Source organism: Panthera onca, chromosome C1 (assembly GCF_046562875.1).
Source record: "Panthera onca isolate mPanOnc1 chromosome C1, mPanOnc1 haplotype 2, whole genome shotgun sequence".
Taxonomy (NCBI): domain Eukaryota; kingdom Metazoa; phylum Chordata; class Mammalia; order Carnivora; family Felidae; genus Panthera; species Panthera onca.
This window is the reverse complement of record NC_138346.1, coordinates 42,267,669-42,339,757: the sequence shown is the minus strand read 5'-3', so window position 1 is coordinate 42,339,757 and position 72,089 is coordinate 42,267,669. Positions and strand designations below refer to the sequence as shown.

At 34.2% G+C, this 72,089-nt stretch overlaps 1 long non-coding RNA gene across 1 annotated transcript; it reads right to left on the bottom strand.

The window, feature by feature from the left end:
* Positions 1–42,862: 42,862 nt before the first annotated feature.
* On the bottom strand, positions 42,863–45,508 carry LOC132672484 (uncharacterized). The gene is made up of 3 exons (XR_009607534.1): positions 45,360–45,508; positions 43,453–43,527; positions 42,863–42,947 (listed from the first exon to the last, which is right to left on the bottom strand). It is a non-coding gene; the product is annotated as an uncharacterized LOC132672484 (long non-coding RNA).
* Between the last annotated feature and the right edge of the window lie 26,581 nt (positions 45,509–72,089).

Here is a 72,089-nt window from a genome sequence, read left to right as displayed (position 1 = left end):
ACTAGCAGGTGTTGACAGTTGTTTCTTTTCAACTTCTTAAATCTCTTTTAAGGTGCTTTTAAACCAATCTGGTGAGTTATTCTGTATTTCTGTTCTAAAATTACCAATGACATTTTAATTATCTGAAAATATTGTCAATCATCTTTTGTGTTATTATTGTAAAAAAAAAAACACACAAGTATGTTAAAGTACAATTTTGTAACTCTTAATTGGGTCCTCTATGGTTTTGGTGCTATTAACTTTCTATTTGTCTTGGTTGTCTCCTTGTATTATTTTTTACATGATACATTGTTTTTAAAATTTTTTATTCTATTATATATGAAAAAGTTCTGGGATACCTTGAGGTGATAGATAATTTATTTTTCTGTTCTTATCTAGATATACTTGACATTAATGTTGTCTTAGTTTTAAGTATAGAAAATACTAAACATATATAAATATATAGGTTGGGTAAATGAGTTTAGTCGACATTCACTTCACATAATTATAAATTCTTTCTGTTGTGATGAGAACTTTTAAGATACCCTCTAAGTAACTTTCTAGTATATAGTACAGTATTAACTATAGTAACCATGATGTACGTTATATCTCCAGGACTTGTAGATCTTATAACTGCAAACTTAGGCTTTTGAATACCTTCACTCATTTGACCCCTTGCCCCTACTTCTGGCATCATCAGTCTGTTCTCTATATCTGTGAAATCATGATTTTTTTTTATTCCATGTATAAGTGAAGTGATATTATGCAACATTTGTTTTTCTGACTTCCTTAGCATAATGCTTTCAATGTCCATCCATGTTTTCATAAAGGCAAGATTTCCTTTTTTATGGCTAAATAATTTCTATTGTGTATATGTGTGAGATATATAATCACATCACATTTTCTTTCATCTGGTGATGGAGTGTTATTGTTTCCATATCTTGACTATTGTAAGTAATGCTGCAGTAAACATGGTGAGGGTACAGATTATCTTTTCAAGGTAATGATTTTGTTTCCTTGCTATATACAAACAAGTGCAATTGCAAATTATAGTTCGATTTTTTAATGTTTATTTTTGAGAGAGAGAGAGAGAGAGAGAGGGTGGGCACAGGGAAGGGACAGAGGAGCAGAGAGAGGGGTAGAGAGGAGCTGAAGGAGGCTCTACACTGAAAGCAGAGAGCCTGATGTGGGACTTGCACTGACGAACTGCGAGTTCATGACCTGAGCCAAAGTAGGACACTTAACCGCTTAACTGACTGAGCCACCCAAGAACCTTGGTAGTTCAATTTTTAGTACTGGTTTTCATGGTGGCTTCATCAATTTACATTTCTGCTGATTATACATAAAATTCCTTTTTCCATGTTCTCATCAACATTTATGTCCTATCCTTTTGATAATCGGCATTCCAACAGGTGTGAGGTAATCTTGTGATTTTGATTTTCCTAGTGACAAGTCATTTTGAGCATCTTTTTATGTACCTGTTGGCCATTTGTATACTTCTGTTGGGAAAATGTCTGTTTAGTTCCTCTGCCAATTTTTAAAATAGGAATTTTTTGTTGTTGTTCAGTATTGTGAATTCTGTATATACTTTGCAAATCTTGTATTTGATAAGGAGTTCCAAATATTTTGTCCCATTCTTTAGGTTGGCTTTTCATTTTATTGATGACTTCCATTGTGGTATGGAAGCTTTTTAGTTTGATGTAGTCCCACTTGCTTTTTTTTTTCTTTTGTTGCTTTTGCTTTTGATGTCCAATCCAAAACATCAGTGCCAAGACCAATGTCAACAAGCTTACCTTTGTGTTCATTCTAGGAGTTTTACAGATTTAGGTCTTAAATTTAAGTCATTAACCCATTTTAAACATTTTTTTTTATAGTATAACATAGCCGTCCAGTTTATTTTGCATGTGGCTGTCTAGTTTTCCCAATACCAATTATTGAAGAGATGATTCTTTATTATCTGTTCTTGGCTCCTTTGTCATAAATTGACAATGTAAGAATGGGTTTATTTCTGGGCTTTCTATTCTATTCCATTGTTTGTTGTGTCTATTTTTATATCAGTACCATACTTTTTGGTTAGCATAGCTTTGTTATGTCACTTGAAAAATAGTAAGTTGGTGTCTCCAGGTTTGTTCTTCTTAAGATTGCTTTAGCTATTCAGGATTTTGTTTTAATGGGTTATGTTTATCTTGTATACATATTTTTTCTCTTGCTACTTTTAATATTCTTTTACTTTTGACAATTTTAATGTGTCTTGGTGTGGATAACTTTTGATTCATCCTATTGGGAATCTATATGCTTTCTGGATCTAGATGTCTGTTTTTCTCCAACTTAGGGAAGTTTTCAACCATTATTTAGGAAATCTTTCCCTTTTTCTCTTCTGTTTTTCTGAGTCCTCTGATATGAATATTTGGCCACTTGATGGTGCCTCATAGGTACCTTGAGCTATCTACTCCTTTTAATTCTCTTTGCTTTTTACTCCTCTGATTTAATGAATTTCATTGTCTTGTCTTCAAGTTTGCTGATCTCTTATTCTGCTTCATCTAGTCAGTTATTGAATCTCTTTTGAATTTTTCAGGTTAGTTATATTCTGCTCTATGATTTTTGTTAGATCTAAAATATTAGAATGTAGTGCTCTATTGAATTCTTACTGTGTGTATTACTCTCCTAATCTCAATGAGCAACTTTATGATAATAATTTCAAACTTTGTCAGGTAAATAACTTACCTCTACTAAGGTCTGTTTGGGGGTTTTATCTTACTCTGTTTGCTTGAAGCATATTTCTGTTTCTTTTTTCTTTGACTCTGTGTTGGTTTCTGTGATTAGATAAAACTGTCACCCCTCCCAAGGTATAGGACTAAAGGAGTATCCTGTGTAAGATGAAACTTTACCATTCTGCTGGCCTGAGCTCTTGGTCATCTCTCAAACCTTTGTGGCTGTCTAAACAGGCTTCTTTTTCATTGTTAGTGAGACCCTCTAGTTGACGATGTGCCAAGACCTATCAGTGTCCCAAAGGGGAAGATTTCAGTTATTAACTAGATGCTGGATGATTGGAATCTGGACCCTTAGGCAGCAGCTGTTAAAGTATGCTAATAAATCTTTTCAGTAAGAGACTGTAAAATAGGCATTTGTGTTGGCACTCTCTACTCCAAGGCCTGGAGGGTTAGCTAGTTAAGAATGTTTCTTTAGTTGCTATATTCATTGAACTAGTGAACACAGGTTCAGTCTATCAAGGGTTGTATCCTAAAGTAAGCAGCCACAAATCCAAGGAATCCAATGTGTGCAAATCTCCTTTCATGGAGACACTGTAGACCTGGTGCTGGGAGGAAAGGTTTTTGAGAGAATTGCAGTTGTCACTGCAGTGTTTAAATTAGAAAACTTACCCTCAAGCTATGGCTTTTAAAATCTGCAAAGAGCACTTTTCAGGGAAATAGTGGGCATTTCAGTCTTCTGCCTCTTCACTAAACCCTTGGTGGATAGCTGATGAAGAACTTACTGTTTGCTACATTCCTGTGAAATCCATGAATGTAAGTCCCATGAGCCAAAGAGCCAGACCACAGACGGTTGCATACCCTGGTAAGCAGGCACAAAAAACTGTACCACCAAACTGTTCACAAGCTAGAGACCTGGAGTGGTAAAGAGGGAGAGAGAAAAGATGGTGCCTGCCAATCTCCTCAATTACTAGAGAGTATTAAAATAGGTCACTCGATTTGGATTAACTAAGAAGCCTGACCTTCAGGCTGTAGCTTTTAACATCTGTAAATAGAGCCTCTTTCAGAGGAAGACTGGTGTTTCAGTCTGTTGCCCTCTGCTGAATTCCAGAGATAGTCACAGTAGTCCTCAGGAGTCCATTGAGAACTGTTTTTTTTGTTTTTCTTGTTTTTGTTTTGTTTTGTTTTTTAGTATAGTATTGTAGGGCAGCCCTGTTGGCTTTAACAGGTAGGTGTTTTGGGAGCCATCTCTTAGGTGGAAGTCTTAAAAGTTGGAGCACTAAATGTAAGGATTTTTCACTCCTCAGGGAGAAGATGGGAATTGTGATCCCTTTCTTCACTGTATGTTATTGTACGTCAGTGAGTTTTTTGGTGAAATTGTGTCAGCCTCTCCTACCAATTTATATGTTATACACACATCCATACATCTATATTTTCTCATTTGCCCAATGTACGGGAGTCGCTTGACTAAATTTTGTATTTCCTTTAGAGGAATTTGTTCTGTTTGTAGCTATAGTATCAGTGTCCAGATGAGGAAGTTAGTTTAGGAGCTTCTTATGATGTCAGCTTGAATCAGAATGTGGCTGACAGTTTCTCAATAGGAAATCTATTCTCACTCCTGGAAAGTGTCTAGGCTAGGAGCATCAACAATCCAAAATGACCTTACTTCAGATAGATTGAGATAATTCTATACCATGCTTTAACCCTTAATGGGCTGATATTCCAATTTATTGTTACCACTACAATGTAAACTACCTGGGTCCCAACTCAAAGTCTGGTGGACTATTAAGACCCTAAACCATTTCTTAGCTTTGACCTCAAACATTTATCCCTTAAGTCTGGTGAGTTTATTAAGACTTCTACTTAGTTTCCTAGACTCTAATTTATAATATTGGAAGAGGGGAATTTATTTGGGTAAAAGCAACCCTTAAAGACCTTTTCATTTCTCTGAAATTCTTAGTGTTAACAATTCTTCACTGCTTAATATCTCTCCAATACCCTGGAACATATTTAAGTGTATGTCTGTGTATATTTGAACATTTCTAGTTCTCTGTGGGATGGTTGTTCAAACACCACTCAAACTGCCACTTAATTATCAAGACTATATTTGAGTTAGGTATTATTCTTTATTCCAGATATAAGTACATTCAAAAAGATTTTGCATCCTGTCTTAGGTTATGTAATAATGGGACCCAGATTTAAACCCAAGTTTATTATGTTATAAGCCCCATATATTAAGCATTCTAGAAGGTGTCTCATTTCTAGACCACCACTCATGGTGGTTCATGAACACATTTAAGTGTTTTTACTCCACGTGTTTTATAAACACTAAAATGAACCCAGCCCAAATTTCATGCAAAGTACAAGTGTTTGGTCTCTAGATTAGATGAAACCTCACTACTGGGAGAGAAGAAATATTTGTAGCATTAATTAATATTCTTGTGATCTTGAACTTTTGTTATAAAGTAATATTATATAGTTTTTGTGTGGGTGGATAGGTTATACTTTTCTTACTAGACTATGTGCTTATCTCTTGTATTAGGGCAGTTCCAGATAAATCTCTATTAAATAGTATTATGTCTTCTTATTTACATTATTAGAAAGGTGTGTGTGTGTGTATGAGGCACACACCTATATTTTATACCAGTAAATATATGTATAAATCTTATTTCCAGAGTTTTGTATCTTGTAATGACTTATATTCTGGCACATTATGCTTATTTTATAAAGGACAAGGAACATTTAGTGTCCATTTGATCTTTAGTTCATTTGTCTACCTATATCTTTATAATGTAGTAGAAAACAGCACAAATATTTCGCCTATTGTAAAAATATTCCACAAAACTTTTTCAGAATTTAGCGTGATTCCAAGTTTATTTGAATTAGGGACAAAACCATTTTTTTTTTTTCTCTAGGTATGTAATCAATCTTTCTCTATTATACAGGAGATACAGAATTACATTAGCATAGTCAGAAAAATTAGTGGTCTGGAGAACAACAGACAGAATTATTACAAATATAGATTTTCAAGCGACGGATCCATACACATTACCCTGGAGGGGATTATTATGAAATCTTTGCAGTGAAAATGTGTTATATACACTTTTTATTTTTTCTAAATAGACTATAGTACCTAGTAAAGTGACATCTTTTTGTTTGAAGTTTAAGTGATTACTTTCCACAAGTATATTGACAGGTAGATTATTTCTCTTTATTTTAATTCTATTAACCCACTGTCTTGTATTAGCTTCAGGTGTACAATAGTGATTTGATATTTTATACGTTACACAGTGCTGCTCATGATAAGCGCTCTCTTAAACCTCATTATCTATTTCACCCATCCCCCACCCCCGCACCTCTCCTTTGGTAACAATCAGTCTTTTCTCTCTATTTAAAAGTCTGTTTATTTATATATTTTTTTTCTTGGTTCACTTGTTTTAGTTGTTAAATTCCACATATGTATCAAATCCTATGGTATTTGTCTTCCTCTGACTGAATTATTTCACTTAGCATTGTACCTTCTAGATCTATCCATGTTGTTGAAAATAGCAAATTTCACTTTTTTGACTTAGTAAGTTTCCATTGTATGTATGTATATATACACATATGTACATATATACACATAATATACACGTATATATAATTTTTATCCATCTAACAATGGACACTTGGATGCTTTCATAATTTGGCTATTGTAAATAATGCTACAATACAAATAAAGGTGCATATATCTTTTTGAATTAGTGTTTTATACTCTGTGGGTAAATATTGAGTAGTGGAATTAGTGGATCATATGGTAATTATATTTTTATTTTTTTGAGGAAACTCCATACTTTTGTCCACAATAGCTGCTCCAGTTTGTATTCCTACCAACAATACATGAAGGTTCCTTTTTTCTCCACATCTTCACCAATACCTGCTGTTTCTTATAGCTGATATTTCTTATGGTTTTGATTTTAGCCATTCTGACAGGTATGAGGTGATATCTCCTTGTGTTTTTGATTTTCAATTCCCTGATGATGAGTGATGTGGACCATTTTTCATGTGTCTCTTGGCCATCAGGATGTCTTCTTTGGCAAAATGTCTGTTCATGTCTTTTGCCCACTTTTAATTTTTTTTTTTTTTTTTTTTTTTTTTTTTTTTTTTTTTTTTTTTTGGTGTTGAAGTTCTTCATGTATTTTGGATACTAATCCTTTAGCAGATATGTCATTTGCAAACATATTCTCCTATTCAGTAGGTTGCCTTTTAGTTTTGGTAGTTTCCTTTATAATGCAGAAGGTTTTTATTTTGATGTAGTCCCAATACTTTACTTTGGCTTTTGTTTCCCTTGACTCTGGAGACCTATCAAGGAAAATGTTGCTGTAGCTATGTCACCACACTCCTTAAGCTGTCATCTTTTATGGTTTCAGGTCTTTTGGATTTTAATCCATTTGAGTTCATTTTTGTATATGGTTTAAGAAAGTTTTCCATTTTCATCATTTTGCATATAGCTGTTCAGTTATCTCAGCACCACTTGTTGAACAGACCGTCTTTTTGCCATTGAAAATTCTTGCCTCCTTTGCTGATCAGTTGACCATATAAGTGTACGTTTATGTCTGAGCTCTATTTTCTGTTCTTTTCATTTATTCTGTTCTATTGACTTATTTTTCTATTGCATCTGTATTTTGTGCCAGCACCATACAATTTTGATTACTATAGCTTTGTAGTAGATCTTGAAATCTCAGATTGTGATACCTCCATTTTGGTTTTTCTGTTTACCAAAGATTGCTTTGGCCAAAAATTGCTTTGGCTATTCAGAGTCACCTGTGGCTTACACAAATTTTAGGATTGTTTGTCCTAGTTCTGTGGTGGGAAAAATGCTGTTAGTGTTTTGATAGGAATTGATTAAATCTGTAGGTTGTGTTGGGTAGTATGAAACTTTTAACAATATTTGTTCTTCTACTCCATGAGCATGGAATATGTTCTCATTTGTGTCCTCTTCAATTTCTTTTATCAGTGTTTTATAGTTTTCAGTGGACAAGTCTTTTACCTCCTTGTTAGGTTGATTCCTAGATATTTTGTTATTTTTGGTGCAATTGTAAATGGGAGTGTTTTCTTAATTTTTCTTCTACTTCATCATTATTAGTGTATGGAAATGCAATGGATTTCTGTATATGGATTTTACTTCCTGTGACCATACTGAATGTATTTATTAATTATGGTAGTTTTCTGGTGGGGTCTTTAAGGTTTTCTCTATATAGAATTAGGTCATCTGCAAATGGTGAGAGTTTCACTCCCTCCTTACTAGTTGGGATGCCTTCCATTTATTTTTGTTGTCTAATTTCTGTGGCTAGGACTTCCAGTATTATGTTGAATAAAAGTTGTGAGAGTGGACAGACATCCTTGTCTTGTTCTTGATCTTAGGGGAAAAACTGTTTTTCACTTTTGTGTATGATATTATGTGTTTTTTTTTCTTATAAGTCCTTTATTTTGAAGTATGTTCCTTCTAAACATACTTTGTTGAGGATTTTTATGATGAATGGATGTGTACTATGTCAAATGTTTATTTCTGTGCTTATTGAAATGATTATATGGTTCTTACCCTTTCTCTTGTTGATGTGATGTATCATGTTGATTGATTGTGTGTGTGTGTGTGTGTGTGTGTGTGTGTGTGTGTATTGAACCACTATTGCATCCCCAGAATAAATCTCACTTGATCATGGTGAACGATGTTTTAAATGTATTAATGAATTCAGTTTGCTAAATTTTGTTGAGGATTTTTGCATCGATGTTCGTCAGATATTCGGGTGTTTTTTTTTGTTTTATTTTGTAATGTCTTTATCTGGTTTTGGTTTCAGGGTAATGAATGAATTTGGAATGAATTCATAGAATTAGAATGACATTCATAGAATGAATATGGAAGTTTTTCTTCCTCTTCTATTTTTGGAATGGTTTGAGGAAAAATAAGTATTAACTCCTCTTGAAACATTAGGTAGAATTCAATTGTGAAGCCATCTGGTCCTGAACTTTTGTTTCTTGGGATATTTTTGATAAGTACTTCAATTTCATTGCTATTCTGATTTTCTATTTCTTCCTGCTTTAGTTCTGGTGGGTTATGTTTCTAGGAATTTATGTATGTATTCTTGGTTGTCCAATTTGTTAGCATAGAAATTTTTATAATACTCTTTGTATTTCTGTGGTGTTGGTTCTTATTTCTCCTTTCATTTATGATAGTTAGTTCCCCTCTCTCTCTCTCTCTCTCTCTTTAATGAGTCTGGCTAAAGGTTTATTTATTATCAATTTTTTTTTTTTTTTTTAAAACCAGCTCTTTATTTTATTGTTCTATTGTTTTGTTGTTGTTGTCGTTTTAGTTTTTATTTTATTTCTGCTCTAATCTTATTTCCTTCCTTCTATTGGTTTTGTTATTTTACTGGCTCTTTTAGGTATAAGGTTAGGTTGTGTATTAGAGATTTACATTGCTTCTTGAGGTTGGCCTATATTGCTATAAACTCCCTGTTAAACCTGCTTTTGCTGCATCCCTGGGACTTTGGATCCTTGTGTTTTCATTTTCATTTATCTCGATGTATTTTTTTTTTTTAATTTCATCTTTGATTTCTTAGTTGACCCAATCATTGTTCAATAGAATGCGATTTAACCTCCATGTATTTGTGTTCTTTTCAGATTTTCCCTTGTGGTTGAATTTTTCCTAGTGTTGTGATCAGAAAAGATGCATGGTAGGACTTCAATCCTTTTGAATTTGCTGAGAACTTTTTGTACACTAACAAGATCGGCTGTGGAGAATGTGCACTTGAAAAAAATGTGCATTCCATGGTTTTAGGATGCAATGCTCTGAATATATGTTACATCCATCTGGTCCACTGTGTCATTCAAAACCATTGTTTTCTTGTTATTTTTCTGTTGGGTTAATCTGTCTGATATAAAAGGAATGTTAAAAGTCCCCTACTATTTTATTACTTTTGATTTCTTACTTTATGCATGTGAATAGCTGTTCTATTTGGTTTCCTCCCACATTGGATTAATAAACATTTCCAATTGTTACATCTACTTGTTGGATTGTTCCCTGTGTGGATAATTTAGCAAGACACGAAGAAGGACTCTAGAGTCTCTGTTTTAAAGTCTATTATTGTGACACAAGTATCGTTACCCCAGTATTCTTTTTACTTCCTTTCGTATAAGTGTTTTTCCATAATTTCACTTTCAAACTTTATGTGTCATTAGGTCTGAGGGGAGTTTCCTGTAGGCAACATATAGATGGATCTTGCTTTTTTTTTGTTTTTGTCACCCTATGTCTTTTGACTGGAGAGTTTAGTTCATTTACATTCAAGGTAATTGGTAGGTATATACTTATTTACATTTTGTTCCTTATTTTATGGTTGGTTTTGTAGTTCTTCTCTGTTAATTTGTTTTCTTCTCAGTTTGCTGGCTTTCTTTAGTGATATATTTGGATCTTTGTGTATCTCTATTACCAGTTTTTGATTTGTAGTTACCATTTTAGGTTATATATAACAACCTTATGCATATAGCTGTCTGATTGACAGTCACTTAAGTTTGAACTGATTCTAAAAGCACTAAATTCTTACTCCTTCCCATGCCACATTCAGGTATATAGTGTCATACTTTATATTCTTTTATTTTGTGAATCCCTGGACTCATTTTTATAGATACACTTAATTTATTGCTTTTGTGCTTCGTACTTTTCTTATTCCTCCTTATGGTCTTTCATGTCCACTCACAGTTCCCTTTAACATTTCTTGTAAGGCTGGTTTAGTGATGATAAATTCTTGTTTGTCTGGGAAACTCTTTGTCTTTCTCTATTCCCCATGGTAGGCTTGCTGGGTAGAGTATTCTTAGCTGCTGGTGATTTTTGTTTTTGTTTTGTTTTTGTTTGTTTTTTCCTTCAGCACTTTATCTCCGCACTTTATCTCGTGCCACTCCCTTTTGGCCTGCAAACTCCGATAAAAAAATCAGCTGATAATTGCCTTATGGAGTTTCCCTTGTATGTAAATGTTTTCTCTTGCTGCTTTTAAAATTCTCTTTGTCATATCTTTTGCCATTTTTACGACTATGTGTTTTGGTGTGGACCTCCTTGGTTTAAATTTATTGGGGTTTTTCTGTGCTCCTGGATTTGAATATCTGTTCCTCCCTTCCCCATTTCCCAGATAAAAGAAGTTTTCATCTATTATTTGTTCAAAGAAGTTTTCTTCTCCCTTTTTTCTCACCTCCTTGTCAAATCCCTATAATGTGGATGTTGTTATGCTTGATGATGAATTCTCTTAATCTATTCATATTTTTTACTAGTCCTATTTCTCTCATCTCTCAGCTTAATTGCTTTCTATTACTCTGACTTCTGGGTCTGTGATTCATTCTTCTTCTTCTTCTAGTCTTCTGTTTATTACCTCTAGTGTATTTGTTATTTCAGTTGTTGAGGTATTATATCTGCTTGGTTCTCTTTTTATGTTTTCTATCTCTTTGTAGAGAGTCTCCCTGAGTTCTCTGCTCTTGATCCCAGTGGGTATTTTTATGACGATTACATTAAATTTTCTATGAAGCATATTATTTAACTCTGTTTCATTTTGCTCCCTTGCCGAGATTTTCATCCTGTTCTTTTATTTGGGACACATGCTTCTGTCTCTTCATTTTATCTAACTCTCTATGCCTGTTTCTAGGTGTTAGCAAAGTCAGCAACATTTCCTACTCTTGAAAGCAGTGGCCTTATGAAGAAGAGGTCCTGTGGGGTCTTGCTGTGCAGTGGCCACAGTTCACCAGAACCTGGTACCTCAGGGGTATCTCCTATGTGGGATTTGTGCACCCTAGTGTTAAGGCTAAGCCACATTTGCCTTCAACCCTGTTGTCTGCAGTGGTTCTCTTTCCCTGTCGTGGGCACGGTTTTGTCCCTATATTGTTAGTGGACAAGTCTGGGGCTGCCTTTGTCATAATTTGGGTGAGATCTGGTATTGGCCAGAACTGTGGTTGCACAAACTGCAGGGTGCTTTCTCTGTCATACACTGAGAAGCATTTGGTAGTGGGAAGGCCTGTAGCCAGACTAGATATCTGCTCCCACCCAACTGTTGGAGCTGCAGTCATACCGTTATGCATGAGTTAGAAGTCACTTTGGGAGTGGTGCCGATGCATGTTGGAGTTGCTTGCACACTGCCATACTTGTGGGGCTGCTTTGATGAACTCCTGAGGGTACCTTTGAGGGACTGGGTATGCAGAACAGCGTGAGGGTGGTGCACACTTCTCTCAACCTGGGTGGAGAGTTTTTGTGCTGCAGTGGCTCTGTAGGTGTCCGTGTGTCTAGGTTGGGAGTCAGGGGAGGGAAATGGGGCCCACCAGCCATTTTCTTCTTCCAGAAGTCTCCTAAATATCTTATCCCTCAGAACACAAGCTCTGAGATTAGTAAACAAATCTTCCTCCCTAACATATGTTTTTTTTTTTTTTTTTTTTTTTTTTTTCTTTCTTCAAACTGTTGCTACTATGCTGTATCTCAATGGGCCTGTTTGTTATATCTGAGGACAGAGACTCAGTTGCCTAGCTTTCTGTGGCTCTCCCAGAGCAGAGTTTGCTGATTTTTAAAGTTTGCGGTGTTAAGCTTTACTGATGGTAAGAACTCACACAGTTAGGCCCTCTGATTTTTAAAGCCAAATCTAGGGGGATTTTTCTCCCAGTTCTTGTTACGCATGCCTGTGTGACTGATGTGGGGTCTGCTCCTCTCCCCTCTCTGTGCCTGACAGTCTTGTAGGTCATTTTGTCTCCTGATGGCATCTCTACTCTTCCTACCCTTTTTGATGTGGTCTCTTCTCTACAATTATCTGTAAATAGTTTGTTCTATGACCAGTCTTCAGGTCATTTTTAGGGTTATTTATATTGACATGGGTGTTAGCTGGTTGTATGTATGGGAGGAGGTGAGCTTAGGATCCTTCTACTCCATCATCTTCCCCAGAAGTTCTCATGTGCATTATTTACTTTTGTTTTTACTTTTTAATGTAGTTTTGAGAGAGAAAGACAGACTGTGGTCCAGGGAGGGGAAGAGAGAGAGGGAGACACAGAATCTAAAGCAGGCTCCAGGCTCTGAGCTGTCAGCACAGAGCTCGACACGGGGCTAGAACTTATGAGCTGTGAGATCATGATCTGAACTGGAGTCAGATATTTAATAGACTGAGCCACCCAGGCAGCCAACTTGTGCATTATTTCTAATAGGACCACCTCTCTAGACAGAACAAATGATGTGGTTGTGTGTTTCACACACAAAATAAGTAGAACACAGTACACTTGAATTAGATATAATGCCTTTGCAAATGAATGTGTTTATTAGCTCACTGAGATAAAGGACCATCATTTATATATTAACACTGTCTAGAAAAATATAATTTGTTAATATTTCATTTATTAGTATGTGTGAATAAACTTGAAGTATGTTCCTTTCTCCAGAGTCTATGCTAAGTATTTTAAACACGTGTTCACTTTGAATTTTATTCCCATACTTCATTGGGTTATTTTGTAATACTTTATATAGTCTATAGACGAAAAAAAAGTTAATAGGCAATTATACTGCCTAGAAGAATCAGAATTTGAGTCTAAGTCTTGTATTCAAAATCTGTTTATATTCTGGTATTTGTGACTTTTTAAAAAAAAATCGGTTTTGATTCCCATGAGTGACTTCCTATTAAGCACATCTTGTTTTCAAAAAATATTAATAATTTCAGGATATAGCTAATGATATTGGAGAGGGGGCCATCCTAGAACTATAAGACGACCAGATATTTATGGTCAAGACAAACTATACATGAGTTAAGTTTTTATTTAGAAAGCTATAGGTACATGTATAGTTTTGAGATCTAACATTCCCTAGTTGCTGCAATACTGATGTGCTTCATCTGAATAAGTTGGCCAAAATAAGCAAACTTGACAATACTAGTTATTTATAGCTAATGTTGCAGTTGATTCAGCACTTGGCTTTTAAGACTGTTCATTTAGTTTTTTTACTATTTAATCTAAAAACTTATTTTTGTGGAATATCTCTGGACTGAACGTTGCTTTAGCAATAATATTGCTAATATTAACTTAAAAATGTTTGCAAATACATATCTGTACTTTACAACATGAAGCCATCACCCAAAGACCATTAAGATAAAACTCTCCTGTAGCTAAATTTCGTTCCCATCAGGAGTGTTCTTTCCTATCCCTCTTTCAACATTCTCCTGACACTACAAACCTGTGAACTACATCATGTGCCAGTTCTGATCAAAGGACAATAGAAGCCAGTAAAATAATAATGTGCCTAACTTAGAGTAATTAGATATTGGCAAGCTTGAGTGACTGCACCAAGCATTAAAAGTTGAATTATAATCAGAGCCCACACACTTCTCATTAACACATGCAAAGCACACCTGTGGTTTATTAATTTTCTTAGCCACAAAAGTTAAGCACAAAACCGTGCTTTCTTCCACAAATGCATAGTCTATATGTTTTCCTGTGCTTCTTATTCGGTGTATTAGAGGATGGAAATGGATTTAAAATAAAGTTTATAAAATTTTAAATACATCTACAATAAAATCATAATTACAGCAAAAAATGCTTTAGGGTTTGTAGTTTTTAATTTTGTTTTAAATTTAAGCCCAGAAAAACTGATAAATTTCATTATCTACAACTGGATATGGTCATTTGAGTGCTATTTGATAAATAGGATTCACAAACATCAATATTTAGACCTTTTAAAAAGTAATGATACTCGGGGGCACCTGGGTGGCTTTGTTGGTTGAGTGTCAGACTTCAGCTCAGGGTGCATGGGTTCGAGCCCTACATCGGGCTCTATGTGGACAACTCAGAACCTGCTTCGGATTCTGTGTCTCCTCTCTCTGACCCTCCCCTGCTCATGCTCTAACCCTCTCTCTCAAAAATAAAACGAAAAAAATAAAAAATTATGATATTCTTTATATATAAGTAACTATGGAAAATTAATTTGTTAGTATTTAAGATTTTTAAAACACTTAACATATTGCCAATAAACTAATTAAATTTTTTAAAGAAGGGTTATAAACAGTCTGTTTTGATAAAATTATACAAAAATGTGCTGATATTTAGAAATCTTATCTTTCTCTAGAGTATTCCTAAAATGATAACCTAATAAAGTGAGTATTAGGACTTATGGGGCAAACACTATACTTCTGCAGGTCACAGAGCACCTAGAATTACATTTTGTGCAAGCTGATGTAAAATAGATAAAATAATATGTTGAAAGATAATATCACAAATATGAAAGATACAAGTTGAAGCAGGGAGAAATAATATGTAAAACTTTTTTTTTTTTCAAATATTTCCCCCATTCTTTGGCTACTAGCCAAGAAGGAAAAGCAAAGATCAAACTTAACATCATATCATAAACAGATATAAAACTGGATAAAATATACAAAATGATCTTATTTTTTATTTAAAAACATTTTTAGTATTCATTTATTTTTGAGAGAGAGGGAGCAGGGGAGGGGCAGAGAAAGAGAGAGACACAGAATCTGAAGCAGGCTTTTAGCCTTTAGCGGAGCCTGACACAGGGCTCAAACTCACAAACCATGAGACCATGGCTTGAGCTGAAGTTGGATACTTAAATCAACTATGCCACCCAGGTGCCCCTACAAAATGATTTTAGACGTTGGAAATCAGTGCAGAACGATTATCTCTTGGATAAGGGGAATAAAGAGGGTGGGTTTTATAATCACTTTAACTCTTGAAGTTTGGGGATCCCTTTGTACAGAAATAAATCACTCACAAACTTGGAATTCCAGTTTAAGAGATGGAGGTTAGACTTTGGTGAGGATTGAAATGATTGAAAATTGAAGGAGACGGTATGAAGAAAACAGGGAATCCTGCAAAAATAACTGCAGAATATGCATCAGAAATCCTGTGACACGGGGAGGGTCTGGCCACCTCCTGCCCAGCCACCCCATTGTAAGGAAACTCCCATCAGAAATTCAACTGGTTTCCAAACTGCCAAAAAAAAAAAAAAAAAAAAAATTCTATGCATATCCACTGAATACTGGGCTGCACATGAATGAATAAAATTCAAGAAGGCCAAGAGCAAAAGACAATGGAAGATGTCTGCTGCAAAGTTCTGAGCAATTGCAAGTAGCAGTCATTTGAGCTCTGATCAACCAGAGTAGAAGCCTCAGTGATTATTTTCCTGGGACATTAGGTAGATATTGTGGGGGAAGGACATACCTTACTGAATAAGAATAAAGTCTACTCAGTCTTCAAAGTGATAAAACATCTGAATTTAACTGTAGGTCCAGACGAATCTAAGCCAACCTGAAGGAAAACAACAAATTTTGACGTTCAGCAAAGTAACCTAATATCCAATATCTAACAATTTTTAGGCATGCAAAGAAACATAAAAATTGTTCCGTAGCCAGCAGAAAAAGCAGTCAAGAGACCTACAATCAGAAATGATAGATGATGTAACTAGAAGATGAAAAATGAGCAGGCTCAGATCTTAACTCAGACATGTGTGGAGTGATGGGATCAACATCACAATTGCATTTTTGTTTTAAGAAACAGAAAAGACATGGCCAAAATTCACATCGTGTGTTCTTGAACCAGAACTGAAGTTTCAGGGCAGACAACTGAACTTTAAAAAGGAGTGTGTGTAAAGAGAAACACGATTCAAGCATTTGCTAACATCACCAAATACCATATGAACAAGTAAGGAAACGTTTTTCATGTTTTGCTTAAGACCACATATGGGTTAGCAAGAGAATTTAAAGCCTGTGGAGGCTGCAGACATTTGGAGTATTCTTACCCTCTTGAAGGATTTCCCTGAACAACCCCACCAAGCATCTAGGGGGAGAATCCTGAGGAACCCCCTACCCACATCGGTGCTGGCCATGACCAACCTTCTCTCTTCCCTATGGAACAAAGTTTTGTTTTCAGGAGCAAGTATATTGAGAGTACTACTGGGAACCATTTGCAGTGGAACAGGAAGGACAAAGGTCTACCAATGCAAAAGGGGCAGATATGTGTGCTAGGTCAAGCATTACTTTTCACAGAGGAGCGTAAAAACCTGTGAAAACTACATTACTGAGATCCACGTTAATAGTACCACCTAACACTGAGGCTTAAACACCACACCTGTGGTGTGGCACACCACACTATACTTCTGCGGCAACCTACCTCGAGTTTAACAGCGGTATACAACTGAGAGACATGCAAGGGACAGAATTATCTAGGAACTAGGACAAAGGAAAGACCAAAATCCAAATGGGAAGAAATTAACAAGTTTTCAGTGGAAAAATTTGAAATCTCTAGTTACACTGAAGGTAACCATAACAACAATAAGCTTCAGTCCAAGTCCAATTGCTAACAAGATGAGCAAAACTCCCACACTAAGACTTTGAAGAAGGAAAGATGTGTTTATCTCCAAGCATAAAACATTTACTTCAGCGTTGACTGCCCTAACATAGCAACTTTCATGAAAAAAAAAAGACATTAAAAAAAGACATAAAAAGGAGAAAAACAGTTTGAAAAGACAAGAACAAACTCAGATATGACACAGTTGTTAATTGACACATTTTCAGATAATTATGATGATAGCTCTAATATAAAAAGTAGAAAGCATGCAAGATCACATAGGTAATTTTAACAGAGATGAGCACTGAAAGTAAAGATAACACAGAAATGTTAGAAATCCAAAACACAGCAACTAATGAAAGAATCATCAGATTTATCAATTGACTTGATGCACTTAAATTAACTACAAACATCACATTCAAGTTTACTGGTTCCTTTAAGTGTTAACATGACTAGAATAAGAGATGCCCAGGTAATTGGTAAAACACTATTTGTGGATGTGTCCATGAGGATGTTTCCAGAAGAGACTGGCTTTTGAATTGGCATTGAATGGAAAGATTAAGCAGAAAAGATCTTCCCTCATCAGCTGCAGGCATCATCCAATCCACCGAAGGTCCAAATAGAACAAAAAGTCAGGGATGGGGCAAATTATTTCCCTCTTACCCCTCTCCCCCATTCTTCTTGGAAAGAGACTCATTATCCACAGACAGGAGAAGATCAATGCTGCCAGTTTTAAGACTAAATTGTACAATCAACTTATAGGGCAGATTGTTAGACTCCTCAGCCTCTATATTGCCTCAAACAATTCCTACACTAAATCTTATAAACTTCTCTACCCATATACGTATGTAGGTGCATGGTTTTATTTCTCCGGAGAACCCTGACTAGTGGAAAGAGATCCATAAAAACTCCCTAACAAAATAGAGGCAAAAAAGAGAAAAACAAATGAAAAAAAAAAAAAACCCACAATGAAATAGAGCATCTGAATTTTATGGAAACATAACAAAGGCTATAACCTCTATGATTGGAACCGCAGAAGGAAAAGAAAGCAACAATAAGGTGACATATTTGAAGAGACAGTGACTTAGAATCCTCCAAAATTAGTGACACACACACACCACATGTCCAAAAGACTTGGGGAACATCAAGGAAAATACAGAAACCCAACAAAGCAAAACTTACATATAGACATATTTTTCAGACTGCTGAAAGCAAAGATGAAGAGAAAAACCTTGAAGATAGCCCGGGGGGAAGAGGTGTGCATTACACACAGAATAAGTTTAAGAATTACATTACACATCTCAACAGAAACCATAGAATGAAGAAGATATTATAGTGATATTTCAAGTGCTAAAAGAAAAATCAACCTGTAATTCTATACCCAGTGAAAATACTCTTCAAAACTGAGGAAGAATAAAGAACTTCAGCTGTGCTGGAGAGGCTCAGTTGGTAAAGTGTCCGGCTTTGGCTTAGGTCATGATCTGACAGTTTGTGGGCTGGAGCCCCGCATCGGTTTTGTGCTGACAGCTCAGAGCCTGGAGCCCGCTTCAGATTCTGTGTTTCCCTCTCTCTCAGCTCCACCCCATTCATGCTCTGTCTATCAAAAATGAATAAATGTTAAAAAAAAATAGTAACATCAGACAACCAATGCTGAGGGAATTTACTGCCAGCAGATTTAGGCTATCAAATTATACAGTTTTCTAAGCAGAATGAATATACATCATGTCAGAACTCTACTCAGATGTTAAGAGTATCAGGAATGGAATAATAAAGGTAAAATTTAAGCTTATATGCCTTAGCTTGCTGGGTCTTCTGTAATAAAATACCACAAACTGGGCAACTTAAACTATAGGCACTTACTTTCTCACAGTTCTGGAAGATAGAACTCTGAGATCAAGGTGACAGCCTGGTTCTAGTAAGATTATTCTTTCTGGTTTGTAATTGCTGCTTTCTTGTGTACTCACATGGTGAGAGAGGCTTGAGAGCGAAAGCTCTCCGGTGTCTCTTCTCATATGGAATAATAATCCTATTGGATCAGGGCCCCACAATTATGACTCTATTTAACTTTAATTTATTTGTTAGAGGCCCCATTATTGAAGGTATGGTAAAGTTAGGGCTTCAACATATGAATTTAGGGCTACAAAAATAGTGATTTTCTATCATTGTGTTTTGTTATTTGCAAATGCTCTTAAAGGTGACTGATTGTTTAAAGCAATAATAGTACCAATGTATTGTGTGCTCTAGGGTATGTAAAAATGAAATATATGACAATGGTGCAAGGGATGAATTAAAAATATACTGTTGCTGGTCTGTAGAGTTCACCTTAGTGGTATAAGCTATTTCGAAGGTAATCCTTAAGTGTAAAGTTTATGTTGTAAATCCTATGCTAAGTTTCTTTAAAACATAAGTAATAAGTTCATAGAGAAAACAAAATGGAAACATAAAAAGATAAATTAAAACTAGTGAAGGCAGAAAAAGAATATAGAAAATAGAAACACAGAACAAATGGAAATAGCAATGTGCTAGATTTTAATCCAAGTATATCAGTAACCACTTTAAACATGAATTGTATAAACACCAGTTAAGACAGAGGTCATCATATTGAATAAAGAACAAAATTTAACTACACATCTTTCTATGCATGTTCTATATACTCTATACAAGAAACTAACTTTAAATATAAAGATACAGATATGTTAAAAGTAAAAACATGGGTAAAGTTGTATAATGCAGACACTAGACAAAGATCAGTAGAATAGCTATACTAAGAAAAGGTAGACTTCAGAACAAGAAAGATTATTAGTGTGAAGAATGTATTACTTGATAACGGGGCCAATTCTTCAAGAAGATATAACAAGCTTATATGTATATGTGACTTACAAAATGCAAGAGTAACTGATAGAACAAGTAAACACAAAGTTAGTAAGAATATAGATGACCTGAACAGCACTTATTCTAATGTACATTTATAGGACATTCTACACAACAGTAATAGAATATACATTATTTATTTTTTTTAATGTTTATTTATTTTTGAGACAGGGAGAGACAGAGCATGAACAGGGGAGGGTCATAGAGAGGGAGACACAGAATCGGAAACAGGCTCCAGGCTCTGAGCTGTCAGCACATAGCCCGACGCGGGGCTCGAACTCACGGACCACGAGATCATAACCTGAGCCAAAGTCGGACGCTCAACCGACTGAGCCACCCAGGCGCCCCTACATTATTTAAAGTGTACATAGAATATTTACAATGATGAACCATATTTGGGGCATATATATGTGTGTGTATGTGTATATATACATATATACACATACACACACACATACATATACATACACACGTATATATACATACATACGCATATGCATAATTTTAAATACAAATAAAAAGTGCACACAATGGAATATTATTCAGCCATAAAAAATGAAATTTTCCCATTTGCAACAACGTGACTGGAGCTAGAAAGAATAATGCTAAGGGAAATAAACCAGTCAGAGGGAGACAAATACCATGGTTTCACACATATGTGGAATTTAAGAAACAAAAGCCAATAAGCAAAGGAAAAAAAAAAAGGCAAACCAATTAACAGATTCTCAACTAGAGAGTGCAAACTGATGGTCTCCAGCATGGAGGTGGGTAGAGGGTTGGGTAAAATAGGTGATGGGGATTAAAAAAGAGTATACTTATCATGATTTAAAAAAAAAGGAACAGGTTATTGACTTGTGCATCAATATGGAGAATTCTTAAACAGATTTAAGTGTAGGAATTTAAATCAAAATCCTTTTATACTATATAATTCCATTTTTATGATCTGGAAAAGACAAGACTATAGATGAAACAAATCAGGAATTTCCAGAGATCTTTTTAACTGTATTATGCATATATGAAATAATTACAGTAAAGGGGGCATGCAGGTGAAAATTGAGTTGACAAATTTGGGAGAGGATGTTATGACTGAAAATGAATGGGTAAAGACCCAAGAAATTACATAAACGCTGTACTCTGATAAATTTGTTTCTTGTGGGGTCATGGGCTGCTTTTGAAACTGCTTTAGTTGTATACTGTGTTTGAACAAATATGTAAATGAGTGGTGCCCGGTGAAAGGTTTTTCACTGTCAAAGAAGCAAGTTGCAGGTGGATAAGAGAAGGCTAGAATGAATGCTGTGGAACATTCCTAATTTGGTGAAAGACACAAACCTACAAAATCAAGTTTAAATGGCAAGAAAAAAATAAATCCAATAAAATCCATGCTAATTACATCATAATTAAACTTCTGAAAACCAAAGACTAAAATATCATAAAAGTATCCATAGAGAAACAATATAAGGGGAAACAATAGAAGAAAAATCTATAAGGGGATGCTTCTGTAATTATGGTCAGGTTTCTAGGAAAAATATTAATCTTAATTTTTTATAATACCAATCAATATAAAAAATGACTTTTATAAACAAGCAATGAGCAAATAATAATAAATATACCATTTAAATAGTTAACGTTTTTAGTTGATTTAATAATTTTTATTTTAGAGTATTTGTTAAACATTATATAATTACTTTTAATCATATTTATGTTTAATGTTTGCATCTCAGACGAGTAGGTTCAAATCTTCCCTATGATATCTTTTGAGTGAATTCGTTTTGATACTTTTCCTCTATCCTGAAATAGTTTTCTAACATTCAAATTATAGTTTATGGAATTGTATTGGTCTCTGTTCAATTTCTCTAAGATGAGGTTCAGGAAAATTTAGGTTTTGCATGTATCCTTTGTTGTGATTCTGGGGTTCTGCTAATTACATAAAACAATCTGAATTACAACCTACCACATCTAGTCGGCAACATATTTTATTATTTTGGGGTTTGTTTTGTTCTCTTAAGTTAATCATAAACACCTTGAAACTGATAGTGATAGAAATTTTTGTGTGTATTCAGAGGTTCTATGATGATACTAATAATTGAAAAGAACGGGGCACCTGGGTAACTTAGTCAAATGAGTCCGACTTTTGATTTTTGGGTACGGTCATGATCCCAGGGTTGAGGGATCAAACCCTGTGTTGGGCTCGTTGCTGAATATGGAGCCTGCTTGAGATTCTCTCTCTCTACCCCTCTCCCCTGCTCGCTCTCTCTCTCTCGCTCTCTCAAAAAAAATGCAAAGAACTATATAGTGCATACTATGTGCCAGATTCTAAGTGCTTTGTATAGGTCATTTGATTCTTTATCGTAAATAATGCTGCCATTAACATAGGGGTGCATCTATCTTTTCAAATTAGTGTTGTTGCTTTCTTTGGGCAAATACCCAACAGTAGAATTACTGGATCATGTGATTCCTATTTTTAATATTTTGAGGATTTTCCATACTGTTCTTGACAGTGGCTGCAACAATTTACTTTCCTACTAACAGTGCATATTGGTTCCTTTTCCTCCTCATCCTAATCAACACTTGCTACTTCTTGTCTTTTTCATTCTAGCCATTCTGACTGGTGTGAGATGATTGCAGTTTTGATTTTCATTTCCATGATAAGTGATGTTGAACATCTTTTTAGTTGTCGGCCATATGTGTTTCTTCTTAGGAAAAGATGTCTATTCAGGTCTTCTGCCCATTTTTAATTGGATTATTGTGGGAGCTTTTGTGTTTAGTTGTATAAATTCTTTATATATTTTGGATATTAACCCCTTATCAAATATATAATTTGTAAATATCTTTTCCTATGCAGTAGGTTGCCTTTTTGTTTTGTTGATGTTTTACTTTCCTATGAAAAGCTTTTTATTTTGGTGTATTCCCAATAGTTTGTTTTTGTTTTTTGTTTCCCTTCCCCAAGGAGACCTATCTAGAATAATGTCTCTATGCCCAATGTCCAAGTGATTACTGCCCATGGTTTCTTCTGAGTGGGGGTGGGGGGGAGGCTATGGTTTCAGTTCTCATACTGTGGTCTTTAATCCATTTTGAATTTATTTTTGTATATGGTGTTAGAAAGTTTTCTGATTGCATTATTTTTCATGTAGATCTCCAGTTTTCCTGGCTTTTGAATAGACTATCTTTTCCCCATTGCATATTTTTACTTCCTTTGTCATAGCTTAATTGACCATATACGTGTGAATGGTGTGGTATTTTTTTGTGTCAATACCATGCTGTTTTTATTATAGTTTTGTAGTAGATTTTGAAATGTGGGATTATGATCCCTCCGACTCTTTCTCAAAATTGCTTTGTCTACTCTGAGTCTTTTGCGGTTCTGTAAAATTTTTAGGATTATTTGTTCTGGCTCTGTGAAAAATACTATTAGTATTTTGATAGGGATTGTATTCACTTTTGTTCTACTTTGTTTAATGTGTATATTAGGGCAATTACCTATGCATATTTAATTCGTGTAAATAACTAAAAGGAACACAAAATAACATAGGCAAAACAGATTAAAATGTAAGCATCATTGGAAATCCTATAGTTCATTTTTTTTCATTGTCCATACATAGAAACCTAATCTTAAGAAGAATTAGTAAGTTTTCTATAAATGCATTGAAAATTAGTAGCAGAATAAACACACTGTATGTAGGACTCCTTCCATCCAGTTTAGTAATATTTTCCTTGAGAAAACACATTTCTTTACAAAATATCACATGCATACATAAACACATACCCTTCTCTCCACCACCAAAATAAAATAGGTTGGACTAAAAGCAGATTTAGGTTATGTTGGTGAGAGGTAAGTATGTATCACAGATAAGCATGTATATCTGCATACAAGATATATGGAGCATATCATGTACATTTCAAGGTACAGAATTTAAAGTATGTTTAATTAAGTAGACTTCTACAATTAAGAAAATCCTGTAAGATATACACTATTATTGACTTTGGTGACAGACATTTCATTAAAACATAGTCTCAGAAGACTCAGCTATGTCAAATGTTGGCATTCTAAGACCAAATGAAAGTTTATAGTTCTTATCTGTATATTCAGTCAATATTGATTATCGGTTATTTTGTAGACAAATATGAAAAATTATACTGTAGAAATAATATTCAATTGTACAATTGTATAATTCTATCTCTAATAACAGTTTTTTGAGAAAAATGTGAAATTATAAAGTACAAAGGGATGTGATACAAAAGAGGAATACTTAGTGTCAGTACTCTGGCTTTGTCTCTAGATACTAGAATTTGAAGAAGAATCAGGAAAAGAAAAAGGTTATAGGGGAGCGGGACAACAGTTTGTTAGTGTAAAATTACTCAGCAGATGTTTAAATGCTTCCATGACTGGGAGAGTTTGTGTTGGTCCGGTATTTAAAGATTATAAAGGAATTGTTTTAATGAAAATATGTGAGAACTGAGTTTAGATTTAAGCTCTGCCATTTATTAATTAAATAATTTTGAGGGAAGATGCAATCGTCTATCAGTTTTTTTATCTGCAAAGAAAGTATATTAATACTCACTTTCTAAGATTGCTGTGTGAACATAAGGAGAGTCTCATTTTGCTCTACTTTATGAAGGTTAAATGTGATATCATATAAAAAATTTGCTTCTAATCAGTTGACTTCAAGAAATTTACAGGTATTCTTTTGCTAATACTTGGCATTATATAATTTGAATATTTACTACCTTGTTCGAGATGAAAAAATGTTTCTATTTTTATAAAACATTTAGAGATTTGGAATGAACAAAACATATAAATATGATTTAGTGTCATAATTATTATCAGTATTATATCAATTTTCTGCTAACATTTCTGAAATCATAAATGTCAAATATATGATTCATCCTGATGATTTAACTTTCAGTAAGTGAAGTTATAAAGGCTACGTATCAATATTAATAAAAGAGCTGAGGCATTAATTTTTAGCAATTTCTAAACTCACTATAATAGACTTACTCTGTAGAAGAATTGGGGGAGATAAGGGATAAAAGATCTTTAATAGACCCTACAGTGGACAAACAGTTGGGGTCTAATTAAAACAAGAAACTTTCTTGTTCATTTTGTTCAATGACTCTCTTTTACCATCTTGTTATCACATTTAGAAAGGTTTTATATTCTCCATTAAAATCTATTTGTGTATCTAAAAATTAAAGCAGATACATTTACCCCCCAAATTAAATTTCTGCTCTTACAATGTGGGGAGATCATTTTTTTATTCAATGAATATTTAGTACTTACTAATAAAACATTGTTAGAATATAATTCCCCAGTTAAATATAAGTTCTATGAGGGCTATTACTTCTAAAACAATTGTTCTCTCAGATGATTAAAAAATATTGAAGGGATGAATACATTTATAATTATTGCATGAACAAAGAATGGTAAGCATGAAATGGCTAAAATATCAATCTCAGCATGCTGAAGCTATAGAACTGATTTTAATCATGTTACAGTCACTAAGTTCTATAAGATGAATAAAGTGAAAATTAGAATTTAATGTTTCTGTGCTATAATCTAGCAAAATATTTTACTTTTGAATTATGCATAGCAGTTAATCTTGGCAATCCTTTATTTAAAATTATATATTTACATATAGGGTTATGTAAAGAGATGTATAAGAGTGTTCATATTATACTATGTAGAGGAAGAAAAACACAACCCAACGTAATATTTTAATAAACCGTTCACACCGTGTATTGCCATTTGCGAAGGCCAGAGAGGTGATTATGCAATACATATAGGAGCCAGTGGATACCATAAAGACAGTTCATGACTTAGGAATATGAATAAGAGTCATTCTATGTTTTTTTAAAAAAATCTGAAGCCCAGCATTTTGATGGATGCCTGGAGAAACGATTGGGACAAAAACTCTGGGTTGCATATTTCAGCTCTATGTAAACACACAAAAAGGCAGAACTGGAATTATTCTCATACTGTTTCAAAGATAGAAGTGGATGCTTCACTACAGGCTTAAGACAATAAAATCACACACTCAGGACAGAGAAGGTAAGAAACAAAGAAATAAACTAGGGACTGTTTTGGGGCACCCGGGTGGCTCAGTGGGTTGAGCTTCCAATTCTGAATTTCAGCTCAGGTCACGATCCCTGGGTGATTGGAGCAAGCCCTGTGTCAGGCTCCAAGCTGAGCAGGGAGCCTGCTTAAGATTCTCACTCTCCCTCTGTCTCTTTCCTCACTATCTCTCTCTCTAAAATTGAAAGAGAGAAAGAAAGAGAAAGAAAGAAAGAAAGAAAGAGAGAGAGAGAAAGAGAGAGAGAGAAAGAGAGAGAGAGAAAGAGAGAGAGAGAAAGAGAGAGAGAGAAAGAGAGAGAGAGAAAGAGAGAGAGAGAAAGAGAGAGAGAGAGAGAAAGAAAGAAAGAGAGAGAAAGAAAGAAAGAGAGAGAAAGAAAAGAAAGAAAGAGAGAGAAAGAAAAGAAAGAGAGAGAGAGAAAGAAAGAAAGAAAGAGAGAGAGAAAGAAAGAAAGAAAGAGAGAGAGAGAAAGAAAGAAAGAAAGAGAGAGAGAGAAAGAAAGAAAGAAAGAGAGAGAAAGAAAGAAAGAAAGAGAGAGAGAGAAAGAAAGAAAGAAAGAAAGAGAGAGAGAGAAAGAAAGAAAGAAAGAGAGAGAGAGAGAAAGAAAGAAAGAAAGAGAGAGAGAGAGAAAGAAAGAAAGAAAGGAAGAGAGAGAAAGAAAGAAAGGAAGAGAGAGAAAGAAAGAAAGGAAGACAGGAAAGGAAGAAAGGAATGTTTTATTCCCCTAGGGAATTCCTAGGGGAGATGAATTAGATAAATTGATTAAAATGAATATTAGAATTTAATGTTTCTGTGTTATAATCTGGTAAACTATCTTACCTTTGAATTATATGTACCAGTTAGTCTTGGGAATCCTTTATTTAAAAGTATGTATTTATATGTAGGATTATGTGAAGAGATGTACAAGAATGTTCAAATTATGCTGTGTAGAAAAAAAAAAATAAACACACCCCAATGCAATAGTTTAATAAACTTCGAGATTGACCATTTTGTAGAAATGTCAATTATTTTCACTTGATAATATTCAAGTGTTCTGCATTTTTTCTTTGAATTTTATTTTATTTTATTTTTTAGTTTATTCATTTTGAGAGAGAGACACAGACAGACAGAGATAGCCCATGTGGGGGAGGGACAGAGGGAGGGGGAGACCGAGAATCCCAAGCAGGCTCCGTGCTGCCAGTGCAGAGTCTGACTCCGGCTCGAACTCAGGAAACAGTTTCAATCTGAACTGAAACCAAGAGTTGGTTGCTTAACTGACTGAGCCACCTAGGTGCCCTGTGTTTTTCTATAAATTACAACAAGAAGAATGAGCTAACCAAATACATTGTACATCTCTGTCTTTCTAAATAAGTCATGTCAGTTTTGACTTTATGCATTATAAATATCTGGTCATTGCATAATTAGGTTATGTCTTTTTAATGTATTGATCATGTAAAACATTATGAAATTTCTATATCCATGTAAATATTCTCTGGGATGAATTTATTTTATGTGATAGTAAAATATCTTTTCAAGCTCTCTTAGGCTTAGTGTTTATGTGCTATATTTCTATCATTTTATTTTTTTTTTTTTAATTTTTTTTTTCAACGTTTTTTATTTATTTTTGGGACAGAGAGAGACAGAGCATGAACGGGGGAGGGGCAGAGAGAGAGGGAGACACAGAATCGGAAACAGGCTCCAGGCTCCGAGCCATCAGCCCAGAGCCTGACGCGGGGCTCGAACTCACGGACCGCGAGATCGTGACCTGGCTGAAGTCGGACGCTTAACCGACTGCGCCACCCAGGCGCCCCTCTATCATTTTATTTTTATCTTCTGTCTTTATAGGTAAAGTGGGTCTTTTAAAGGGCATAAAATAATTGTTCCTTTATTTAATGCATTTTGATCATCTCTCCTTCAACTGTTTTTTTTTCTACTATTCATGTTTAATATAATTACTGGTATGGTTGGATTTCAATCTACTATCTTACTAATTTTTTTATTCCTATTTTTGTTTCCTTACTATTTGTGGATTGAGCTTTTTCCCCATTTTAATTTTTCTCGTCTTAATAACTATGCTAATTTTTTTTTTTTTTTTAGTGATTTTTCTAGGGTATACAATAAGCATCTTTTACTCATCGCAATGTACCTTCAAATGCTATGACACTTCATGTTTCATTTCATGGTACTTTATATCATGGTACTTCAATTTCCTCCCTCCCATCATTTACATTTTTGTTTCAGGGGTAGAAACCACATGATACATTGTTACAGTTTTTCCTTAAGACAATTATCTTCTAAATGAAAAACAATAAGTGCTTTATTTACCATAAATCTTGCATGTCTGCCCTTCATTTTGATGAGTTGATCTAAATTTCTATTTGACCTCATATTATTTTTGACTGTACTGTAGTTTACTATTGATTTTCTTAACTTCACTTGTATGAAAACACCTTTATTTCATCTCTATCTTTTAAAATATACCTTTGCTAGATATAGGATAGACACAGGTTTCTGGGTTAACATTTTTTTTCAATATTTTTTCAGCACTTTAATGTTACTTGATTTATTTTAGGCTTGCCTATTTCTGAGAAGTTTTATTAACATTTTTATCTTTCATAGTATCCATTTTTTTTTTCTTTTGCCTTTGACTGCATTTTTGAGTGTTAGAGTTTGGGTTTATGCTTATTTTTATTTTCCTTGTGGATAGCTGAGGTTCTTGAACTTGTGGTTTGTCAACTTTCCTTAATTTTGGATATACCTTGGTCATTATCTCTTGTATTATTTCCTAACTTTCTTTCTTCCTTGAGATTTTGGTCCTAGTTAGTTCAATTAGCGTGTACGCTCTCTCTCTGTCTCTGTGTCTGTCTCTCTCTGTCTCTGTCTCTCTGTCTCTGTCTCTCTCTCTGTGTCTCTGTCTCTGTCTCTCTCTCTCTCATATATATATATATATATATATATATATATATATATATATATATATAACGATTATCATAGTTACTTTTGCTCTTTAGCTCTTGGATACTATGTTTTGTTTAGCTGGTTTTTAATTTTTTTCACTTTAGCTTTCAATTAGAATAATTTATATTTACCAATCTGCAAGTTCAATGATTTCTTCTTTATAATCTTATTTTGGTTTCTATCATTTTCATTTTATTTTTTAACATTCCATTTATCTGCCAAAGTTGTCCATGTATTTATATATATTGCCTACCTTTTCCATAGAATTATTATAGAATTTTATTGTATATGTAGTTATCTGTTACCTTCAGTATCTGGGAAGCTTCTGATTGTGGGTCTCTTGATAGATTTATTGAATTATTCTTTCTTTTTGTTTCTTTGTGGGTTATCTCTAAATATTTTTGAGTACAGAGCAGTGTGTGTAGAAGTTAGAGACTAGGATAAATAGTATTTACATAAATGGGCATATTTTTTATTTAATTTTGTTAATTCTTACTTATTTTTGAAAGAGAGAGAGAGAGAGGGACAGAGACAGAGACAGACAGAGACAGTATCTGAGGCAGGCTCCAGGCTCTGAGCTATCAGCACAGAGCTCGGCATGGGGGTCTAACACACTAACTGTGAGATCATGACCTGAGCGGAAATCAGATGCTTAACTGACTGAGCCACCCAGGCGCCCCAAGGAATACTTCTTCTTAAGGCTATTATGATATATTGCCAAGTCCATCTAAGCAGTAGTTGAGCTGTGTTTGGGGTTTTGTTGTCTTAAATTCACCACAGATTTTAGCTCTTGGTAGTAGACTGTTGTCATCTTGCTTTTATTGAAGGTCCCACGTTTTCCAGAGAGTTTTTCTCATGGTTACTGGTCCATTATAATGCATCATTATACTGAAGAGTCCTTTCCTTGTGGTTTGATTTTGTTTTTGTCATTCTAGTGATAGATTGTTATTTAGTGTATGTTAGGCTTGAAATGTGGTCAGAGATGGGTTCTCTGTTCTCCTAGCTCAGTTCCTTTCTGAGGTAGACCCTCTGTGCCGAACTTCTCTTCTACATAGCAGGAAACTCAGTCCTTTTATCAGTGGTTGATTATGGGTGGGATCTTTTTTCTTTTTTTTTTTTTTTTTTCTCTCCCCAGTATTAGCAGATGTGTAGTTGGTATCCGTGCAAACTCCTGGCATGAACAGGGTTTCTACTACTCTGAGGGACAGACAACTTTTATTAGACCTTTCCCAGAGAGGCAGTCACTTTTGCCTGGGACCAGGGGCAAGAGAGGATACTTTGGGAGATGGCTAACCCTCCCCAAGAGGTAACAAATCTTTGCTTATGTCTGGGGGACGATATCATTTTCTGCCTTTCCATGCGTAGCTAAAGATTTTTACTTCACATTTGACAAGTGTCTGGCTAGTGGTTTAGTCCTTTTTCTGAAACAAGTCAGTTAAATCTCCTGCCCTGTTCCCAGCTGTCCTATTGAGCACGTAGTTAAGACCTTTGGATAACGGTGCCATTATATACTGTCCTTGTGTTTTAGGGATTCCAGTTATTTTAAGCTGTCATGTTAACAAGTACTTAGCCTTTAAAAAAGTTTCAAGATTGTAGCTGATTTCATCTTAACTAGTTTTTCAGTCACTAAGTCTTCCCCCTATGTTATATCAAAAGATAGACAGTGAGTATATACAATCTCCTTCACAGGAAGTTGTCACCTGCTGGATTTTAGTTCAACTAGTTGTTCAATCTCAACCCCCTGTTGGCTCCAGAATGAATTATGCTTTCATAGATTGTTGGACTTTTTTGCTTTTTTCTTTTCTTTTTCTTCTTCTTTCTTCTTCTTTCTTCTTCTTTCTTCTTTCTTCTTCCTTCTTCTTCCTTCTTCTTCCTTCTTCTTCCTTCTTCTTCCTTCTTCTTCCTTCTTCTTCCTTCTTCTTCCTTCTTCTTCCTTCTTCTTCCTTCTTCTTCCTTCTTCTTCCTTCTTCTTCCTTCTTCTTCCTTCTTCTTCCTTCTTCTTCCTTCTTCTTCCTTCTTCTTCCTTCTTCTTCCTTCTTCTTCCTTCTTCTTCCTTCTTCTTCCTCCTTCTTTCTTCTTCTTTCTCCTTCCTCCTCCTTCTTTCTCCTTCCTCCTCCTTCTTTCTCCTTCCTCCTCCTTCTTTCTCCTTCCTCCTCCTTCTTTCTCCTTCCTCCTCCTTCTTTCTCCTTCCTCCTCCTTCTTTCTCCTTCCTCCTCCTTCTTTCTCCTTCCTCCTCCTTCTTTCTCCTTCCTCCTCCTTCTTTCTCCTTCTTTCTCCTTCTTTCTCCTTCTTTCTCCTTCTTTCTCCTTCTTTCTCCTTCTTTCTCCTTCTTTCTCCTTCTTTCTCCTTCCTCCTCCTTCCTCCTCCTTCCTCCTCCTTCCTCCTCCTTCCTCCTCCTTCCTCCTCCTTCCTCCTCCTTCCTCCTCCTTCCTCCTCCTTCCTCCTCCTTCCTTTTCCAGGAATCCTATTCTCCTATGACTTTCTACAGCGTACTTAGGGAAATCTCTTATCCTCTGTTTCTAAAATGACCTTATCATATACCAATTTCCTACATAGAGATGAATTTGTATTTGGGATTTGCATTCTGATATATTCTATTTCTCTGTTCTTATCAAATTAGCTTGATTATCCCTGGTTTATATTCTGGATTGACTGCTGATGAGGACATCTTCTACACACCTTGACTTACTTAATATTCTTTTGACATTTATTTACCCTTCCATCTGGATTTGAGACTTATCCAATTCAGCAACAACAAAAACTCTGATTTTATTGGATTTATATTACATTTATTGGCTAATTTATGAATAATGATAAACTTTCCCATCAACAAACCTCATCTACTCCCACCTTTTATTGATGCCTCTTAAAAGTATGTATTATCTATACTTTTTTTATTTGAAAACTCACATTTCTATTACTAGCTACTTAGTAGGTTTTGTTTAAGTCTTGACATTTTTGTTTTCTTTGAGTTTCAGAACTTCAGTGGCCACCTACCATTGTTTCTAGACCCTAGTGAACTTTATGTTCTTATTTTTCATCCAAACTATGGATTTTTAACCTTTTAAAAACTGTTTAAATTAAAGTTTTCTATTGTTTACATAAAAGTAATGTTTCATTATTCTGTTACTGTTCATAAAGCAAAATGCAGACATCTCAGAACATCACCTTTCCTGTAGATGTTACATAATATTGGGAAATGTTGGGAGAAAAACTAATCTTTCATCACTGTGGTTCTTTTTTAATGTTCATTTATTCTGAGAGGGAGTGCATGTATAGTTGTCTGTGGGGGAGAGATAGAGAAAGAGGGAGAGATAGAATCCCAAGCAGGCCCCACGTTGTCAGTGCAGAGCCCAAGTAGGGCTCGATCCCACAAACAGTGAGATCATGACCTGAGCTGAGATCAAGAGTCAGATGCTTGACTGAATCAGCCACAGAGGTGGCCCTAGAATATGAATATAATATATATATATATATGTATATATGATTTCTGTAATTAGAAATTAGTTTAATCAGAATATAAGAGGGATGCCTGGTTGGCTCAGTCAGCTAAGCATCAGAATTCAGCTCAGGTCATGATCTCAGGGTTTGTGAGTTCGAGCCTGCCTCAGGCTCTGAGCTGACAGCTCAGCTTGGAGCCTGCTTCAGATTCTGTGTCTCCCTCTCTCTGCCCCTCCCCCATTCATGTGTTTTCTCTCTCTCTCTCAAAAATACATGTAAAAAATATATATAAGAATTTTTTGAAAGGTGGTCCTTTAACAACCAACCTACTAATATATTGCGTTAATAGAACAAGAAGATGGAAGACAATGGAATAAAAGTAATGCATCTAATTATAAGACCCACAAATTGTCAAGGGTCCTTGGGTATTCTATTTCTCTTGCATGCCTTAGGCAAGGACACTTACTTCACTAACACCCATGAACAAATCAGTTCCCCATAATTCTTTAAAATTATCAGTAATGATGCATTTTTCTTTTGCCATATAGTTTTATTCTACAGTGACATTTAAGCCATCAGAAAAATTCCATAGTAATATTTGTACAGATAACATATCACATATAAGGAATGAAAACTGGCAGTAATCTCTGCCAAACTGGAATAATCCTTAAGTTAAATGTGGTATCTTGTTCACATGCATACAAAAAAGGGGTGAGTTAGAACATTCTGTATATAATACCATTTAGTTTAAAACAATCTGTTCCTTGTAGGTATTCAGTTCAAAAAGCTTGTTATTTCTTGGCAATAATTGTGTCAATTGAAATACTAGAGATCTCAGTATTTTATTTTCAAACTAGAACTAGTGGATGTGTTTCTGTGAAGCTGAAGTGATGTCAATATTCATTTTCTAATGGCTCTCATGACTCACAATATTGTCTAGCAATGTAGTCCACAACATAAAATTTTTTACTAAAATTATTCACTTGAAGCATCACTACCCCATCCTCAAATTATTCTAATCAAACATCTATCCTTAGAAAACATAACTTACATGCAACCTTTTGTAGGATCAGCAAGCATTTTGGTCTTTTTCCTTGATTCTCAAGCAGTTATAATTTCCACATTTTCCGTAAATATAAGCATATAACATGTTTCTAGCTTCAGAAACCTTTTTATTTCAAATTCCTACCCTAGATCATGTTACGCAATTTTAAGTAACAATAATTTAAGTATTCTACCTTTCCAAATCTAATGTCTTTCCAGCCAAAAGCTTAAATTCTTATCTGATTGCTGTAATTTCCCCAGGATATATTGCCAATTTTTCAATGATAAACTCTATAAATCCTAACTTCTTATTTTCCCCAGCAAACCTGGCCATCTTTTCATAAATCCTGACATCATATCGCTGTCATCCCAGTTACTAAATATAGATCCACTGGAGACAACACCAGTAATTGCCTTTCCCATTCTAGGTTTGTTTCTACCTTAATAATGCCTCACTTTGAAACCCTAAACTTCTTAGTAATAACTACCAAGCAAGTCAAAAGCAAAGTTAAAATAGCAGCTTACAGGCCAAAGTTTAGCCCATATGTGTTAAATCGAAGACGAAACTTCAAACTACGATGGCTAAAATGTCCAATAAAACTTCCAAATGGACCTGTGTCTGGGAGCTCTGGGGCCTGCAGTCTTCTTCCATTGACACTTTGAGATTAGTAAACCTGTAATGATGGATGCAGTTGCACAAGGAATACATTGTATAACTAAGATTTGATGTTCTCCTCCTCTGAAACCCACCATACCACAAAGATGTTTTCCATACCTTTGAGTCCCTCAACAATGGTCCTAGTTGAGTACCTCATCATCTCTCACTTAAGTCATGTCCATAGTAGTCACCTGGTCTTCATTAATTATCTCTCAAATTCATTCTCCTTAGTCATAAAACTGACTTTTCTAAGTATAAAAAAATGAATATCACCTCTTTCTCTGCTTATTTGAAAATGATTTAGTACTTTCACTTTATAGAATGCTGTCCAAATAATTTTATCTGGATGGCAAGATTGTGACTATATTCACTGACTGGACCATGTATTCAGATAACAAGTTTAACTTTATGGTTTATAATGTGACTAAATTTCACATTACTCATGAATATGGAATTCCTACCATAATATATTTGTTAAAATTAATTGAAATAACACAAAGTTCTTAGCTTGTGCCTGACACAATATTCCATAACACAGTTCTGGGCATTAAAAATCTCTTATGACACCTTCCCTTTCTTACTATGCCTCTTGGGCTTTTAATCTTCCTATAGTATCATAACAAAACATAAAGCAAATTTCCAGGATTCTGTTTATGTCTTTGATTCCTTTTCATTGTATGACCTAAATGTGCAAATCTGTATGTCAATGTCACATATTTTTTTGAAAAAATGTCTGACCAAACATCTGTTTAAGTTTTTCCTCCTGTTATAAAATTTTGCTTTTCTTGCTTACAAGTTCCTTATGGTCCATGAAAGAAAAAAAAATTGGACTTCAATAAAAGTAAAAATTTCTGCCTTGCAAAACACTTCTTAAAAAACAAAAAGGCAATATACTGGGAGAAAAATTTTGCAAAGTACATAATTGATAAAGGACTGCTATACAAAATATACAAAGAGTTTTTAAAACTCAAGAAAAAATAAATTCTTAGCTCAGATGTCTATTAAAAATACCATAAAATGGGTGTGTTTTAAAGTACAGAAATTTAATCCTCATCGATCTAGAGGCTGAAATTCTGACATCTGTGTGTTTGCATGATGGGTTTCTAGTGAGGGCTCTCCTCCAGTGTCCAGAGTGTAGATTTCTCTGTGTGTCCTCAGGTAGAGGAGAGAAGAAAAGAGAACACAGCTCTCTTCATGACTCGTTGAAGTGAGCTAATCTCATTTATCAGGATTCCACCTGTAAAACCTCATCAAATTCTAATAACCTTCCCAACACCCCATTTCCTCATACCAGCATCTTGATTCAAATTAGGAAAGACTGTGCCATTGCAATGGAGAAGCATACAAGGATGATAAACATCATCCTAGAGGTGCTGTTTATTATCAGACTTTTTAATAGGGCTAGTAAATAGCACTCACTGCTGTCATTTTATGTGCAGTAGTACATGTAGGACTAGGTCATAATATGCCCACTACTTGGTAATTTTTTTTTGTTTTACTATTCAATGATAGTACTGTTTTAAAAGTGAAGAATAAATAAAATATAAAAGGCCTCCCCGAAAGAAAAATGTTTCAACATATATATTTTCAGTTTATAACAAAACCAATTTTAAAAATGGAGAGAAGATCTGGAGGACCTCATCAAAGAAGATATTCAGATGAAAACTAAACACAAGAAGAGATGCTCAACATCATATGTTATCAAGGAAGTGCAAATTGAAGTAACCATAAGTTACTACTACCTAATTATTACAATGCTAGTATCCAAACACAAAACCACAAGTGTTTGTGTGATGAACACTTGTATGGTAAGTCTAATAGGTCAGGCATATTCTTTATATGAATGGTAAGCTAATTAGGAATTACACTTACAAAAAAAACACACTGGTGTACTATATAAAATTGACTATTCTGCTACTCAAATGTTATTCTTCCTTGCAATAGTAGTTGGTTTTAAATATTTGTTTTCCCCACAGACTTCAAGCCTCTTGAGAATATGATCACTCATTTATTCACTCATTTAGTCATTCAATTAACAATTATACTTAGCGATGTATGTTGCTAAAATAGTTTCTTAGCAGATGTATAATGAATTAAAGGATGTACTTTGAGCTAATTGGTGATAATTGTCTTCAATAATGTAGATTTCAGAGGCATAAATTCAAGAACTCTCTAAATAAGATCCAACAAATACACTTCATTTCTTTTTTGAATCCTTAAGATCACTTGTTCCTGCATTCTGTTAACTGCTAGAACAGTTACTGGAAATTTATTCTAATGCTTTTCCATCTTTAAATTCGAAAGCAAGCTACTTAGTGAATTCCTGTCTTGCTAATTTTCTTCCATATTATCATGAAATTTTTAAGTGTTAAGCTTGATAATGTCTAGTTTAAAAAGATTTTTAAAAATAGATTTTTAAGATGATTTATTATGTTTTATTCATTGTCAATTCCAAAAGTGGAAAATGGTCAATATTCCAAAAAGTTGAATACAAAATGGTTTCCTCTAGGAACATCTCACTGGAAAAACTAATTTTCCGTGGAATACGTGATCATTTTAACGTTTATTAAAACAAGGTACCTTTATCTTAAGTGCTATGTGAAAATTTTGTAGATACAGAACAGTACTTTCGGGAAACCACTGAACCATTTGGAAATATTTTTTTTGTCTAGGCAGTTGAAACATAACTTTATATTAGAAGTTCCTTTAATTTCAGATACGTGTAGCAATAAAATCCTACAAAAAATTTCCAAATTCCATTAACATGTCAGATTTAGTCAATTGAGATCAGTTGCCCAAACAGGCAATTCTACTAGTGTGCTCCAAGAAGTAGCAAAAACTTATGGTTAATGAATGACTCTCTTGAGTAATATTTTCAACCAGTTACTAAGGTTATCACAAACATGTAGCTCTTGTATTCTATGTGTAAAATTGAAAGAAAAAAATCCCTAGTTAAAATTTATATTAAAATGAGTGCAATTATTTTTTCAGTAATTTTACTTGATGTAAACACTGAAACATATATTTACATTCTTATGTTTTTAGCCTGGAATAAAATTGTATTACAAACATGTATTCTATAATCTTTTGGCACATTGGTAAATAAAATCTAAAATCATTTCAAGAACTAGCATTTTTAAGGTAAATTACCTTGCAAATGATGAATGTTAACCAAGTCTTGTGCAGTTATAAAGATCAATCTATAAAATAGGAAGCTGAGGGATAAGAATATTTATAAAAATCCATTAATAAAATGGAAGAAAAATACCTATGAAATGCAGAATTCGAAATGCTTAGCCATTTGTTCTTGATTATTTATTTAAAAAAATAATAAAAATTAGGGGCACTTGGGTGGCTCAGTTGGTTAAGTGCCTGACTTCTGCTCAGGTCTTATCTCAGGTCTCCTGGGTTCAAGCTCTGCATCGGGTTCTGTGTTGATAGCTCAGAGCCTGGAACCTGCTTCAGATTCTGTATCTCTATCTCCCTCTCTCGTTGCCCCTACCCCGCTTGCACTCTGTCTCTCTCAAAAATAAACAAACATTTAAAAAATTAAAAGAAAATTAAATCCCATAGAAATAAGTTTCAGTTATATATTTGATTTGATAGCTATTGTAAAGGGCAAGAGGTTAAATTATATTAGTATGTAGCTGCTTGTATATTTCTTAGATGTCTAAATGTGAGAAGGAATTAAATCCCATTTCCCACCCTCATAAATACACAAAGCAATTAGTGACTATTTTGTGGGCTTTGGCTTTTGGCTAAACATCTTCAACTCCCAGCTCTACTCTGAAATATTTACATGATTTGGAATTTTGGGCAAGCTCCTTAATACTGTGACTCTCAATTATCTCATCTATATATAGCAATGATAACAACGCTATCATATCGTTTTGCTCATTGGATTAGATGAGTGAAGCTTTAGCCCTGATGGTGCCTAGCATATGGTAAGCACCACATAGGTTTTAGACATTATTATCCTCATAATCACATACCAGTTACTGTAGTGGACACTTGAAGTACATTATCTCAGTTCTTACAGACAAAGTGGCAAATTGTGGATATATAACGTATCTCACATGTTGGGTACTGTGTGTGAGACAATGCCTTAGAGATTGTACTGAGATTGCAAGAGTTTTCAGTATACGGAAATAGTTCATAGGATATCAATATACTGTTGATTTGAGAGTATTGTGAGTTGAGTCAAGACTGTCAACCTCTTAGTTATACAGATCTAAAAGGACTTTTCAGCTTACCACTATTTTTGTCATTTTCCTTTTCTTTGTTGCTATCCATTTGTGTTCTTAACATTGATCTCCTGATACTCATTTTAGGTCTTTAAGACATTCTAAGAAAATAATTAGGCGATTGTGAAGTTATATTTTGAAAAATGTTTCACCTATCAGTTCTTCTGAATATTTTACATAACCGCTCCTCTACTGAAAGGAGCAAATGACAAATTCAGCAAAAATGAGAAGGAGTCAGCAACAATAGACATTTACTCTTCGTGTTCAGTAAGTTCATTATAATTTCTGGCAATATTAGAAGTTGACTGAAACTTGATGTAGCACTGGTCAAGACTGAAACTTCACACACTCTTGAAAGAATGTAGTTTATTGTAACACTTGATCTTACTTTCTCAGAAGATAACTCTTATTTTAATTTAAAGAGGGTAAATCTTAGTCCCTTGAGATCATGAGGCTGATCTGTATATCTACCCAAGAATTTTTTTTCTTTTTTTAAATTTTTTTTTAATGTTTATTTATTTTTGAGACAGAGACAGCATGAATGGGGGAGGGGCAGAGAGAGAGGGAGACAGAATCGGAAGCAGGCTCCAGGCTCTGAGCCATCAGCCCAGAGCCTGACGCGGGGCTCGAACTCACCAACCATGAGATCGTGACCTGAGCTGAAGTCGGACGCTCAACCAACTGAGCCACCCAGGCGCCCCTCTACCCAAGATTTTTAAGAGTTGCTAGATAAATTATTCCATGGGGTTAATAGATATTTTAAACAATTGTCAGAAAGAACACATTTTGTGATCATTGTTTAATAATTGGTGTTGTTCTTGAGCATTTGACATTTAACAAGTACTTCTTTCAGGAAAATTAGTAGGAAGCAGTGAGTACAATGTGTCTTCTTGTTTGCAACAGTTTCCCCTCTTGGAAAATCTTCTGATATTTTCCAATCTCTAAAAACCCCAAAAACTGATTTTAAATACTATTACTTGCATCAAAACATTAAGAATTGAATATTATGTTTTTTTCTAATAGTATATCAAAGGTGCAATGTACAAAAATGTAGTTTTGGGTATTAGCTTCCCTTTCCCTTTGTTCTGTTGATAGCTTTTGTCTTTAATACTTAATTTTTGTAATTAGCTTAAACAAATAACTGCACATATTATTTTAGTTTCTATATAGAGAGATTAAAATATGAGAAAACTTTTAGTTGGCATTTTAAAGAAGATATCATAAAATATATTTTTTTGTATGTGGAATAATGATATAGTTATAAAACTGCTTTTTTCCTTCAGTATATCTTTGGCATGTCTTTTATAAAATTCTAGTAAGTTTATGAAATAACAAAGAAAAGTGCTTTCTTGTCATTTTCTAAGCGTGCAACTTACTGTCCTTTGTTCAACTAAGTATACATATTATCTACCCCCAAATAGACAGGCTCGGCAAGCAGAACATGAGTATGAGGTTAGTTTGTGACATTCACAAAATGGATACCTACATTTGCTTTGAAAGGGCATAGATAAAAGTAGATTTCTTGTTGTTGTTCGTTCAGGTAGATTACTAAACATTAGTTAACTGAATAGTAAAGTGATACAATTGATAAGTTTAAAAATAGAATCCTGAATTAAACACATTTGTAATTTCAGAAAATATTTGTGTAAAATTTTCAACTCTCTCAGGTTCCTGATCTAGGACTACCTAGGAAGCTCATACATAGAGAAGTAAATACTCAAATGAATAAGCAAAGTAGTATTTTTTATAAATCCATCCAGATATATATGCCTGCCTTCTCAGTTTTTGCTCTGGTGGTTCATGTAATTGAAAGGGAAATAGTGGTCCCTTGTAGTATTAGGGTTAGGGCTAAACTGATGAAACAAAATTTCAAGAGATTCTGGGTACGTAAGACATAGTATATTTCTCTTTTAATAGTTTTGTTTTATGCATTCAATCAGAGACCTAGGGTCTTATATTATCTCCTCAAACATTTTGTTGATGTTCAAGATTGATTGGAATGAACCATCTTTTTCCTTTTACATTCATTCCCCAACAGGAGAAAAAAGAAAGCACTAGCTAAAGAAATATTTTAAATTTAAATTGGGGTTGACTAAAAGTTGGATACATGAAGCCTCTACTCATATAACCATCCGCACAGCTACAACTGATTTCCTATGGAATCAGGTGGATTTTTTTTTTTTTTTTTTAGGTTGACAACCAATAGTTTTTGCTACTTTATTACCTAATGATAGTGTGGTATGAATAGCAAAAGAAAGAATAGCTCTGTTATATACATGTTATTAAAGGAGGAAAGGTAGTACAGAAACTTCCCTTAAGATGGGGAGAAAAAATTAATTGCTCTCCTTTCTCTAATAAATCAATTAAAAATAAGATGAATAATACAAGGACTTTATTCATTTATTTATTATACCTTGGAAAAAAGCCAACTGGAGAACAGAATCTTAAAAGAAGTTCTGTGATTTTCAGCAAAGTTTTTGAAATTAAGTGAGGACACATAGAATACGGGTCCAGAGATTATAGTTTTTTTGCAAAGAGTATTGAGAGGAAGAGATTTACTGGAACTTATCTGAAACTGTGGTGGTGAAGGAGGCAAAGATGAATCTATGCACATGGATATTTTGCTGCTTTCAAGAGTCTGCTCTCATTGCAGGGCGGACGAGGAATTGAAGGTGGTAAGCAATGCTGGATTGGGAGCGTTTCCCACGGGTTTCCCGTGTTTGTGAATATTTCATTAGTAGAGGCAATGACTCACTGGTCCAGACCATGATTTGAAAGCTAGAGATAGTGTTAGTGTCTGGTGCAGAAGGGCAGGTTTGTTCATTGGCCAGTGTAATAAAGATGTCCTCTCCCTCCAGGGAAAATATCAGGCAGATTAGCTGCTCATTAGAAAAGATTGAGGTTCCCTGTGCTTGAAGTACCTCTCCTACGTGACAATCTATTGTAGGTGCAGCTGTGGCCTGGCCTTTTTACTAGTGCCTTGTGGGAGTTGTGTTTTGAGGACCCAGCATCGATCCTGATAGTTTCCCTAATGGTCTCACCGTGAGTGATTTCCTTTGTCTTTAACCTCAGACTTCCAGGTCTTCTGCCTGCCTTTACGAAACTGTGACAGATTCACTTGTTAGTTAAAAGTCCAGAACACTCTCTGTACCTTCATAGTCCCTGACATCCTCAAACTGATGACCATAGTCAGAAGAAACGCTGAATTAGAACATTACCATTTGGCAACTAGTATAGCAAAAGTTAATTTAGTCAATGAATACAAATGGATGCTCAAACTAGTGGGTGAGAGTTGGAGGAGAAACAAGGTATCAATATGTTCTTGAAGGACCACCATACAAATATTACCATGTGGAAAAGTTAACATTATAGTAACTGGACAAACATTAGTGAGAAAAAACTTTAATTCTGCATCATTACTGCCAAAAAAGAAGTATGTGTAATTATGAGGAAACATAAGAAAAAAATGAGTGATGTTTTATATAGGAGCACTTCTAAAATGTGAAGATTATGGAAGTCAAGGAAAAAAAAAAGATCCACATTGAAGAAGACTTAAGACCTTAACAATTAACTGCAATATATAGTGTTGAATTGAACTATTTTCCTTTTAAAATAAAACGTAACATTATGTCACTTGAATAAGACGTGACTGTATATTCTCTTTTACTTTGACATTGGAAATACAGGAATGAAGGCTACAAATTAGATGGTATCTGTATCAATTTTAATTTCTGAACTTAATGATTTTAATGTAACTAGAAAGCACAATATTCTTAGTTTTAACAATTACACACTAAAGTTTTTCAGTGTCAATAACGTACTTTCAAATAGTTCAGGGAAAAAGTGTTTTGTTTTTTTTTAAATTTTTTGGTCATATTCTTGCACTTTAAAAAATCTACATAGCAATTTATAGAATAAGAAACTATCAAGATATAGACCATCTAAAAAACATTACTAGCTTTTGACCTAGTTGGTACTTAGAGAATAATATATCAAACCACTTCAAGATAAAACATCTCTAAATAATCCTTGATGCAAAGTAGAATTCACAAGAGAAATTGAGAAATATTTCTAACTGAAAGATAGTACAAGATTTCAGAACCCGTACGATCCCATGAAAGAAATGCTTAGAAGAAAATTTATACCTTTGAATGCTTGAATTAGGAAAGAAGTGGAGTCAGGCTAAAATCAATGACTTAAAAGGCCAACTTATTAAGCTAAAAAAGAAAAAAAGTAACTTTACCTTAAAATTCAAAAAGTAGAATGACAAACACTGAAAGTGTAGCAATCAATGAAATTGGAAGAAAAACTGTAAATTGTCAAAAGCAAAAGATAGTTTAGAAAAAATTAAAAGTATTAATAAAATCCAGCTAAATGGATAAAAACAGGAAGAAAACAAAAATGTCCCATATCACAAATGAAGCAGAGGTTACCACTGGAGATCTTACAGAAATAAATATCAAGCAATATTACAAGTATTTTAATGTCAACCATTTTGGCAATGTAAGAGAAATAAGGTAATTTCAACTTAAATGAACACACAAATCACGGCATGAAAGATAAAAGCAAAAGAATGCGCTCTATTTAATAATATAATTTTATTAAAAATTTCCTCACAAACCTTCAGATGGAAATGATTTTATTGGTGATTTCTGTCAGACATCTAGGGAATAAAGAACAGCAATTTTATATAAGCTCTTCTAGAAAATACCGGAGGAGCACACAGTACCTAACAAATGTTAGAAGGTTAATACAATCCCAATATCAAAACCTGAGAAGTACATTAAAAATGGAAGGAAGGAAAGATAAGAAAGAATATTACAGATCAATTTTCATCATGAACATAAATGCAAGCACCCTTAATAAATAGCAAATGGAATCCAGCAATATATAAAAGGAAAATATGTCATGACCAACTGGGATTCGTTGCAAAAATGCAAGCTTGCTTTAACACTAGAAAAGCAATCAATGTAATTCATCATATTAAAAGAATAAGATGAGAAACCATATGATATGTCAAGAGTTATAAAGAAAACACTCGAAAAAATTCACCCATCCAATAAGAAAACCTAATAAAAACTTTGAATAGAAATAAATCTATTAATTTCACAAAGAGATCCACAGAAACCTACATCTATCTTCATACTTAATAGTAAAATGTTACCTACTTCCTCACTAAGGTCAAGGATAATGCAGAATGTGCCCTTCACCTTTTCCATTCAGCATGGTATTGTGTATTTTCACTATTAAAGTAAGACAAGAAAGAGTATACGAATAGAAAGGGAGGAAATAAACTATTTTTGTAGATGTCATAATTATTTACATAGATAATCTTAAGAAATCTAAAAAATACTATAGCTAATGGATTTAGCAAGTTCTCAGGATACAATAGTAGTAAAACAGAATCGACCTTACATAAGCAACTAACAATTGGAATATGAAATTGAGAATTCCATTTATAGTATCATCAAGACATAAAAGAAAGAAATTAACCAAGAGACATGCAAGACTTCTAAACTGAAAGCAATATGTAAGCCATTTTCTAACCAACCAAAATAAAGTTAGGTGCAAATTCTATACGGTAAAACTAATGAATTTTATATTGGTTATATTCCAATAACGTCCTGAACTACTTTTATCCTATATCATTTGTTACTCATTAGGAGTAAAATTGATTTTTTGCAAGACATAACTAATTTTAAGTTTAATTTATTTAACTTGAGTGAAACATCCAAAACTATGTACAAAATACTAGGATTATCCTAATGTTGTTGTATTTCAGCCAGGATGTTTGATGATGGTTTGATATATTGCCATAACTAAATAAAAATTTAAAAAAAATACAACAAAAAACACTTTGGAGAAATTTCAAAGGTGACATTTGTAGCTGTCAGTTACCAGCAAGTACAACAAGGAGGGCTACGTTTTTTCTTAAGATGTTGTTAACAATTTCCACAGATAAAATCATTAGTCAGGAAATACAAAATTCAACCAAAAAATACATCTTTGACAATTGTTCTAATCCTCTGTTTCCTTTGAAACAAGTGACTTTAATTATAGTATCGGTAGTGGGAGAAAAAAAAAGCAGAAGTAGTAACTGAAAATAAATACTAGTCTGAAGTATGTGTGGAAGAAAGACAATATCATTTTGACATGTTTATCATAGCATGAAGTAGCCTGAAAACAATCCCGCAGATGTCTGCATTTGAGATTCTACAATAGAGGCAGGCATAACTTGAAGATAATTGAATGTAGTAATTAGATGAAACTAAGTATATTAAATGCAAAAACATAATTGCGTAGCTATGTAATAAATTAAAATGTGGATATTTAAACCAAATTATTGCACAGTTGCAACAATGGTATTCTTTGTATTGAGCCTTGTTAGCAGGAACATGTACTAATAAATATCAAATTTAATACAATTTTCTGGAGAACAGAGGCTATGTGATTTCCATCTGTGTAGTTCCCACCTCCCTGCTGTGTCTCAGCACCAACCAGTGTTCTAATTGCATTATTGACATGTTCACAGATTCAAATATAAAATAATTTATTCTAAATGATTCACAGGCTAGGAGAAATTGAGTATTTTAAAAATAAGTGCATCATATTCTACTTTGAAATCACTTTTTAGAGAAAATTGTGAGGATTTATAATAATAATCCCATACCCCGAACCCCTCCTCCTATTAAAATATCTAGACTTGATTAAATGTATCATGTGTTAGCTGGAAAAAAAAAAAAAAAAAGAAAAGATTACCTCCGGAAGCAGAGTAGAGATGGGGTGAGGCCTCAGTGAACTTCAATGAATAGGGAAAACTATTAAAAAAAAAAAACCAAAAAAACAAACAAACAAAAAAAAAACCTAACCAGGTTTCCAGTTTCCATTAGGGATACACTAACCTGGAAAGAACATTGCGCCTGCCCTCTCAGCAGTGGTAGCAAACAGGGAAATCTGCACATCTACAAGCTTTCACGAATCCGTCAGACACTGAGGTCAATGACGAACCAACTAACCCCAAATCAAAGGAAAAACAAAGGCCTTCAAGAACAAATACACATGGGCACTTACTTACCTGGGACCGATGCAGCCAGACTTGGTTAAGAATTCAGCTAACATTGTTAACACATTGGACAGGCTTGTAAGAGAATATGGAATCTCTAGGATCACAGATATTAAGAAAACCTCTAACCCATTTGTACAGTTGAAACAGGCGATGGTGGCAATACCTAAACCAAGGAAATTGGCAAATGTTACAAATCAGAGCTTGATTTATTCTGTCGATTGTTTCAACTTGAAATGATGGATAAAACGTTAATAATAGAGATTAAGTTGAAAACTAGATTGTGTTAGTAGGCATGACTTTGTGAATAGCGCAAAAGAGAGGAAATACATATCCAGGATTTGGAAAACACTATCAAATTCAGTAAGACAATCACTTGTGTCATTGATAGACGCGTCAAGTTCTTTTTTTAAGTCTTTAATTCCTGCTAACATACAGTGTTACGTTAGTTTTGGGTGTACGATATAGTCATTCAACAATTCTATACCTTACTCAGGGCTCATCATGATAAGTGTACTCTTTAGTCTCCATCACTTATTTCACCCATCCACCCCCCCCCCCCCCCCATCCCCTCTTGTAACTGTCAGTTCTCTACAGTTCAGAGTCTGGGTTTTTTGGTTTGTCTCTCTTGCTCTCTCGCTCTCTCTTTTTTTCCCTTTGTTTGTTTTATTAAATTCCACATAGGAGTGAACCCACATGGTATTTGTCTTTTTCTGACTTATTTCACTTAGCGTAATACTCTCTAGCTCCATCTGTGTTATTGCTAATGGCAAGATTTCATTTGTCTTTATGGCTGAATAATATTCGTCTGTCTTTATGGCTGAATAATACATATATATATGTACATATTATACATATACATATATATATACATGTACATATACATATTATATATGTAAATATATACATATATATACACATATATACACATATGTATGTATATATATACATATATATACATACATATATATATATATGTATATATCACATCATCTTTGTCCATTCATCTATTGATGGATACTTGGGCTTTCTCCATAATTTGGCTATTGTAAATAACGCTGCAATAATCACAGGTATGCATGCATCCCTTTGAATTACTACTTTTGCATTTTGGGTATAAAGACCCAGTAGTGCAATTATGGGACCATATGGTGCCTCCGTTTTTAACTTTCTAATGAACCTCCATACTGTTTTCAATAGTGACTGCACCAGTTTGCATTCCCACCAAGAGTGCAAGAGAGTTCCTTTTTCTCCACATCTTTACCAACGCTTACTGTTTCTTGTGTTTTTGATTCTAGCTATTCTGAACAATGTTAGGTGAGATCTCATTGTAGTTTTGATTTGCGTTTCCTTGATGCTGAACAATATTGAGCATCTTTTCATTGGTCTGTTGGCTATGTGTATGTCTTCTTTAATGAAATGTATGTTCAAGTCTTCCCATTTTTAAATTGAATTATTTGTGGGTTTTGGTGTTGAGTTGTGTAAGTTCTTTATATATTTTGGATGCTAACCTTTTATTGGGTATGTCATTTTCAAATATCTTTTATTTAATAGATTGCCTTTTATTTTGTTTCCTTCACTGTGCAGGAGCATTTTATTTTGATCTAATCCTAATGTAACTTTGTTTTGATGTAACTTTGCTTTTATTTCCCTTGCCTCAGGAGACAAATCTATAAAATCATTGCTGTGGCCAATGTCAGAGAAATTACTGCTTGAGCTCTCTTCTAGAATTTTTATGGTTTCAGGTCTCATGCCTAGGTCTTTAATACATTTTGAGTTTATTTTTGTATATGGTGAAAGAAAGTGGTCCTGTTTTTTTTTTTTTTTTTTTTTCTTCTCTTTCATGTAGGTGTCCAGTTTTTCCAACACTACTTGTTGGGGACAATCTTTTTCCCATTAGGTATCCGTTCCTTTGTCAGATTAATTGACCATATAATTATGGGTTTATTTCTGGTTTTTTTTTTCTACTCTGTCCCATTGATCTAGTGTCTATTTTTGTGCCAGTACCATACTTTTTGATTACTACAGCTTTGTAACATAACTTGAAGTCTGGAATCATGAAGCTTGCTTTTGTTTTCCTTTTCAAGATTGCTTTGGCTATTCAGGATCTTTTGTGGTTCCATACAAATTTTAGGATTGTTTTAGTTCTGTGAAAAATACTATTGGTATCTTGAAAGAGACTACATTATATCTGTAGATTACTTGGGGTAGTATAGACATTTTAACATTTTTTTTCTCTTTTAACCCATGAGTGTGGAATGTCTTGAATAAGTGAAGTTCTAATATAGTATTGTTTCACCTGACTTGTTAGTGTAAATGAAAACACCAACCAATATTTATGTGGGAATTATTTTTTCATGGATTGCACCAAAATTTGAAAGAGATTTAAAAAAATAATGTATGGTAAAGATGAAATAAAGCATTTTGTGAGACTCAATTTGCTCTATGATTATAATAAAATATATCCTAGTTTATTAATTGCAAATTTTATATATGTGTATACTCTTATAACAATAAAATCCATAATAAAGTTCTGTACACATATTTTCTTGAATATAGAGATAATTGTTAATCATTTGTGAGTATGGCAATGGATATAAACCATAACTTACCCATCCATTCTATTGTTAATGAGCATTTGAGTTCTTTTTTTTTTTTTTTTTTTTTTTTTTTTTTTCTCTTTTCTAGTGGACTGACATATTACCCATGCTTCTGTTGTCAAGCTTTTCTGTAAAGGTCAAGAGAGTAAATATTCTCAGATTTGCCAGCTATATGGTCTGTCACGACTACTCAATTCTGTCACTGAAGATGAGCCTAGGCAATGGTAGGTGAAGGAACATCTATTTGGCTCAAGAAACTCCATGTACCAAATTTTGCTTTTGCATAATATACCTCGGGAGAAATTGTGTGTTAATTTTCTAGGGTTGCCATACCACAAACTAGGTAACTTAAACAGTATATGTTACTGTCTTTCATATTAAACCAATATGAGGTGTGGGTAGTTTTGGTCCCTCCTGAGGCTTGTGAGGAAACCATATGTTCTAGGCCTGTCTCCTTGGCTTGTAAATGGCTACCCCTTCCCTAGGTCTCTTTACGTTGTCTTCTTTCTATCTGTGTCTGTATCCAAATTTTCCTTCTTATAAGGATACCATTACGGTGTAGATTAGGACACACCATAATGACCTCATTTTGTCTTCTTGATTACCTCTGCAAAGACCATATCTCCAAGTAAGATCACATTCTGAGGTAACTGGGGATAGGATTTTAACATGAATTCTGGACACATTCAACCCATAACAATATTGGAATGTGTAAACTTACAAGAAAACAAAGTCATGTAACAAACTGGTGATCAATATTTATATTATTTACATTCCTACCAGTAATTAATAATTCCTTGCTGACACTATTTTTAGACTTACATTTTTTCCTATCCATTGGATATAAAGTGTTAACTCATCAAAGTTTTAATTTTCATTTTCCTGACTAATAGACAATGAACATATATAAAATGTTTATAGACATTCACCTTTTTTCTCTTTTTCTAGTTGCTGCTATAGAGTTGGGTAGAAAGTTTATAAGTGTTAATAGAAGAAATAGAAACATTGTTACATTATCCTTACCTCTTTAATTCGTTATAAAATTGAACATTTTAACTCTGAATTCATTCATGATTTCATTCTGATCCCTAATAAAACAAAAAAAATATTTTTTAATGTTTATTTTGAGAGTGAGGACATGAGTCGGGGAGGAGCAGAGAGAGAGGGAGACTGAGAATCCAAAGTAGGCCGCTTGCTCTCAGTTGAAAGCCTGAAGTGAGGCTCAAACACAGAGACCAGGAATTCATGACCTGAGCCAAAGTCTGACATTCAACTGAGTGAGCCACTGAGGCACCCCAAAACAACAAAAAACATTTTTAATATATAACTATTAAAAAATAATTTCTTCTACAAAGACATTATATTTGCCAGGTTTTATACTTTGATACCAATGCACGGCATTAGAAAGGTTTTCTTTTTTGAATTCTACGACTTCTTCCCTTCCAATACCTGAGTTTTTTTTTTTTTTAATAATTTATGTATTTTAGCACTTTTTCTTCAATTTATTTATTTTGAGAGAGACAGTGACACTGCAAGTGGGGGAGAGGCAGAGAGAGAATCCCAAGCAGGATCCACATTGCCAGTGCAGAGCCTCATGTAGTGCTTGAACCCATGAAACTGTGGATGAAACAGAGAGTCAGATGCTTAACCGACTGAGCATCCCAGGAGCCCCAAGTGTTTGTGTTTTAATTTCATACTATTTTTGGATTTTCCCATACATAAAATTTACATTTCAGCATTTGAATCCTATATTTACATATTATCATCCAATAAAATCATTTGTTATGTTTATTTGCTTCCTTGAATGTACTATAGTGGTACCCATAGTTCATGAAAATCTCCTTCCTGTGCTCCTTTATATTACCTATGTTGATGTATTTGCTAAAAATTATCTACTGTATTTTTTTTATGAAGTATAGTTGATATACAATGTTAGTTTCAGGTGTACAACATAGTGATTCAACAATTCCATACATTATACTACACTTACCATGATAAGTACAGTTACCATCTATTACCATAAAATGTTATTGCAGTATTATTGACTATGTTCCCTCTGCTAATTTTCATCCTATGCTAATTTTATGAAAATTCCCCAATTTTCATCTTTGTGACTTTGTTTTGTAATTAGAACTTTATACTTCTTAATCCCTTTCACCTGTTTTACTCATCTACCCAACGCTCTCCCTTCTGGCAACCACCAGTTCTCTGTATTTATAGAGTTTGCTTGTTCTGTTTGCTTGTTCATTTGTTTTCTTTTTATTTCTTTTTCTTTTTCTTTTTTTAGATTCCACATATAAATGAAATCATATGATATTTGTCTCTCTCTGGCTTATTTCAGTTCACATATTTCAGTTCCCTTTAGATCCATTGTGTTGTCCCAAATGGCAAGATCTCATTCTTTTTTATAACTCGGTAATACTCCATTGTATATATTTACCACATCTTTATCCATTCATGTACTACGGGTCCCTATTTGCTTCCATGTCTTTGCAATTGTAAACAATGCTGCAAGAAACATAGGGATACATAAGTTTTTGAATTAGTGTTTTTGCTTTACTTGGGTAAATACTCAGTAGAATTACTGGCTCATAGGTTATTACTGGTTTTAATTTTTTAAGAAAACGCCATACTGTTTTCCACAGTGGCTGCACCAGTCACCAGTCATTCCCAACAACAGTGCATAAAGCTCCCCTTTTCTACAGGTCCTTGCCAATACTCATTATTCCTCGTGTTTTTGATTTTAGCCATCCTGCCATGTGTGAGATGATCTCTCATTGAAGTTTTGACTTGGATTTCGCTGATTATTAGTTATGTTGAGCATCTTTTCATGTATCTGTTGGCTATCTGTATGTCTTCTTTGGAAAAATGTCTATTCAGATTTTCCCATTTTTAATCAGATTATCTGTTTGATGTTAAGTTGTGGAAGTTTTTATGTATTTGCTATATTAACCCTTTATCAGATACATAATAATTTACAAATATCTTCTCCCATTCAGTAGGTTGTCTTTTCATTTTGTTGATGGTTTCCTTCACTGTGCAAAACATTTTTATTTTGGTATACTCGCAACAGTTTATTTTTTTGCTTTTGTTTCCTTTACCTTAGGAGACATATATGGAAAATGTTGCTATGACTGATGCTTAAGGGATTACTCCCTATGTTTTCTTGTAGGAGTTTTATGGTTTCAGGTCTCACATTTAGATCTCTATTCTGTTTTGAGTTTATTTTTGTGTATGGTATAAGAAAGGATCTAGTTTCATTTTTTTTATTTTTATTTTTTGCATGTAGCTGTCTAGTTTCACAATACCATTTACTGAATATTCTTCGTCATATATTCTCCAATGAAAACTGCACACCCCATTGTGTATTTTTTTCCTCCTTTGTCCTAGAAGAATTGACCATATAAGTGTGGATTTATTCTGGGCTTGCTATCCTATTCCACTGGTCTATGTATCTGTTTTGTGCTAGTACCATACTGTTTTGATTACTATAGCTTTGTAGTATATCTTGAATTCTGGAATAATGATACCTCCAGCTTTTGTTGTTGTTACTCAAGATTGCTTTGGCTATTCAGGGTCTTTCATGATTCCATATGAACTTTAGAATTATTTGCTTCTAGTTCTGTGAAAAAATAATACTGGTATTTAATAGGGATTGCTATCAAATCTATACATTGCTTTAGGTAGTACGGACATATTAACAATATCAATTCTTCCAATCCATGAGCATTTTTAAAAAATACTTCAAAGTTTATTTATTTTCAGAGCGTGTACACGTGGAAGGGGCAAAGAGAGAGGGAGAGAGATGGGGAGAGAGACAATCCCAAGAAGACTCTCCTCCATCAGTGCAGAGCCTGATGTGGGGCTTGAGCCCATGAGAACCATGAGATCATGACCTGAGCCAAAGTCAGATGCTGAACAGACTGAGTCATCCAGGGACTCCAAGGATTTTATTTTTTAAGGAACAGCACGAGCCCAATAGCTGGAGGTAACCCTGCCAGAAATTTTACTCATTTAAAAAATAAGGGAATTTTTAGTATTTAACTGACAGTATTAATGGAATTAAGTAAGTTAGCGGGGAAAAAAGAAACACATTTATGTGCTTAACACATAGTTAACATCAGAATCATCAATGGTTATTGTATTATTCTAATTGAATTTGTTTTTTTAATAGAAATAACTTTTATCATTTCTGAGTTCTCAAATATTCTCTTTTCTTTTTTTAACCCTGACAAATGATTGATATTTTAAGTGAATGTAAGAGTTTTTAATTACTGTACATTTTTCTTCCTGTGTTGTATATGTTCTTCCAAGAGGGCACTGGTGACAGAAGTATAATGCTTGCGTTCTTTCTTTTTTCTTAAACCCATGTTTTATTTACTCAATGTTGTAGTTTTAAGTTTGATTCATCTTCTTTAATTTCTGGGCTGGCGATAATGTGTCCAGAGCCAAGAAGTGCTAAGGACTCATTCCTGCTCTCAGTTCTCTCTAAGACCTTTCAGGACAGAGATGCTTATCTCATGACCTGTAAGGACTACAATTCAGGTCATATTTGCAATAATCCCACCCAAAGATCATATACCATGGGGAGGAAAGACAAGATTTTCATCAAAGCCTCAGTAGTGTTCATATTTTGAAATTTAATGTTTCATATTGTTGCTACACAATATTTTTCTCCTTATGATTCTGATCTATTTTAGATAATCTCAAATGTTTGAGTCACCAGATGACTAATTTGTACTTAATTATTATTGACTTGCAAACAGAAGAAGACAAATGATTCAAATATTAGATACTTCTTAGAATATAGGTTAACCTAAAGCAGTAGACATCTGTTGATGAGAAACATTTTGTGAATGCTTAAATGATATAATTCTTCATCTTAACAAGACTAAAAATAGTAATTAGCAACATTTAGTTTTGACCTTTTTTGTTTTATTTTGCGAAATGATTTTTTATTATAGTACAATTTATACATATTATCAGTTATAGAATTTATAATATGGAAATTGCTAGGGCTGACAAGTACTGCAATTCAGCAGAATAGTCATTTGTGAATGAAAGGAATATTGATTCCTTGTGGTTTGAAGAGATTAACATAATGGATAGAAAGCAAAAACATTGTGAAAACGAATAGTTCATCCACTCCCATACATTGTCTCATACATAAGACTCAAAATATATTTTGTTATTTGTTTGATTTTGTGAACTGACAGTAGTTGCTGTCTTGACTACTGATGCCAAGAATTTAGGGCTATAGCAGATACCTTTAAATTCTCACTACTGAGTGGAAGAAATGTGTTAAAGCAGCCAAACTACAGTTATTTATTTCTATACTGTTACGTTTACTTCCTTGACTTCGGAGACACCTCCAAGAAAAGAAAAAAAAAACAAACAAACAGGTGACCTCCTTGTCAATTGAAATTATGGGTAAAATAGCAGTTTTATATATATATATATATATATATATATATATATACACACACACACACACACACACATACATACACACACACATATTATGCACACACATATATATGTGTGCATATATATACATATATTATGTATATGTGTATATATACATATGTATATGTGTGTGTGTGTATATATACACACACACACATATATTTTGCAATGATAGTTTTTAGGAGGAAGATGGCTTATTTATTAAATACACTCAATAGGACTATATCCAACTAAGGATTTCTAGTGGCAAATAAAACCTGAATCTATGAGTCATGACTTTTTGGAGAATGTCATAGAAGCTATTACAAAGAGGTTAGCCAAAACAAAATTAGGGGGCAGAGTCTCCACATAAGATGTCCATCACTTCTGACATCAATTTCAAAGTTTGGGGTTCCTGAAACTACCCTCAGGATTAATAATTGGTAAGTAGTACTCAGCTACACTCCTAGTTGCAGTATTTTTTATAGGAAGAAGATACATATTAAATCAACCAAAAGAAGAGACACAAAAGGTAGGTTTCAGGAGGGATCTAAATACTGGCATTTCCAGTTTTCTATTCCCCATTGATCATGCACAGTGGTAACTCCTCTTGGCCACAATGTGTGACAAAATGTATAGTGTTGCCAGCCAGGGTAGCTCGCTTGAGCCTTTGGTATCCAGAGGTTATTGGGCTTCAATCACATTTGCCTTGTGGCTGACCTTTAGTCTTCAGCCCCTCCTGGAAGTCAGGACAATACTTTTTAGTCTCAAGTTTCTCCAGAGATCAGAAATATTAACACATGGTCTAAACCCCCATAATAAATCACATTGTTAGCTCAGTAGCCAAACACCCAGGCACGTATGAGATCATGACTCTCACTTTGAAGCTTTGAGTTAAAGTTTCTCCTCATCTCTTGTCCTATGCTTCAAAATAAAAGCTGCATGGTTTATGGCCTGTGCTGCTAGCTGCCATGAGATTCAGACATTGCTTCTGAGTGTAGGGAGGATTTAACCAGCAGATGTGATTATGTTAAATAAAAGACTTGGCAGATCATTTTTTTTTAATGTTTATTTTTGAGAGACAGAGAGACAGAGTATGAGTAGGGGAGGGGAAGAGAGAGAGAGGGAGACACAGAATCCAGAGCAGGCTCCAGGCTCTGAGCTGTCAGCACAGAGCCCCATGCAGGGTTCAAACCCAAGAACTGCAAGATCGTGGCCTGAGCTGAAGTCGGCGCTCAAGGCGCCCCTTGATCTTCTTGCTTAGATGGCAGTAATGCAGTACATGCCCAGTACTTTTGGGCAATCATCCTATTCTCATCTTGCGACAATGTGTGGTTCCAGAAGTCCTTAAGATGTAGTGTGGGATTTCGCAAGAGTTATGTATGAACAAAGAATCATTGTGTGATATTACACAACTATTTTCAAGGTAGAAAAACTGAAAGTATTTTATTTAACAGTTTATTATCTTTTTTTGTAACTTGAACATATTTAAAACATACCATCATCTGTCTTCTATTTTTACTCTTGCTCCAGGCTCTTCAAATGTGAGGGATTGGACTGTTTCTAATTATGAACACTGGAGAAACCTATGCACATGTAAATGGAAACCTGTAGAGAGGCAAGCCCCAAACCAAGAAGTAGTCCACATTTCCACTAAGATTTTAATGGGTTAAAAAAATCTTTGGTGTTCTCTTAAAATCTTATGTATTAGTGAAAATGACTGCTTGAAGTCATTGATGAGTTTCTTAAAGTTTCACTGGTTGAACTATAAAACATAAAGAGGCAAAAAAATATCAAGTTTCAAGTAGGAAAGGTAGAGTATCCCTTCACACAGGGCCATCTGCATAGGTGTGACCTGTGCTGATACATAAGGCCCCACTCTTGATTAAAGGCTTTGCTGCTATCATGTTAGAATTCTTAGAAGAATTTTGAATAAGGACCCACCATTTTCATTTTCACTGGGCCCTATAGATTATGTAGCCTGTCCTAGTTCCTGTTAGAGTATATTTTAAAGACAGGAATTACATAATTTAGGAACACAATCATATGTCATGTAGACAATCTGTACAGACATAATTGTTATATGATTCATGTATTACAACTTTATAATTGACTTCTGATGGTCAGTGATTCAGGATAGTGTTTATACCTGTGAGGGATGGGCAAGGATATAAACTGGAGGGTATACACGGAGTTTCAAAGCTATAAATAATACTCTATTTTTCTAGCCGAGTGCAAAGATTTAGTTTTTGGTATTACCAATATAAAATGTGACATATATATGTATATATGTACATGATGCATTTCACAGTAAACAGCTAAAAAGTATAAACATAATATAGATTACCGAAATAATAAAATGCAAGGAAAAATGAAAAGACAAATTGGGAAAAGATAATTTCAATATACATGCAAAAGAGTTATTACTTATATGACTGTATGCACAAATCTTATATAAGAAGAAATTTAAATGAAATAGTGTAGCAGGATATAGGCAGATCATTTCAAGAATTGAACTGTAATTGAATAAGATACAGATATTCATTATAAAAATAGTGATATAAATTTAAATAGGATTCTATTTTTGCCTATCTAATGAGAAATTGCATATTAAATAAGCACCTGAAATTTATAAAGATATAAAATGTGAGCACTCTAATATACACACTATCGGTGTAAATTGGCATGGTCTTTTTAAAGGCCAATATAACAATATGTTAAAGCTCTTTAAATATTTTTTTTAGTGTTTATTTATTGAGACAGAGTGCAAGTGAGGGAGAAAGAGGAGAGACAATCTCAAGCAGGCTCCACACTGTCAATGCAGAGCCCAACATGGGGCTCGAACCCATGACCCACGAGATCATGACCTGAGCCAAAATCAAGAGTTGGACGCTCACTGACTGAGCCACCCAGGTGCCCTGTGTTAAAACTCTTACAATGTGATTAACATTTTCGAGAAATATGTATAAATATTTTTTTAAATAAAACTTATAATTTCATTAAAATAAACTAAAATCAATATAAATTGATTGTCTCATAATAGGTTACAGGCTAAGTAAGGTGATTATGTGTTATTTGTAGGGGATAATAACCAGCTAGTAAAATTTCATCATAGAAACAAGTGGTAAATTGATCAACACTCAAAATAGCTAGTGGTTAATTTCTATGGATGAAAGCTAGACAGAGATATTATTTGGTAGTTAGTGAATTCATATAATTTTCAAATTTTCGTCAAACAATATATTACAGGGGTGCCTGGGTGGCTCCGTCGGTTAAGCGTCCGACTTGGGCTCAGGTCATGATCTCACAGTTCGTGAGTTCGAGCCCCACGTCGGGCTTTGTGCTGACAGCCCAGAGCCTGGAGCCTACTTCAGATTCTGTGTCACCCTCTCTCTCTGCCCCTCCCCTGCTCATGCTCTGTCTCTCTGTCTCAAAAATAAATAAATATTAAAAAAAATTTTCCAAAACCATATATTACATTGCTGTGAATTTTCTTGCCTTTTTTTCCCCCAGCAAGTCTTCATTTTTTGTGCGTAACCAAGCAAATATTTCAGAGACTTTTCCAAAGGTTTTTGAGTGTTTGCTCTTTTTTCATTTTGTAGTTTCCAAAGGCTCATGTCTATTGAAGGGTTTCTTAAACTTGTCAAATGGAAGCATCCCATTTTGCTATATTGCAAAGCACTGGTAAGAAACATCCAGAGCAGCTCTCCATCCATCCATATAACCCAGCACACATGCAATGCAAATGATTGGAGAATACAAAGAGTCATTAGCTTACTTAATCATCACATCCTTTAAAATTGTTCTATTTTCACAATTACATTTGGCATCATTCTCTCTGGTAGGTAACATTGTTAACCATGTGTGAAGGGAAGACGATTATTATTATTTTTTTTTTTTTATTTATCAGTTAGGAAGAAAAGTAAAACAAAACTGTCAAGCCAATACAAACATGGCCCTATTCTTTAAACTATATAGGGGGTGAAGGATACTAGTTTTGCAGAATCCAAATCTGTCGTGGAAGCAATGCATGTAAGAAGTTGTAGGTTCACAATTATGGGTGTTCGCATCAAGAAACCAAACTGAGTTCTTTTTTTTTTTTTTAATTTTTTTTTTTTAACGTTTATTTTTGAGACAGAGAGAGAGCATGAACGGGGAGGGTCAGAGAGAGGGAGACACAGAATCTGAAACAGGCTCCAGGCTCTGAGCTGTCAGCACAGAGCCCGACGTGGGGCTCGAACTCATGGACCGCGAGATCATGACCTGAGCCGAAGTCGGCCGCTTAACCGACTGAGCCACCCAGGCGCCCCCAAACTGAGTTCTTATAGGTTCCCTCTCCCTCTCTCTCTCTTTCCAATAGAGTTAATATTTGTGGAATCCTTCATTTACACTCTAATGTAAATAGATATTTGCATATGGAATATAAATCTCATAACACATATATGTATATACAATTAAGTCTCTTACTTAAATATATTTACCCATATACTGTAACTTTATATTGTTTGTTGGTCCATGCCTACAACCTGGAATTTACTTCCATAGCTCTAGCTGCAAATAGGTATTGCCACAGGATTAAAAAAGAAAATATGTTTAAAGAATTGTTCCTTAGCAATTAAAATGGAGGAAAATTATAACATATTTAACTGTATTGAAGGCTGTAAAATTACATGCTAGTGATTCACATATTTTGTATTTTCTACAGGTATTAAACTCTATTCTTAGAAGCAAATATGCAGTTAATCTATCATGAGCCCTGGCTTAGTAGTTCTTTCCTACAGACTGCCAATACTCTCAAGTTGACATTCAATAAAGCAGTAGTTAGTGCAGCAACAGATTTGGTATTGCTTTAGTAAGTGTACATATAGCATTTGAACAAATTGACAGTTTGACTTAAAGTCCTAAAAGTTTGATTCACTGTTAATTGTGTTTCAATCAGTGGGGACTTGTTAAGGAAAAAAGTGCCACATTCAAAAGCAATCTATTCCAACCTTAGTAAACTTTAAAGAGGTTTGTGCACCTGAAGCATTTCAGAGTTTCTGCATATTCCATTTGTGCACTCTTTTTTTGACTTATTTTTTCACATGCCAGCCACATTCATCTGATGATCATATCGTTTTTTATTCTTAACCAATGAACTTGGAATTAAACCTCTATTTGGCAATAATATGAGATTTCCCATGAGTGGCCTGACTAGGTAGAACTGTGTTCAAGAACTCAGAGCAAAGTTTTAAAAATTGGGTAGTTAACAGATGGCAGTTAATTTTATATTTTTTGTTCTATTTAATACACCAAAAGCATTATTTTTTTAAGAAAGTAAAATGATAAATTCCTAAGAAATAGACCAGCTTTTCAGGCTAGAATATCCCTAAAGATACTGTGTTAAGTAAACATCATTCCCATGACCTAACATACTGCTATTAATTTCGGCCAGCCTTCTGGCATTAAGGTGAGTGTAACTTTACATTCTCTTAAATTTCGAGTATTGTTATTTAATCCACTGTGATAGTTTAGGATAGGATAAGTTTTTAGAATCCTCTCTGAAAATGCCTAACACATTTATCTCATTTTAGATTTGTTAATAAATGTTGGCAGTGATATCCACAAAATAGAAAAATATATTTAAGTAAGGATTTGTTCTTATCTATGACATTGATTTTTTTGTTCACCTCTTGGAATATTAATCAGCCTTGGGTTAAAAATAAATTGTATCCTTACCAGAGTAAACTGTATAGAGCTTTTTTTTTTTTTTTAAATTAATTTATTTTGAGAGGTGGGGGGTGGAGAGCAGAGACAGAAGGAGAGAGGAGAGAAAGAATCCCAAGTAGGCTCTGCACTGTGAGCACAGAACCTGACATGAGGCTTGAGCTCATGAACCGTGAGATCATGGCTTAAGCTGGAACCAAGAGTCTGATGCTTAACTGACTGAGCCATCCAGGTGCCCCTAGGGTTTTTCTAAATAAGAGTTTTTAAATGAAGCAATGTAGTCATGAGCATATCTTGTACATTAAAATACACATTCCTCACTATTTTTAGCTGCAGTGGAATAACACTTAAAGGGAATCTGTCAAAGGTAAACAACTCAAATAAAGATAAATCAATTTGGAAGAGGCCAATTATAAAACATATGTTATTTTATTTAAGGCACTTTTTCTTCTCTCGTGTATGAGAATAGTAGACTTCTAACTGTGCTCCATTGTTAGGCTGACCATGTATCATGGTTTATCATGGCAATCCTGGGATGAGCTTGATGTCTTTGAGTTCCCTTTTATCTCAAAAGTTTTCCTGTTTAATTTATAAATTATGTGGTCATCCTAGCTACATGTAATAGGGACCGGCAGAAAAGAAATGATGTACTAGCCAAAACACAGCAAAGCAACTAGAAAGCAGAAGGGTTAGGAACACGTTTGTGAACAGGGCAGACAGTATACTTTCACAATTGCCCCTAGAGTATTATGTATCAGTCCAGAAATACTACGTGAAAAACCAATGTGTCAAAATAAGTTTCGCTAATATGTCATACCAAATTAAGCTTTGGAAAAAAAAATCACGACATATATTATCATAGTAAATTTTCAGAGAATAATTTAGAAAATAAAAAAAATAAATGAATTACATTATTCAAATTTCTTTAACCCAGCATTCCTTGGATGTTTATGACCATCAACAATTACTTCTTCTATAATATGAACTAATGTCTATAAGAAATAATATTTTGGAACTATGGTTATTATATCGTTTATTATCCAAACCTGGATACGTGTGAGAGGGTATGCATCACTATTAAACTGTGAGAACAGTGTAAATAGGCATTTACGTGAATAAACCAGAAACAGTTTGGGGATGATCCTGGAATTAAGATCACCCTATACATTGCCCATGGAAACAAGGTCACTGAATCTTTGCGTTACTATCAATATTGAATATAATGCCCAAACCAATGAATAAACTCACCATTAGTAGTTAAGTAGTACCTGGTCGTCACTTATATGCAGTATGGTATAAATGGAGATGGGATCCTCATTCCTGTTGCAGAGTGGTAGAAATTGAGAGAGAATAAGGCTAAGGCATTTTTTTTTTCAGTGAACAGTTGGCCTGGGCAGTGTAAGCTGGGGAATTCATGTGATAATAGTTTAATAAAACAATAGGAAGATTTTAATGCCATATGAAATGAGTAGTCAACGAAATCTCAAAATAAATTAATTCAGTAATTTGAAAGGTGTTAACATGTTACATATTCTCAAATGTAACTAAATTGCACATTCTGAATATGTATACATAGCAAGTGAATGTTTTAAAGGTATTATATATATAAGTATATATAAGTGTATATATATATATAAGTTTATATATATATATAAGTATATATAAGTTTATATATATAAGTATATATATAAGTTTATATATATAAGTATATATATATAAGTATATATATAAGTATATATAAGTATAAGTATATATAAGTATATATATGTATATATAAGTATATATATACATATATATATATATATATGTATACACACACACACACACACACACACACACACACACACACACTAACTTGCCTAAAATGTTCACGAAAGGATTTGAAGTTAAAAGAATAAGAAAATTATTAGAAGTCAGAAGTTTTTCAGATTATGGTACCTTCATTAACTCATAGTCCTAATTTAACCTAGTTAAATATGGTGATGAGGCTTACATTTAGGCAGTCTGAAATCTAATTTTCTGACTTCATATTTGATTATTTCATCCCAGGCCAGATAATAGAGGAAAAAAAAAAATCACAGCACTGGTAACGAGTCATACAGCATTTGAAGTCACAACACAGCACAAGGATCCATGATGGAAGGGGAGAGGGGGGAACATAAAAGAAAAAGTAAAAATGGAGAAAAGAAAGTAGCATACCTAAATCTAAACCCAAGGTTCTTACAGAATGATGACATTCAAAGTAATTTTTCTTGGCTCCTGTAATTGAACATATGATGAATTCTTGAAGTTTGACCAGTCATTATGAGTTATTTTCCACTGGTCTCTTTAGTTTTACCCTTTTCCCAACTGGCTCTTGTCTCTAGGTGAATGGGCAATATCAACAGTCTCCTTTGTCCCCCACTTCCTATTGGGTATTCCAAGAGAAGCTTCTACATGAGATCAGAAGAAGGAATAAATAAGACTAGCCTTTGTTCTTCTAGCCACACCCGTGTGGTATCAGCTTGGGCTGCATCCTCTGACCAAATATGTCTTTCAAAGTAGCCTTATTTCCTTCTTTATTTCAATAATCCTACTGTCCCTGTTCCTCTGGCTCTGGGGGGGGGGGGGGGTGGCGTATGCCGCTCCATTTAGTAGTCTGAGTGCATTATCCCTTGTGGGTCCCCTACACACACCTTCACTTTGTGAATAGTCCCTTTATTAAACATTTCTGAAATCATCCTAATTTGAGTATGCCATCTGTTTCCTATTTGGACCTTGTGCAATTCTAAGAAAAAAAAATAAATGTCCAGTTGGGCTATATTTCTGTGGTTGGACTCTATGATTGTTTTAGACATTTTGTTTAATTTATATCTTTTTCTTCATTCTTCGGGTTGACTTTTTGACAGATGAGAAAAGTAGGTGTGATCAAGTCTTAGCAGTTATGTGGTATATCAAATCTTTATTCTTGATGATCTGATTCAGAAAGGAGCAGTGACATAAACAGTGTTTTGCCAGTTTTCTCTCTCAACCAATATGCCCTTGCATCTTAGGGCAAGGATTCAGTTTATAGAAAAATATCACATTTACTAAGAGAAAAATTGGGGCAGATTTGCTCAAGAAAATAACCAAATTGTTTTTCTGGATATATAAAAAGGCTGTCTGGTTAAATGTCCAGCTTTCCTGTGATATATAATAATGCACAGACTATATGTATAATTTGGCTTTGTCAAACCAATGTAATGTGCTTCCTCTATTGTCATTCTATAATGAAAAAAAAACTTAAGCGAGCTAAAGACATGTTGGTTATTTAGACTCTTTCGGAAGATATGCAGACTATGGTTCTTTAATTCAGCAGACGTTTAGTATCAGTTCAACACACAAGAGCTATTTGCCTTACCATTACGATAAATAGAATAGGATTTTTGTTCTATTTTCTTTATTCTCAACTGCATATCATTAGAGAAAATCCTATGAGAAATTCCCAATGCCAAAGGCATTTCTCTGGACACTAATTCTGAAAAATGTCCATGGGAAACAAAAAAGAAAGGATATGAGATCACATAATTCTAGGAGATAATGTAAGATATATCCTGAGCATCAGATTAACAATACACATTAAAAGGTCTAAGCAGTACTGTGTTAAAGAAACCTGAACACCTATTTTAAACCAGGCGTATATTTTTTGTAAAACTTGACATCTAAATTATTTCTTTCAAAGCATGTATTTTACACAAAATTGACTTATAAAGGTAATGATGATGCTAATTAGCAAAACTTCATAATTCCCTTTAAAATATTTTACTTCTCACAATGAGATTTATTGCCTAAAGGGCAACAAGTTTATGATCCCTAACTGGTATCATCCCCAAATCCTTGAAAAATATCCAGACTGGACAGTAATTAAATTAGTTAAATCTTCAATTAACTGTTAATTTTTCTGATAATCAAGAAATACTCGAATGGGAGGTTTAACTATCGTTGTGGTTCCAGGGTAAATACGGTACTCTAACAACTTGAAGCAGTACCCCTTTCTTTGCATCCTCTCCAACACCTGTTGTTTCTTGTGTCATTAATTTTAGCCATTCTGACAAGCGTGAGGTGGGATCTCATTGTGGTTTTGACTTGTATTACCCTGATGATGAGTGATATTGAGCATCTTTTCATGTGTCTCTTAGCCTTCTGGATGTCTTCTTTGGAAAAGTGTCTAATCATGTTTTCTGACCATTTCTTAATTGGAATATTTATTTTTTCAGTGTTGAGTTTGATAAGTTCTTTATAGATTTGTATACTAACCCTTTATCAGATATGTCATTTGCAAATATCTTCTCCCATTCTGTTGGTTGCTTTTAGTTTTGTTGATTGTTTCCTTCACTGTGTAGAAGCTTTTTATCTTGGTGAAGTCCCAGTAGTTCATTTTTGCTTTTGTCTCCCTTGCTCCAGAAACATGTCTAGTAAGAAATTGCAGCCAAGGTCAAAGAGGTTTCTGCCTATGTTCTTCTCTAGGAATTGGATGGTTTCCTGTTTCACATTTATGTGTTTTATCCATTTTGATTATATTTTTGTGCATGGTGTAAGAAAGTGTTCCAGTTTCATTCCTCTGGAGGCTGCTGTCCAGTTTTCCCAACAGCATTTGTTGAAGAGACTGTCTTTTTTCCATCGAATATTCTTATCTGCTTTTTTGAAGATTAGTTGACTTTATATTTGTGGGCCCATTTATGGGTTCTCTATTCCGTTTTATTGACCTATATGTCTGTTTTTGACCAGTACCATACAGTCTTAATGACTACAGGTTTCAAATATAGCTTGAAGTCTGGAATTGTGGTGCCTCCAGCTTTGCTTTGCTTTTCAAGATTGCTTTGACTATTTAGAGTCTTTTGTGGCTCTATATAAATTTTAGATTCATTTATTCTAGCTCTGTGGAAAAGTGATGTTGGTATTTTGATAGGGATTGCATTAAATGCGTAGATTTCTTTGGGTAGTGTGGACATTTTAACAATATTTGTTCTTCCAATCCATGAACATGGGATGTTTTTCCACTTCTTTGTCTCATCTTCAATTTCTTTCCTAAGTGTTCCATAGTTCTCATAGAACAGATCTTTTACCTTTTTATTTAGGTTTACTCTTAAGTATCTTATGGTTTTGGGTACAATTGTGAATGAGATGGATTGCTTTGTTGCTCTTTCTGCTGCTTTGTTATTGGTGTATAAAAATGCCACAGATATCTGTACGATGATTTTGTATCCTGTGACTGCTGAATTCATGTATCAGTTGGAGAAATTTTTTAGTGAGGTGTCATCTGTGAATTGTGAATGTTTGAGTTCTTCCTTGCTGATTTGGAGAACTTTTATTTCTTTTCATTTTCTGATTGCTGTGGCTAAGACTTTCAGTACTATGTTAAATAACAATGGTGAAAGTAGACATACCTATTTTGTTCCTGATCATAGAGAAAAAGCTCTCAGGTTTTCCCCATTAAGGATAATATTAGCTGTGTGTCTTTTGTATATGGCCTTTATGATGTTGAGCTGTATTCCCTCCATCCCTATTTTGTTGAGAATTTTTATTAAGAATGGATGCTGTACTTTGTCTAATGCTTGTTCTGAATCCGTTGAGAGGATCATATGATTCTTATCATTTCTTTTATTAATGTGATGTTTCACATTGATTGATTTGCAAATCTGGAACTAACCTGACAGCCCAGGAATAAATTCTACTTGATCATGGCGAATGATTCTTTTAATATACAGTTGCATTTGATTTGCTAGTATTTTGTTGAGAAATTTTACATCCATGCTCATCAGGAATATTGGCCTTTAATTCTTTTTAATGGGATCTTTGTCTTCTTTTGAAATCAAGATAATGCTGGCCTTCTAAAATAAGTTTGAAAGTTTTCTTCCCATTTCTATTTTTTGGAATAGTTTGAGAGTAATATGTATTAACTCTTTAAATGTTTTACAGAATTCCCCTGGGAAGCCATCTGGCCCTGGGCTTTCATATCTTGGGAGATTTTTGATTATTGGATCAATTTCTTTACGGGTATGGGTTTGTTCAAATTTTCTGTTTCTTCCTGTTTCAGTTTTGGTAGTTTATATGTTTCTGCAAATTTGTCCATGTCTTCCAGATTGCTCAATTTTGGATATATATATATATATATTTATATTTATATTTATATGTATAATATATACTTATAGTTGTTTGTATTTCTGTGGTGTTAGTTGTGACTTCTCCTATCTCATTCATGATTTTATTTATTTGGGTCCCTTCTCTTTTCTTTTTGATAAGTCTGCCTGGGGGTTTATCAATTTTATTAATTTATCAAAGAACCAGACTTTGGTTCCATTGATCTGCTTTACTGTTTTTGTTTTTTGTTTTTGTTTTTTTGTTGTTGTTGTTTCTATATCATTGATTTCTGCTCTAATCTTTATTATTTCCCCTCTTCTCCTGGCTTTATGTTTTGTTTGTTCTTTTTCTACCTCTACTTGATCGTTTGAAAATACATCTTGTTTGTTTGTTTTTTGCCTGTGTTCTAACATGACTGGAGCTCATATGGGTCTGGGGTTTGTGGATCCTGGGCTCACTGAGTTCACAAACTCCCTGTGATGACTGGACCCACCAGATATGGTGTTGGGACCCAATAATTATTATCTGAGCCTGCCTCTTATAGTGTCCAAACATTACTCTGGTCTAGGCTTTTGAGGTGGTGTGGGAAAAAAGGTCATTCTTTAGTCTCTCTGATCTAGAGAGATTTTCCACAGCTCCTTGGACATTTGGCAGAGTTCTAGTGTTGTCTCTTTCATATGCTAGTTGCTCTCTAAACCTTGGTTTTTCTTCTGTGCTCAAGGACAGACTGAATCTGTTCCCAGTCACTCATGACTATTCCTTCCCACTATCATTAATTGTTTGGGGGTGGAGTTTCCTTTGTTACCGTGTTCACATCTCTCTCCCAGTTTTCTTGTCATTTTCTGTATTTTTGGTTTGTTCCAGGGAGAAGGTGAATTCAGTCATTTAAAAAAAAAAAGTTTGTTTATTTATTTTGAGAGAGCATGGGGGAGAGGCAGAGAGAGAGAGGGAGGGAGAGAGAATCTCAAGCAGGCTCCACACTGTCAGCGTAGAGCCCAACCTGAGGCTCAAACCCATGAACTGTGAGATAGTGACCTGGGGTGAGATCAAGAGTCAGACACTTAACTGACTGAGCCACCCAGGATCCCTGAATTGTCTTATATCATCATCCTGAGCCAGAATTAAATGAATCTCTTAGAATAAAATTATTCTGTTGAAATTAATATATGTGTGAGACTATAAGTGTGTGTGTGTGTGTATTGAGTACTCAGACACTTAAACCATAAAGCAAATACATTTCCCCATTTCTATAGGTCAATTACACTTGAAAATGAAAATACTCCTTATAACTGCAAGTCCCCATAATGAAACACATATTCATGAGCGTTCTTTTTTCTCCATAGTCTCACCAATACATTATTTTTTATGTGGTTATTATTTATTTGATACTAGCCCTTCTGACAAGTGTAATGTTTTATCTCATTGTGGCTTCAATTTGCATTCCCCTGATTATTAGTGATGTTGAGTATCTTTTCATGTGTTTGTTGGCCATCTGTATGTTGTCTTTGGGAAAATGTCTATTCAGGTCTTCTAATTTTGTAATCAAATTGTATATGTGTGTTGAATTGTTTGCATAAGTTATTTCTTAATCTTATTTATTCATTTTGAGAGGGAGAGAGAGAGAGGAAGAAAAAGTAGGCTGCACTTGTCAGCCTGGAGCCCACTGCAAGGCTTGATCTCACAACCGTGAGAGCACGACCTGAGCCAAAAATCAAGACCCAGACGTCTAACTGACTGAACAACCCAGGTGCCCCACGAGCATAAATTCTTTATGTATTTTGGATATTAACCCCTTATCTGAAATATTTTAAAATATCTTCTCCTGTTCATATGATTACCTTTTTGTTTTATTGATGGTTTCCTTTGCTGTGCAGAAGCTTTTACTTTGGTGTAGTCACTATAGTTTAATTTTATTTCCCTTGGTAGACGGGACCTATCTAGAAACATGTTTCTATAGCCAATATCAAATAAATTAAAACTTCCTATGTTTTCTTCTAAGAGTTTTATAGTTTGAGGTCTCACATTTATGTTTTCAATCTATTTTGAGTTTATTTTTATGTATAATATAAGGAAGTGGTCCAGTTTTTCCATCTCCATTTGTTGAAGACACTGTTCCTTTCTTACTGTATATTGTTGCCTCTGTTGTGGATCAATCAATATAACCATGGGTTTATTTTTGGATTTTCTATTCTGTTCTACTGATTTATGTGTCTGTTTTTGGGCCAGTACCATACTCGTCTGAGAAATAAAGCTTAATATTTAAAGGGGATTAGGAGTATACTGATCTTGGTGATTACTGAGAAATGCATAGAATTGTGAAACCATAATATTGTACACCTGAAACTAATATAAAATTGTGTGTTATTTATACTTGAATAAAAACTTCTATCTTGGGGCACCTGGGTGGCTCAGTTGGTTGAGCATCCAACTCTTGATTTTGGTTCTGGTCATGATCTCATGGTTTCTGAGATTGAGCCCCACGTTGGGCTCTGGGTTGTCAGCACAGAGCCTGCTTGGGATTTCCTCTCTTTCCCTCTCTCTCTGCCCCTCTCCAGCTTGTGCACCCTCTCTCTCTTTCTCTCTCTCTGTCCCTGCCCCATGCAGAGCCTGACACTAGGCCTGATCTCATGAACTGTGAGATCATTACCTGAGCTGAAATCAAGAGTCAGATGTTTAACTGACTGAGCCAGCCAAGCCAGCCACTCCTGACAATGTCTTATAAATAGATTATTTTAAATAGTCATTTTAATAATTTATTTGCATTATTTTTTTCCTTTATGATAGCAGTGTTTCTGAAATTCCACTTAATTAAAATACAGTGTAATATTAGTTTCAGGTGTACAATAAATTTTTTATAATTTAGACTTCAATTTTTAGAGCAATTTCAGGTTCACAGTAAAATTGAAAGGAAGGCACAGAGAATTCCTTCATGCCTCCTGCCCTCTTATGTGAATATCCTCCCCCATTCGTCCATTTATACTTAATTTCATTTTTGACAATGTTTGGCAGTTATAGTCATTGAGCAGTTAAAGATTTTTATTCCATTTTTATTTCTGGATTCCATTGTTGATGCTGAGAAGGCATTTGCCAATTTTACTGTTCGTTAAAGGTGATAATCTTTGTTCTGTAGTTGATTTTAGGAATCACTTTGTCCTTGCATTATAGCATTGCTTAATGCTGTTTGGTATCGTTTATTTGTGTTCACACTGCTAGCACTTTTAAAATCTGTAGTTTAATTTTTTTCCAGTTTTGGCCAAAAAACTCAGTCTTGTCTTTTAAATATTGCTTGCCTCCTATTCATTCTTTATGAGAATTCAATTAGTCACATGTTATTTTCATTATACCCAATATGTCTCTTAAGATCTTTTTAATTTTTTTCTTACTGCTTTATTATCTTCATGCTTCAGTTCCAAATTATCCTATCTATCTTGCACTATATTAATTTCTTCTTCAAATCTATAATTCTAATTTGCATCCTAAAAAAAATTTCTATGTGTTTTGGGTTGTCTTGGTGGCTCAATCTGTTAGATGTCTGATTCTTGATCTCAGCTCAGGTCATGATCACACAGTTTGTGGGTTTCAGCCCTGCATCAGGTTCTGTGCTGGCAGCGTGAAGCCTGCTTGGTATTTTGTCTCTCCCTCCCTGTGCCCCCCACCCCAAATAAATAAGTAACCTTTAAAAAAATTTTAAAAACTATGTGTTTTGGCAATACCTATTCAATTATTGCAATCATTTATCTTCCTTTGTATTCTTGAGCCAATTATATAATAAGGTATAAAATATTTATTGATTACAATATCTAGGCCATCTCAGAATTAGACTTATGCATTTTTTAAGAATTATGTTTCACATTTCCCCAATTTTTGGTAGTCTTTTGTAATGTTTGGATTGTATGTTGAATATTTTGAGTGATACTCTTTCTTCAAAGAGTATTGTTATTTGTTTTTCAGAGTCATTTTTCACGGTTGGACAAAGTTTAAACTCCACCTCCTTTGCAGTGCAAAAAGAATCTCTGATTTGTTTCTCTGGTCTTAACTGGGATTCTTGGAGTTTAATCCCCATATACCTAGATCAGGGATCAGTCAGATATTTACACCCAGTAAATGCAGAATTTGGGAAGAAGTAGGAGATGAGAGTTTTTATCCCAAATTTGCTGTTTATCTGTTTTGTCTAGAATATCCACCTTCTTCTACACCTGCTATATTCACCCTACACTATGCTCTAGTTGTTAAAGCCTGTGGGTATAGTGTCTATCTGATAGTTTTGCCACCCCACATGGTACTAATTGTTGTCAATTTTCACACATGGAATTTTAAACAAGTAAACATACCAATGCTTTTCCTTTTTTCCAAAACTCTAACCCTTCAAATCCACCTTCCTTTGGTCACTAACATCACCCTCAAGTACCAGTTGTATATTTTTTCTAGGGTTTTAGTTGTTATCTATAGGGTGGTTGGTCTGATAGATGCTATTACATGTAAATTCCAATTCTTTCTTCAGCTGAATTAATTGCACTGGATGGTTAACTTTAGCTATTTGTCATAATTATTTAGTTAAGAATAAATCACTGAATAGAAATATACTTTTAAACCTAATCTTCTCATTTTTATTGTTTATATAGAACCAACTTGTTTTAACTATTTTATTTTCACACAATGTTTTAAAAACTATATATTGTTTGGAGCAATTACTACAGATATTATAGTTCCCTCCTTTATTACATATTTTATTAAATTGTAGACTAAGGTCTGGATTTACTGTGTTTTATTTTTTTCCTTTTGTAACAGCTGTTTTGCTTGATTTTTCTATTCCTGATACCCAGTTCTTGCAGTCTTCTAATTATGATTTGCAGTTTTGGTATGCAGAAGTTGAAATTCTAATGCAGTTTTACAAATCTATTTTTACAGTCAAGGGGGATTCAAATTTTAGATTTCAGAATGTCTGCACTTATTCATATTTCTATTCAATGAACACAAAATAAAATCTATGCTGGAGTATGTACTAGTTATTATGAACACAGTGATGGATAGGAACCTAATATTTGTCCTTAAGGATTGAGGCACATGCAATTAAACCATTACAACATAATCAATGTGATACGATGTCCCACGCTATCCAGAATTGGTAGGTAAAAAGTGCTAGTGTCCCAAATCTTATCTTACAGAAAATAGTTGGCTGTATTTAACTGTAGATTCAACCACAAATTCTTTAGGAGAGCTTTAGCATTTCTCATAGATATTTTCTTTCCCTTTTAAAAGAAATCCCTCAGGATCTTTCTCATTTATTACCTTTCGCAAGGATTTTGCACATCACGTAACATGTAAGATGCCTTCAACCCAATTCTGTTTTTAGACTCACAAAATCACCTTGTGCTGTTCTCACGTAATGCTGCGATGATTGAAATGTTGACAGTTCATTTATTATGATTTTAACACTTTGAAAGATGGGATTTATAAAAAAATGTTAGAGGCTCTAGAATACTAACACGTAAATCGCACTTTGCTTCTAAGTTAATATGTGTACACATTTCTGCAAGGTCAACTGCAAGAAACTATATCTACTCACCGAGAAAGGAATGGAAAGTTGTCTCCAAGACAGCAAAAAAACACAGCGACAATACCCGAAGGCCACTACTTCAAAGAGAATAATTGTCAACTAGTTCTAATGAATTTATTCATCATTTCTTTCACCAGAGAGAGTGAGAACTCTTTCTTATATGTCTTTGTGCTTTCAGTTCCAAAGTAAGTTTTACTTTCAAAGCAAGAGTTAGGAAATATTTGTTTCCCTAAAATGACAGCCTACTATGTGCCAAACTGAGTTTGGTGAGAATTATGAGTAAATTCTAATACACTTGTTGTCCTCAAGGAATTCACAAAATTGGAAGAGACAGGCAAATGAGCTAAACATTTAATTGTGATTATGTAATTGAAATCACATTAATGTGACTGTGATCTGATACTACAGGGTATTATGGGACAACAGTGAAAGACCAACCTTAGCCTTTGTGTAAAATAGCCCCTTAATGACAATTATGAGTCGTGAATGACAAAATAGGAGATTTCCAACTTAGCTAAGAAGCATGACCCTGACAGCGACCCAAATCAATGTTTAAATAGAATGGAAGCCTTTTTAGGAAATTTAAGCAATTCTCTATGTTGGGAAGTCAGCTGGTATTAGGTCAAAATGATTTATAGATTTATTCTTAAGGTGATCTGGAATGATATACTTAAATTAGGGAAAAAAAAAACATTTTGGATGTATGGTGAATGTTTGTTCGCTCAGTACCTCTGTGTGCTATAACTCTCACTTCATTAGCCAGTTACCTACATTTTTAACTTAGTCATTTTGGTTTAGGGAAATAAATCTCATTCTAGGTTCAGGGTTGAGCATTGATTGTTCTCAACACCCAGGGCTTCCCAAATTTTTTTTTATCATAACACACATACATAATGTAGAATTTCAAGTTACATTAGGATAAATGGCTGAAGCTGCTCTCAACAGGAAGAACCAGATGAACCTCCACTGACTATGCTCTGCTCTTTGGAGGATAGAAAGATCCCGGCATCTCAGCACATCTGTAATGCAGTCACAGTACTTCATTGGAGAATGATTTCTCTAAACAGTGTATATTAATTATAACTTTTTGTACTTTATTGGAGAATGACTCATTTAAACAGCTTATATTAATTATATCTTTTTGAGTTATGAGACCATGACATAACTCCATTAACATAAGCTTTATCTTACTGTTGTTCTTCAGAAGTAGACACATGGCTTATGTTTGACAAGATTAGATTGAAGGGATGAATTGGTGGAGAGTGAAGCTCACTTTTGTGCATGAAGGAGCTCTATAGCCCTTGTTGATATGCACAGCCATCTCATTATCATGAA